This window comes from Aegilops tauschii, chromosome 6 (genome assembly GCF_002575655.3).
Source record: "Aegilops tauschii subsp. strangulata cultivar AL8/78 chromosome 6, Aet v6.0, whole genome shotgun sequence".
NCBI lineage: Eukaryota > Viridiplantae > Streptophyta > Magnoliopsida > Poales > Poaceae > Aegilops > Aegilops tauschii.
This window is the reverse complement of record NC_053040.3, coordinates 470,001,001-470,073,089: the sequence shown is the minus strand read 5'-3', so window position 1 is coordinate 470,073,089 and position 72,089 is coordinate 470,001,001. Positions and strand designations below refer to the sequence as shown.

The window sequence follows — 72,089 nt, the reverse complement described above, 5'->3', positions numbered from 1 at the left end:
TCCAGGCAAGCCTGAGTGGCTGAACCATTTAGAATGAATGTTTCTAATTCTCTTACTGTCTTGTTTGGTAAGCAAGCCCGCACGAATTCCATTGTAATTCTCCTACTGTCTTGTTAGGTAAGCAAAACATATGAATAGTTAAAATCTGATTATTACTATGAGCTACTAAAGAAATTCACGGAATATATAGCTAAATCTGAAAAACCAAATATAATCATATATATGAGAAGGTAGGTATATGTATTCTATGACCAAGAACGACCCAGAAAACTGCAAGGAGAATCTACTGAGTTTGCTACGAATGACACTCTTGCAGGGAAAACAGTAGCAACACATGTAGTACTATAAGAAATTTAGCTCTGTTAAAGGTAACTAACTACCAGAGTCAAAAAATAGTAGGATTCATAATAGAAACCTGACTTAGTAGGATTTGTAATCAAAACCTGACTTAAAGGTACTAACCACTATTGTTGTCGACAAAGGAATTGCAACTTCGGATCATAATAAATGAATTTCAACTTAAAATCATAAAAGATGAATCTCCATCAGTGCCATGTGGGATGTGGCTGCAAAGAGCATGTCAAGAACCGAGTGGAGAGAGAGAGAGAGAGAGAGAGAGAGAGCGTGAGAGAGAGAGAGCAGGAGAGATGGACCTGTAGGTCATCGGCAATTAGTACGACGACATCCTTGATGGTACCCTCTTGTACATGGTGATGGTGGTGTCTTCACCAGTTAAGATAAGCCATGACCTCGTCTGGCTCAAGTGGCGACCTGCAAGCCAAGGCGATGGAAAGAGCATCGATCAGAGAGAGAGACCAACAGCAGAAAAAAGAACAAAGAATATAGGACAATACAAATAAAAAACTTAATTTATAGTCCGAAAAATTAATCATCAAGTAAATTAACTCAATCAATTAATACTACTTTCGGGCAAAAGACCTGAGCCTTAAGCATAATATAAACACCAAACTATATGGATCACATTCAAGATTCTGGTGCACAATCAGTCATGACTTCGATGTGATTTTGACAGCATGAATCAGACCAAAATTACATTCATTTACTGGGCTAGCCACCTTTTGTGAATCTTCATAAGGAATCATGCATAAGAAGAGTAGTAGGGGAAACTTGGCAAACATCAATCTTTCCTTGCGCTATATTTTGAAGAGTTTGGTCGTCTACGCAGAACAATTAGCAGTGCAATCCTGCAACCAGCCTTCTTTTTGATATCCCATGTTGTGCATCCAGCTCCGCCTGTTGCTCAGCCTCGGCTATGCTACCATGGAAAGAGAGCACCCATGTTAGCTTCCCACGTCAGAGGATGTAAGATAAAGTTCAGGAGGCAGAACACAATTTGAAATTAGCTAGAACAAAAACTATTTATTAAAACAAGGCTCAATAAATTAGATTGCACGCAGCTTGAGGGAGACATATAAAATTACTTGCCACACACGTGTGCACACACACATACCTAAACAAACTAATAAATGACCAATGACATAACTTCTCGGAAATTCTACAAGATCATCACGATTATTTCAGTGCTCGCATGAAACTAAAGAATGTGGTGGTCAACATTTGCATCTTTCAGAACATAAAAAGGGGCTTTCGTTCGGGCCTGGCCAGCCCATTAGTCCCGGTTTTTATATGAACCGGGACCAATGGGTGCATTTGTCCCGGTTCGTGAGCCCAGGTAGCCGGTCGGGGCCTCGTGGGCTTTGGTCCCGGTTCGTATGGAACCTTTTGTCCCGGTTCTAGGCACGAACCGAGACCAATGGGCCTCGCTCCTGGCCCACAACCATTGGTCCCGGTTCCAGCCACGAACCGGGACAAATGAGTTGCCTATATATATAGTCCATCGCCGGCGAGCAGAGCACTCCACACTGCTCTGTTTTTTGCTGGCCGGCGAGGGGAGGGCATTTGGGTGTTCTAGCTCACCTCCTATGCACATGAGGTGTTCGATGAAATGTCCGAGCCACACTAGTTAATATTTCTTCTCTCGAAACTCGACCTCCGAGCCCCATTTTCCCCGAGATTTTTCTAGGTTTAGCGGTCCATCACGTCCCGTCCCCGTCTTCACCGCCCGATCGCCCGCGCCGATCTCGTCGACGGCACCACCGTGGTGAGCCTCTTATTCTTATCTTCTTTCTGAAAGAAAAAAAATTCTTACTTCAGATAGATACTTGTCTAATTTTCTTACTTTTATTATTCCTTGTTATTATATAGTGCGATGGTTCTGGTATCCGCCCCCTTCGGCCCTCGTCCTGTCTATGATTCAGATGTGGTATATATTCTCTTTTTATAACTATTTGGTTCAGTTATTGTTTATGACAATTATGCCGACCAACGTGACATAGATTTTATTTATGTAGGAGGTGGTTGAACCTGAAATTCCAACCGACCCTATTCTCGAGAGATTAAATTTAGTTGAAGAAGAAAACAATTACTTGAAGGAAAAAATTAAAAAATTGAGGAGGAGAAGATGATATTGGAGTTGCATGTTGCGGATGTCGTCGATGATCACAAGACCAAGATGGATGCAATGCGGTTGAAGATTAGAAAGATTAGAAAATATGCCATTCATACCGAGGCTTGGTATCATTATGCCGTTGGATCAATTGTTACCTTAGTTGTGATTATGATCGCATTTGTTGTTGCATTGAAAGGTTTTACATAGTTTCAATGTATGGTTTAACTAGATGTTCTGGAGAGCTATATGTTGTTCAATTTAAACTATGTATGTACTTTGGTTTTAATGTGATGATGAACTACTATTAATTTGGTCACTTATCTATCCATGATCATTTGTAGTGCTTTTCAATTTCAGGGTCTTATAGCTGAAAAAATCAGTAAATGCACGAAAAATGTCAACTGAAGTCAGAAAGGGTTGAAAATTGATGATGTGGCTTTGAATGGTGCATTTTGAACACAGAAAAACTATGGAGTTCGAATAAGTTCAAAAAAAATGTCATCCCTTTGTAACAGACGAGTTTCCGTATGAAACCCTGATACTTCGAAAGAGATTGTCCGTTTTGTACACGAAGTGCATCCAGTTTTTGCCGTAAGCCTCTCTACTTTCTTGCACATGCTATGTGGGTGAAATGATGATACGATGCCAACTTTCAACCTTTTCAGAGTTCATTTGTAGTGCTTTTCAATTTCAGGGTCTTATAGCTGAAAAAAATCAGTAAATGCACGAAAAATATCAAATGAAGTCATAAAGGGTTGAAAATTGATGATGTGGCTTTGAATGGTGCATTCTGAACACAGAAAAACTATGAAGTTCAAATAAGTTCAAAAAATGAAATCCCTTTGTAACAGACGAGTTTCCGTATGAAACCCTAATACTTTGAAAGAGATTGTCCGTTTTGTACACGAAGTGCATCCAGTTTTTGCCGTAAGCCTCTCTACTTTCTTGCACATGCTATGTGGGTGAAATGATGATATGATGCCAACTTTCAACCTTTTCAGAGTTCATTTGTAGTGCTTTTCAATTTCAGGGTCTTATAGCTGAAAATAATCAGTAAATGCACGAAAAATATCAAATGAAGTCAGAAAGGGTTGAAAATTGATGATGTGGCTTTGAATGGTGCATTTTGAACACAGAAAAACTATGGAGTTCAAATAAGTTCAAAAAAATGAAATCCCTTTGTAACAGACGAGTTTCCGTATGAAACCGTGATACTTCGAAAGAGATTGTCCGTTTTGTACACGAAGTGCATCCAGTTTTTGCCGTAAGCCTCTCTACTTTCTTACACATGCTATGTGGGTGAAATGATGATACGATGCCAACTTTCAACCTTTTCAGAGTTCATTTGTAGTGCTTTTCAATTTCAGGGTCTTATAGCTGAAAAAAATCAGTAAATGCACGAAAAATATCAAATGAAGTCAGTAAGGGTTGAAAATTGATGATGTGGCTTTGAATGGTGCATTTTGAACACAGAAAAACTATGGAGTTCAAATAAGTTCAAAAAAATGAAATCCCTTTGTAACAGACGAGTTTCCGTATGAACCCTGATACTTCGAAAGAGATTGTCTGTTTTGTACACGAAGTGCATCCAGTTTTTGCCGTAAGCCTCTCTACTTTCTTGCACATGCTATGTGGGTGAAATGATGATACGATGCCAACTTTCAATCATTTCAGAGTTCATATGTAGTGCTTTTCAATTTCAGTGTCTTATAGCTGAAAAAAATCAGTAAATGCACGAAATATATCAAATGAAGTCAGAAAGGGTTGAAAATCATAAACAACTTTTTTGTTACAAACTTTAATAACAAAAAGAATTATCATAAAATAAAATAAATAAGTAATTAGAAACAAAATAATATAAACTATAATAAAATATATAAGTAGAAACAAAATAAAATAAACTTTAATAACATAAATGAAATTTATGAAACTAAAATTATCAAAGTATTTTCTGTTCAAAACATTATAAGCAACCTTTACTAAAATTATATAAAATTCATGCAACTAAAATTATCAAAGTATTTTCTGTTCAAAATCATTAAAAGCAAATAGAATTTTCATAAAGAACTTTTTTTGTTAGAAACTTTAATAGCAAAAAGAATTATCATAAAATAAAATAAATAAGTAATTAGAAAAAAAATAAAATAAAATAAATAAGTATTTTGTTGTAAGTAGAAACAAAACAAAAAATAGCAAAAAGAAAACAAAAAAATGGGAAAAAAATAAAAAATTTGCCACCTACTGGGCCACCACGGCCTGAATACGACTAGAAACCCATCAATGGGCAAGGATTCAGGCCCACAGAGGGCCTAGTAGATCTGGCATAGCAGTGACAATTAGGCCCGTAAGCCTGCAATAGAGAGGAGCTCGAGAGGGGTGCGGCAGTGGGGCTTATAAACCACTGCGCGCCCCTCTCAACTAGCGAGGTGGGACTAAACTCCCGCCACCACGCCGTTGTGCGCGGCCTTTGGTCCTGGTTGGTGGCACCAACCGGGACTAAAGGAGGGCATTGGTACCAGTTCGTGCCACCAACCGGAACCGATTCCCCACCTTTAGTACCGGTTGGTGCCACCAACCGGGACCAAAGGCCGCCGCTTCCCGCCCATTGGTCTGCTGAAAAGAGACCTTTGGTCCCGGTTGGTGGCACCAACCGGGACTAAAGGTGGCATTAGTACCGGTTGCTGCCATGAACCGGTACCAATGTCAGGTGTATATAAGCAGGACTTGTCAAATTTTTCAGTTTCATCGACCATTTGCCCCCCGACGACGCCAAACTCATCCACGCCGCCAGGCTGCCCGTGCTCGCCGTCGCCGCCCCGCGCCCTTGCTGCCCGTGCTCGCCGACGCCGCCAGACTGCCCGTGCTCCCCGTCGCCGCCCCGCCGCCCGCTCCTCGTCGCCGCCCACTCCTCGTCACCGTCGCCCCGCGCCGTTGCCCTGCCCCGACGCGCCGCCCCGGCCCGTGTCCCTGCCCCGACGCGCCGCCCCGGCCCGCGCGCCCCTGCTCCGATGCGCCGCCCCGGCCCGAGCCCCTGCCCCGACGCCGCGCCACGCTCCCGGCCTGCCCCGACCACACGCCGCCCCCACGTTCGGTCCGGCCGCCGGCCTTCCTCTCTGTTTTTTCATATATATGATATTTGTTTTCAGATTATGTGCATATGTGTGATTATATGTATGTGTGTATATATGATTATATGTCCTGTTTTCTTTCAGATTTTTTGTTCATATATATATGATGATTTGTTTTTTTGCATTTTTATAAAAATGTATATATGTACGTATGTTCTCTGTGTATATATGTTCATATAGGCAAAAGTTAGATTTTTAGAAAAGTTTTATCTATATATATTCTCTGATTTAGTACATTTTAGGTTAGTTTCATTTTTAGAAAAGTTTTATATATTTAGGAAGAAGGAAGAAGAAGAAAAAGTTTTATATATGCAAAAGTTACATTTTTAGAAAAGTTTTATATATCTAGCTAGGAAAGGAAGAAGAAGGAAAAGAATGAGAGGAAAAAGGACAATAAGAAGAGGAAGAAAGGAGAAGAAGAGGAGAAATAAATAAGAAGAGGAAAAAAGAAGAAAAAGAAGAGGAGAAGAAGAATATTTTTTCTTCTTCTCCTCTTTTTTTTCTTCGATCTTCTCCTCTATTCCTTTCTTCTTCTCCTTTTTTTATTTCTTCTTCGTCTTCTTATTTTTTTTATCGGGTATGTCGTTGTCGATATACCCCCTCCCGATAACTTCAACATGAGGGGGGGGGTCGATATACCCCCTCCCCGATAACATTATTTACCCATGTATGTATGTCGTGTTGTCGATATAACCCCCTCCCGGATAACTTCGACATGAGGGGCGGTCGATATATATACCCCCTCTCGACCGTGATAACTTATACCACGGGAGCACCCCCCCACCCCGGCCCTCTCGCTCGACCAAAACTCTCGAGGACACCCAAACCCTAGAAAAAAATGATGTCGGTCTCCTACCCCCTCCCGCCGCGCCCCTACCCGATCGACAAACTCTCTTGAGGCCACCCAAATTTACCAAGTTAAAAGAGCGTTGTCGTCGAGGCCACCCCGAACCCCTTGAAGCGTTGTTGAGGCCACCCCAAATCCTTGAATCGTTGCCGTGTTGTAAATATTTGAATAATAATTGCCATGTTGTAAATATTTGCAGAAACTATGGATCCGCACCCCCGAGACGAAGCAAAAGAAGCGGTGTTGGGGGAGATAATCGCACACGGAAGTGATGCCGTCTTGTCGTTTCTCAACGACACATGCTCCGATGGTCTGGAAAGACAGGATGAAGAAGCAGGCTACGACGATGATCAAACAATGGAGGAGGAAAGACACCGTGATGACGGCTCCGGTGACCGAATGGAGGGGGAAGGACACCGTGATGACGGCTCCGGTGACTGAATGGAGGGGGAATGACACCGTGATGACGGCTCCGGTGACCGAACGGAGTCCGGCCAGGTATATATATTAATTAATTAAGCATGTGCTGACTATATAGCTAATTGATGCATTAATAGTTTTTGGTATGTACACATATTAACTCTCTTCTTTTTCTTCTTTTCTAGCCCTCCGGATCGAGCAACACTTCGGTAACGAGACGAGGCCCGAAGAGAAAGTTGCGCACGGATGAAAGGTACATGATCATCGAAATTGATCGCGCTGGCCAACCGATTGAACCCCTCCGGACCAAGCAAAAATTTAATGCTCAGTGCGGGGTTCTAGTTAGGGACATGATCCCGATCAGCATCGAGCAATGGTTCAAGCCTAAGGACATAGACTCTCAGGTGTCTTATGTCAGCGATAGGCACAAAGCTGATCTTTGGACCGCGCTGCAGGAAAATTTCACCTTCCCCCCAGAGGAAGATCCGGAGAATCCAGTTAAAAAGCCAATGATCAAGGCCTATGCTCTTAGGAAGATGGCTGAGCTATTCAGGAGGAAGAATGAGCTAAAATCATTGTTTGTCGACCAAGACAAGACTCCAGAATTCATCGGCCGATTTGAGAAGATCAAAGATCAGTGGCCCGCATTTGTCACCAAAAAGAAATCTGAGAGAGCAGCGAAGATGTCAGCGACAAACAAGAAGAATGCTGCAAAGAAGAAGCATCACCATCGCATGGGGTCGGGTGGCTACCTGAAAGCCCGGCCGTTGTGGGACAAGGCTGAGAATGACCTCATTGATAAAGGGATCAAACCAGAGACGCGACGCTGGCCAGACCGTTGCAGGACTTGGTTCTTCAGGGTTGGGGGAAAATTGGACCCTGTAACAGGGAAGTGCGTTTGGACCAACGAGCAGCTGAGCACACCCATCGAGAAGCTTAAGGAGTATATCGAAAAAGCGCAGCAAGGGACCTTCGTTCCGGACAGAGAGAACGACGAGCTCACAGAGGCCCTCGGGAATACTGAGCACCCCGGACGGACACGAGGCACGCCAGGCTCCCTTTCGTGGAAGGCTGGATTTCCCGACGCAGGCGGTTACAAACGCCGGGAGAGGAAGAAGAAAAAGGAGTTGACCCAACTACAGGCGCTGCACGCAAGGGTACAAGCGCTAGAGGAACGAGACACAGTTCGCAACACGCGACCTGCCAAAGCTACACCTGAAGCTACCCCACCATCTCAGCGGAGAAGCAGCGTGGCTTCCACGGAGCTGCTTCAGGAGCCTGTCTTCACGGCTCCTGCTAGCTACCCCGTAGATGCTATCACGGAGTCTCGGCATTGCCACCTTATGACGCAGCGGATGGAATTGAAAGTCAAGGCGGCTGTTGGCTCTGTTGCACCTCCTGAACCTGGCGCAACTTTTCACTGCCGGCCGATTCCAGAAGGATATGCTAGGGTGATGGTGGATGAAATCACAGAAGGATTTGAGGACCTCCAGCTTGACCACCCTATGGGTGACGGGGAGACTCGGCTGGGTTCTTGTCTGAAGACTCCATGCCTATGGCGGAAGGAGCTCATCAACCTTCCGAACTGGACGCCTCCGCCTCCTCCTCCTCCTCCGGCGAGTCAAGGCACTCCGCCTCCTCCACCGCCTCCTCCTCCGGCGAGTGATGATCAGGGCACGCAGCCTCCTTCCCCGGCACGTGGCGGCACTCCGCCTCCTCTCCGCCTGTGCCGGCGCGCCCGAGCAGCCACCAGCCTCCTCCTTCTCTGCCTCGCCCGCAAGGGCGGAAGAGACCCGCCGCCGCCCCGGCTGCTCCGGCGTGTCGTAGTCCTTCTCCTCCGCCTCGTAGGCAAGCACGAAAGAAGACAGCCGCAGCCGCTCCGTCTGCTCCGGCGTCTAGCAGTACAGCCAGGTGCGGGAGGCAATACAGATACGGTCCACCTCTCAAGCCTCTAGAGAAGTTACCGTACGAGATGACCGTGGAAGAAAACAAGAAGATCGTGCAAAAAGAAGTGAAGGACTTCTTTGAAGGGGCGAAAGTAGAGAGACATCCACCTCCGGAGGAGAAGGTAGATCCGGTGAAAGCAAAGCGCATTATCGATGCCCTGAGGAAACCACCAAAGTCTCCGCCGAAAACCAACTATGAGCGCATTACTGAAAAGGCATATCTCGAAGCGGAGCGGTCGGGAAGTACTGTTAGTGATCAAAGGTTAAAAGAACGACAAGCAGCTGGGAAAAAATTGCCCAGCTCGGCGAACAAGCGAACCAATCGTGCCCCCCGCTCAATGTGTCTAGCGACATCGTCGCTAATGCTCCGGGGATGGTGCCCGGTTATAGCAATCTTGGAGATTACCTGCCCGATGATGTACATTATGATTTCTTGGAGGTGGACGAACACAGATACGAGTATGGGAAGCCTCTCGTCAAAGATGAAAAATCTCTAACAACGATGATGCGAAGATTCCATGATTGGTACATGAAAACCTGCAGAGAGTCTAGGGGGACGAATACTTTGTATCTGAGAGTTAAAGAGGAGCACGACCTCGTTGGAATTGATCTGTTGCATGTTCCATTTGAGGAGTTCTTCCAGTTCTTCAATCAAAAGGCCCTCGATAAATTAACGGTCACTTGCTACTGTCTGTAAGTACTACTTCTGTCATTAAGTCTCTATATATAGCTCAGCTCTTTCATTGCATGTATTTATAATTATCCTCACTATATTATGCAGATTGAAGATCGTCGAGTGCAGAAAAGCAGAAATGTATGATATTGGTTCATTAACACAAATCTCATAGATGAATTTCAGGTTAAAAAGAGCGCCCAAGATGCCGAGGCCAACTTGCTCAAATCATTGCTAATAAATCAAAACAAAGATTTAATACTCTTTCCTTACAACTTCAAGTGAGTGTTACTGTCGTGTGCATATTCGGTTTCCCTTATTACTCGAGCGAGGTTATAGTAATGTAATTGATGAGTTATGCATGCGTGCGCAGCTTCCACTATATTCTCCTGGAGATTAAGCTTGAGCGGGGACTAGTAACCGTCTTAGACTCGAGACGAAAAGATCCCAGGACCTATGCGGACATGACTAAAATTCTCAACAAGTAAGTTCAATCGATCATTATCGCACCATATCGGCAACTTTTTGTTCATTTCCTGATATCTCAAGTAATAATTATTTTCTTTGTCTTGCAGGGTTTGGAAATAGTTCACCGCAGAAGCTCCGGGACTGCCGAAGGAGCTGCGATATACATACCCGAAAGTAAGTACTACTAGCTAGCTAGTTGCGCGCATCTCCCGTTGATTCTAGCTACTTTCATCAATGTCATTTATAATGCTTCATTATCAGTTTGATTGACCTCTATTTCTCGTAAAGTGCTTGTGGCAGGAACAAGGGAATGATTACTGTGGATACTACGTGTGCGAGTTCATCTATAACGCGACTTGCAAAGATAAGCGGGGCTACTCTAAAATACAATATGAAGTGTGTAAGCAATAATATTCACAATTTCATTTTATTACACCATCATTTCTGTTGAGTTTCATTCATATATATGTATTAACCCCCTTCTTCAAATTAGACGTGGCAGATGCAGAATGAACTCCTACCACAAGATCGCATGAAAGCAATTCAAGAGGAATTGGCGGGATTCTTTCTTGACCACGTCATCAATAAAGCCGGAGAATACCGTGGAAGTTGAGTTCAAATGCTAGGGGATTGTAAGAGATCTTACATATTGTATATGTATGTAGCCAGTAGCGTCGGATAGATAATACGAAAACTTGTTGTTCGACCAATCTCTCGGAGAAGGAGAGGTCGATCACTTCTCTCAGTATGCATGACGAACTTCTGTACTTAATGGTTTCCTTCATTTTCTTACTAGCTAGCGTGTCGAGGGCCTCTCTATACGTATAGTACGTAGCGCCGACCAAGCACGGAGATAAGAGAGGACACTTCTCTCTATTAATTAATTAGCTACCTAACACAATATATGAAACACCTTAATTAACCATACAAAACCCCCAAATCCACCCCCCCTTTCAGAAAAAAACAAAAACCCTAGCCCCTGAACAGCTGACGCGTGGATGCCTATTGGTCCCGGTTGGTGCCACCAACCGGGACTAAAGGGCCTCCTGCCTGGGCTCGCAGCACCGGCCACGTGGAGGCCCATCTGTCCCGGTTAGTATAAGAACCGGGACTAAAGGCCTAGGCATTATTAACGACCCTTTAGTCCCGGTTCCCCAATCGGGACAGATGGGCCTTATGAACCGGGACAAATGGCCTTTTTTCTACTAGTGCCTCTTGTACATGGTGATGGTGGTGTCTTCACCAGTTAAGGTAAGCCATGACCTCGTCTGGCTCCAGTAGCGACCTGCAAGCCAAAGCGATGGAAAGAGCATCGATCAGAGAGAGAGAGAGACCAACAGCAGAAAAAAGAACAAAGAATGTAGGACAATACAAATAAAAAACTTAATTTATAGTCTGAAAAATTAATCATCAAGTAAATTAACTCAATCAATTAATACTACTTTAGGGCAAAAGACCTGAGCCTTAAGCATAATATAAACACCAAACTATATGGATCACATTCAAGATTCTGGTGCACAATCAGTCATGACTTCGATGTGATTTTGACAACATGAATCAGACCAAAATTACATTCATTTACTGAGCTAGCCACCTTTTGTGAATCTTCATAAGGAATCATGCATAAGAAGAGTAGTAGGGGAAACTTGGCAAACATCAATCTTTCCTTGCGCTATATTTTGAAGAGTTTGGTCGTCTACGCAGAACAATTAGCAGTGCAATCCTTCAACCAACCTTCTTTTTGATATCCCATGTTGTGCATCCAGCTCCGCCTGTTGCTCAGCCTCGGCTATGCTACCATGGAAAGAGAGCACCCATGTTAGCTTCCCAAGTCAGAGGATGTAAGATAAAGTTCAGGAGGCAGAACACAATTTGAAATTAGCTAGAACAAAAACTATTTATTAAAACAAGGCTCAGTAAATTAGATTGCACGCAGCTTGAGGGAGACATAAAATTACTTTCCACACACGTGTGCACACACACATACCTAAACAAACTAATAAATGAATACCAATGACATAATTGCTCGGAAATTCTACAAGATCATCACGATTATTTCAGTGCTCGCATGAAACTAAAGAATGTGGTGGTCAACATTTGCATCTTTCAGAACATAAACGGTAAAGTATGATTGATACTTACTATTTTCATAAATCAACGTGGTGGTCAACATTTGCATCTTTCAGAACATAAACAGTCATAAGTCAACATGGTGGTCAACATTTGCATCTTTCAGAACATACACAGTCAAGTTCGATTGATACTTACTATTTTCATAAATCAACGTGGATGCTAGACCATCTAGCTCTGAAACTACCTCCTGAAAGACTCCTTCCTCATCACCACTTTGCAGGTGCCCACCCGTTCTTTGCATTACAGGCTTCATTATTAAAACTCATCCCCTCTTCCCACATATGAAGATAAATGTCCACCAATGCTAGTACAACAGAAGCCGAAGTTCAAGTAATCAGTTGCTATCAAATCAAACCTTCAATGCTGAATTAGAGTACATCTTCATAAAGCTTTCTGTAGACTCACATGTGAAAGGTAGCAAATAACTGCAATAATAGGTAGCCAACAAAACATCAAATTCCAAGCGTTTCGACTCACAGTTTCACAGACATACAATAGTCCAAAGATGCTATCTAACCATTAAGTAAGTTAAATCTAATAATTAGTCCAACTAACCGAGTCAATCCCTAGGTCTAGGAACCACAGCAACTAAAGCATAAAAACATCTGTAAAATCACCTCTTAGAAGCATCACACAGCAGATCTAGCATGGTAGACACTCATTCATGTCTCAGAAAACAAAGCAATGATCTCAGACCGGCAGAAACCTAGTCACGCATTTCATCGAGCAGGTGAGAAGCAGGGGAGCAGGCAGAACCTCACCTCACAAAGAAGGATCACGTAGACACACAAGTAGAGAGCAAACCAGACGCAGCAGCCCTGCAAACAAGAAGAAAGGAGAGGGAACAAACAAGAACATGTCAGTATAGATCAATCAATGACGGGAGTAGTGGGAATCAACCAAATAAAACAAGAACCTCACCCTAGCAAAACGCAACAGCAGAACTCCAGCTCGCCTAGATTGTGGCCAGCAGCTCCCCCACCAGAGAAAGAGAACTCGGGGAGGTCGATGCTGCACAAGGCAGAGGCGGAGCCGGCCGGAGGGAGCCGGCGACCGCGTGGGGGGGGGGGGGCGCTGCGGGCGGCCCGTGGGCGCGCAACCACTGTAGGGGCGCAGTCAGGGGCGGCGGAGCTGCCGTGGCGCAGGAGGAGGCGCCGCAGCGCGGCGCGGGCCGGACGAAGTGGAGCCGGTGCAAGTGCGCGCGCGGGGGGGGGGGGGGGCGACGAACTTGGCGCACGCGGACTCGGGCGCGTCCGCGGAGAGGTGGAGCGGGCGGGCCGCCAGTCCTCGGGGCGGAACAGAGCAAAGGGCGCATGGCCGCGCGAGGGGAAGACGGGTCGTGGATGGGTGCCCAGGCGAGCGGCGGTGGCCGGCGGCGGGGCAGGGAGGCGGGCGCGGGCTAGGGTTTGGAGGGGGAGAGAGAGGCGGGGCGTGAGGAAGAGGATAGGGAGCGGCGCGAGTGGGAGAGGAGCCAGCTAGGGTTATCTCCACGGGAGCCGCCCCTTTTATACCTCCAGTGCGTGAAATGACGAAAATGCCCCCGGCGGTGCAGGCTATTTACGCGCGGTGGCACGACCGGGGCATTACAACGGTCTCGTTTTCGATCGGACGGCGAGGATCGAACGTCGGATTGATCGGACGGCCAGTACTAGTCGACCCGGAGATCCGACGGCCATTACGCGTCAGGGAGCTTGATCTGACGGTTCAGAATCCAAACGCACCGGGAGGCTTCGTTTTGCTTCAGACTCTAACAATGGGATCCCGCTCTATCTATCATGGTATAACCCTAGACACAACTATTAAAAAAGTAACCATAGTCCTCTACTAGCATAAATATACTCTCTCTCTGTTCACAAATATAAGATGTTTTGAATATTTTAATATGGACTACATACAAACTGAAATGAGTGAACAAACACATTAAAATGAGTCTATTTACATTTGATTCAGAAAAAGTTAAAACGTCATATATTTGTGAAAGGAGGAAGTAGTTCATAGATCAGTAACTTCTCATCCAAGCAATTTGGTGTTAACACTCCCTCTTATAAGTCCATTGTTTAGTACTCCAGCTTTCAATGCGAGTTCAATTAATCATTCTCTTATATACTCCCTCCGTTCCATATTACTCGTCGCTGTACTAAATCAACGACGAGTAATATGGAACGGAGGGAGTATATTGAAAAGTACGAACTACTATAATTGATTGTTATAAAAGCAATGCAATTTCATGTTCCCGAGCGACACGAGACTAAAAAGATTCATGTGTTACACCTTGCACGGTGTTAGAGCAACTCTAGCAGACCCCGCATCCGGCCGGCCCACAAAACGTGTTTGCAGTTCGGGGAAAACCGCTTTTGCGGGCTGGCTCGGACGGCCGCAGATGCAGACCCCCTAAACGGACCCGTATAGAAGGATATTCACGGAATATACTTTTTTACGGGTCGGCTTTTGCGGGGTCTGTTCGGACACCGCCGCGTCGACCCGAAAACAGAAAACGCTCAATTCTTGCATTTGACATAAGTTCCCACAAATAAGTTCAAATTCAAACAACATAACACAGTTTTACGCGTAAATAAAAGCCAAGTTCAGTACGACAAACGCAAAAGAGGGCCTTGCAAAAGTAACGCCCATGTCCGGCATCATCTTGGTCGATCTTCACTCCGCGCCATCGAGTCCATCTTGAAGTTCATCGCCACCACCGAATCCACCTCCGGCTCTTGTCCCAACTCCCGCACCGAAATCATCAACATTGCCACCATATGGAGCAGAGAAAGCATCTCCGGAACTGTAACACGGACCGGCCGACGCGACCATTCTCCTCTTCAAGATTTCTCACCTTGCCATATCATGCCATGTTTTGGTGAGGTCGTCCATGTCATTGCGGTTCATGTTGGGGAACGTAGTAATTTCAAAAAAATTCCTACGCACACGCAAGATCATGGTGATGCATAGCAACGAGAGGGGAGAGTGTTGTCCACGTACCCTCGTAGACCGACAGCGGAAGCGTTATCACAACGCGGTTGATGTAGTCGTACGTCTTCACGATCCGACCGATCAAGTACCGAACGTACGGCACCTCCGAGTTCTACAAACGTTCAGCTCGATGACGTCCCTCGAACTCCGATCCAGCCAAGTGTTGAGGGAGAGTTTCGTCAGCACGACGGCGTGGTGACGATGATGATGTTCCACCGACGCAGGGCTTCGCCTAAGCTCCGCAACGGTATTATCGAGGTGTAATATGGTGGAGGGGGGCACCGCACACGGCTAAGAGATCTCAAGGATCAATTATTGTGTCTCTGGGGTGCCCCCCGCCCCCGTATATAAAGGAGCAAGGGGGAGGCAGCCGGCCAAGGGGAGAGGCGCGCCATAGGGGGGAGTCCTACTCCCACCGGGAGTAGGACTCCTCCTTTCCTTGTGGGAGTAGGAGAAGGGAAGGGGGAAGGAGAAAGAAGGAAGGGTGCGCCCCCCTTCCCTAGTCCAATTCGGGCCAGACCATGGGGAGGGGTGCGGCCACCTTTTGAGGCCTTTCTCTCCTTTCCCGTATGGCCCATTAAGGCCCAATACGAATTCTCGTAACTCTCCGGTACTCCGAAAAATACCCGAATCACTCGGAACCTTTCCGAAGTCCGAATATAGTCGTCCAATATATCGATTTTTACGTCTCGACCATTTCGAGACTCCTCGTCATATCCCCGATCTCATCCGGGACTCCGAACTCCTTCGGTACATCAAAACTCAATAAAACTGTCATCGTAACGTTAAGCGTGCGGACCCTACGGGTTCGAGAACTATGTAGACATGACCGAGACACGTCTCCGGTCAATAACCAATAGCGGGACCTGGATGCCCATATTGGCTCCCACATATTCTACGAAGATCTTTATCGGTCAGACCGCATAACAACATACGTTGTTCCCTTTGTCACCGGTATGTTACTTGCCCGAGATTTGATCGTCGGTATCTCGATACCTAGTTCAATCTCGTTACCGGCAAGTCTCTTTACTCGTTCCGTAACACATCATCCCGCAACTAACTCATTAGTCACAATGCTTGCAAGGCTTATAGTGATGTGCATTACCGAGTGGGCCCAGAGATACCTCTCCCACAATTGGGGTGACAAATCCTAATCTCGAAATACGCCAACCCAACAAGTACCTTTGGAGACACCTGTAGAGCACCTTTATAATCACCCATTTACGTTGTGACGTTTGGTAGCACACAAAGTGTTCCTCCGGTAAACGGGAGTTGCATAATCTCATAGTCATAGGAATATGTATAAGTCATGAAGAAAGCAATAGCAACATACTAAACAATCGAGTGCTAAGCTAACGGAATGGGTCAAGTCAATCACGTCATTCTCCTAATGAGGTGATCCCGTTAATCAAATGACAACTCATGTCTATGGCTAGGAAACATAACCATCTTTGATTAACGAGCTAGTCAAGTAGAGGCATACTAGTGACACTCTGTTTGTCTATGTATTCACACATGTATTATGTTTCCGGTTAATACAATTCTAGCATGAATAATAAACATTTATCATGATATAAGGAAATATATAATACTTTATTATTGCCTCTAGGGCATATTTCCTTCAGTTCATTGACATGATCTTGTTCTCTTCGGCGAGCAACAAGGACATGGATTTGTTTTCAGCGGCGCGTGCTCTTCTCTCCTCAATGGCAGCTTTGCGGAGCCCCTCTTCCTTGAGCAATTGCCACTTTTCTTGCTTCTCTTTTGCCTTCTTCTCGGCCAACTCTTTCTTGATCTCCAACGGCTTCAACAACATCAACTCGTTTGATTGCACCATGGCATCAATCTTCTCCCTCAAGCTCGATGCTTCTTGCTCTCTCTCTTCATATTCTCCTTAGTCTTTTTGTCACCATCGGGCTTGTTCAAATTTCTTGGGCCATCATCATCCTCATCTTCAACCATGTTTGTAAGCGAGCCTCTCTTCGGTGGGAATTCTTTGTCGATCAACTTCCACTTCTCGCACTTTTGGAGCAACTCCCAACAATGCTCTAGTTTGAAGAATTTGGCTTCCGAAGCTTTCATGTCTTTGTATCTATGTTGGGCAATCTTGTCCTACACAATGTGAACAAAGTGATGTAATCATTTCCCATGATGCAAATATGATTATGCACAACTTGAACAAAGGCAAAACAAACTCACATAGTCGGATTCCACGGTCCCACTTAGAGGTGCATTGCGTACTTGCTCCAAGCAAGCTGCCCAACGGCTGCTGATAACCCACAAGTATAGGAGATCGCAACAGTTTTCGATAAGTAAGAGTGTCGAACCCAACGAGGAGCTAAAGGTAGAACAAATATTTCCTCAAGTTCTATCGACCACCGATACAACTCTACGCACGCTTAGCGTTCGCTTTACCTAGAACAAGTATGAAACTAGAAGTACTTTGTAGGTGTTTTTGGATAGGTTTGCAAGAATATAAAGAGCACGTAAATAAAAACTAGGGGCTGTTTAGATAAAAACACAATAAAGTAAATATAGCGGGTGTGGAAAAGTGGTGGTAGGAGTTGCGAAATTGTCCCTAAGCAATTGACTACTTTACTATACCGATAGCAAGTTTTATGTGGGAGAGGCCACTGCTAGCATGTTATCCCTTACTTGGAATTCTATGCACTTATGATTGGAACTATTAGCAAGCATCCGCAACTACTAACATTCATTAAGGTAAAACCCAACCATAGCATTAAGATATATTGGTCCCCCTTCAATCCCGTATGCATCAATTTCTATGCTAGGCTGAAGCTTCTGTCACCCTTGCCCTCCAATACATAGTCCTATCAACATACAACTAACCCTATGGTGTGATCCATGCGCGCGCTCATATGATGGGCACCAAAGGACAGCAACATAACCACAAGCAAATTAAATCAATCATAGCAATTCATCAACCACCGATAGGACAACAAAAATCTACTCAGACATCATAGGATGGCAACACATCATTGGATAGTAATATGAAGCATAAAGCACCATGTTCAAGTAGAGGGTACAGCGGGTTGCGGAAGAGTGGACCGCTGTAGATAGAGGGGGGAAGGTGATGGAGATGTTGGTGAAGATGGCGGAGGTGTTGGTGTAGATCGCGGTGATGATGATGGCCCTCGGTGGCACTCCGGCGCCACCGGAAGCGAGGGGGAGAGAGCCCCCCTCCTTCTTCTTCTTCCTTGACCTTCTCCCTATATGGGAGAAGGGTTTCCCCTCTGGTCCATGGTCTCCATGGCGTGGGAGGGGCGAGAGCCCCTCCGAGATTGGATCTGTCTCTCTGTCTCTCTCTAATTCTGCGCTCCCAGATTCTGCCCTGGCACCGTTTTTTTTATATCCGGATATCCGTAACTCCGATTGGGGTGAATCTTTCACCCAGATCTTTCTCATAAAATTAGCTTTCTTGCGGCAAAAGAAGAGCGTCAACCGCCTTACGGGGTGCCCACGAGGGTCCAGGGCGCGCCTGCCCCCCTGGGGCGCACCTTCCTGCCTCGTGGCCCCCTCGGGCACCGTCTCGCGTTGATTTTACTTCCCAAAAATCATAAATACTCCAAAATAATTCTCTGTCCGTTTTTATTCTGTTTGGACTCCGTTTGATATTGGGTTTCTGCGAAACATAAACATGCAACAAACAGGAACTGGCACTGGGCACTGGATCAATATGTTAGTCCCAAAAATAGTATAAAAAGTTGCCAAAAGTATATGAAAGTTGTAGAATATTGGCATGGAACGATCAAAAATTATAGATACGACGGAGACGTATCAGCATCCCCAAGCTTAATTCCTGCTCGTCCTCGAGTAGGTAAATGATAAAAAAGATAATTTTTGATGTGGAATGCTACCTAGCATAATCTTGATCATGTATCTAATCATGGCATGAATATTAAGACACGAGTGATTCAAAGCAATAGTCTATCATTTGACATAAAAACAATAATACTTCAAGCCTACTAATAAAGCAATCATGTCTTTTCAAAATAACAAGGCCAAAGAAAGTTATCCCTACAAAATCATATAGTCTGGCTATGCTCCATCTTCACCACACAAAATATTCACATCATGCACAACCCCGATGACAAGCCAAGCAATTGTTTCATACTTTAGACGTTCTCAAACCTTTTCAACTTTCATGCAATACATGAGCGTGAGCCATGGACATAGCACTATAGGTGGAATAGAATAAAATGATGGGGGTTATGTGGAGAAGACAAAAAGGGAGAAAGTCTCACACCGACGCGGCTAATCAATGGGCTATGGAGATGCCCATCAATTGATGTCAATGCGAGGAGTAGGGATTGCCATGCAACAGATGCACTAGAGCTATAAGTGTATGAAAGCTCAAACTGAAACTAAGTGGGTGTGCATCCAACTTGCTTGCTCATGAAGACCTAGGGCATTTGAGGAAGCCCATCGTTGGAATATACAAGCCAAGTTTTATAATGAAAATTCCCACTAGTATATTGAAGTGATAAATCAAGAGACTCTCTATATGAAGAACATGGTGCTACTTTGAAGCACAAGTGTGGTAAAAGGATAGTAACATTGCCCCTTCTCTCTTTTTCTCTCATTTTTTTCTTTTTTTTCCTTTTTTTGGCCTTCTCTTTTTTTTCGTCCGGAGTCTCATCCCGACTTATGGGGGAATCATAGTCTCCATCATCCTTTCCTCACTGGGGCATGTCCTAATAATGATGATCATCACACTTTTATTTACTTACAACTCAATATTGCAACTCGATATCTAGAACAAAGATATGACTCTATATGAATGCCTCCGGCGGTGTACCAGGATGTGCAATGATCTAGCGTAGCAATGACATCAAAAAAACGGACAAGCCATGAAAACATCATGCTAGCTATCTTACGATCATGCAAAGCAATATGACAATAAATGCTCAAGTCATGTATATGATGATGATGGAAGTTGCATGGCAATATATCTCGGAATGGCTATGGAAATGCCATGATAGGTAGGTATGGTGGCTGTTTTGAGGAAGATATAATGAGGCTTATGTGTGATAGAGCGTATCGTATCATGGGGTTTGGATGCACCGGCGAAGTTTGCACCAACTCTCGAGGTGAGAAAGGGCAATGCACGGTACCGAAAAGGCTAGCGATGATGGAAGGGTGAGAGTGCGTATAATCCATGGACTCAACATTAGTCATAAAGAACTCACATACTTATTGCAAAAATCTATTAGTCATCGAAACAAAGTACTACGTGCATGCTCCTAGGGGGATATATTGGTAGGAAAAGACCATCGCTCGTCCCCGACCGCCACTCATAAGGAAGACAATCAATAAATACCTCATGCTCCAACTTCGTTACATAACGGTTCACCATACGTGCATGCTACGGGAATCACAAACCTCCACACAAGTATTTCTACAATCCACAACCACCCACTAGCATGACTCTAATATCACCATCTTTATAACGCAAAACTATTGCAAGGAATCAAACATGTCATATTCAGTGATCTACAAGTTTTATGTAAGATTTTATGACTAACCATGTGAATGACCAATTCCTGTCATCTCTCTAAATAGATATAAGTGAAGCAAGAGAGTTTAATTCTTTCTACAAAAGATATGCCCACGCTCTAACAAATATAAGTGAAGCAAAAGAGCATTCTACAAATGGCGGTTGTCTAAGTGAAGAGAAACAGGCAATCAAAACTTCAAATGATATAAGTGAAGCACATGAAGCATTCTATAAAGCCATACTCAAAAGATATAAGCGAAGTGCAAAGAGCATTCTATAAATCAACCAAGGACTATCTCATACCAGCATGGTGCATAAAAGAAAAGTGAAAACTAAAGCAAAAGACGCTCCAAGATTTGCACATATCGCATGAACGAAACGAATCCGAAAACATACCGATATTTGTTGAAGAAAGAGGGGATGCCTTCCGGAGCGTCCCCAAGCTTAGACGCTTGAGTCTCCTTGAATATTTACTTGGGGTGCCTCGGGCATCCCCAAGCTTGAGCTCTTGCCTCTCTTCCTTCTTCTCACATCGAGACCTTCTCGATCATCGAACACTTCATCTACACAAAACTTCAACAGAAAACTCGGTAAGATCCGTTAGTATAATAAAGCAAATCACTACTCTAAGTATTGTTGCAAACCAATTCATGTTTTGTTTTTGCATTTTGTCTACTGTAATATAACTTTTTCATGGCTTAATCCACTGATATAAATTGATAGTTTCATCAAAACAAGCAAACTATGCATCAAAAACAGAATCTGTCTAAAACAGAACAGTCTGTAATAATCTGAACATTAACCATACTTATGGTACTTGAAAAATCTTTCCAAAATTAGGAAAAATAAAAAAATTGTAAAGAAAGACAGTGCAAAAAGAATCAGAACCATATGACGTTCCAGTAAGAAATGAAAAATCGCGCACTACAGCCAAAGTTTCTGTCCTGCACCGCACAAACCAACAAGCATTGTAAACATCCTAAAGGCAAACCTTGGCACATTATTTTTATTTCTAAAATTTATAAAAGCACACAACAGAAATAAATGACTCTCTAAAACTTCTGGGTTGTCTCCCTGGCAGCGCTTTCTTTAAAGCCATTAAGCTAGGCATATTGTGCTCAAGTAATGGATCCACCCGGATCCCAAGGTATATAAAAGCCAATTTTAATTAACAATGATTTGTAATTTAGTAGTGAGCACAAAGCAACATATATCATGTAATGACGAAGTCTAACTCTCTTCCTATGCATCGGCATGTCATAAAAGAACAATTCATGCACACATAGTAAAGGCCAATGCATAGTATAAACAGTTTCTTGCAATTTTACCATGTTGGAAACATAGAGAGGTGGAGATATAATTCCTCTCTCATAATAATTGCAAGTAGGAGCAGCAAGCACATGCATATTATATCTATTAAAATCATCATGTGTAGTAGTAAAAGGCAACCCATCAATATAATCCTTAATAAGGGTAAACTTCTCCGATATAGTGTAGTTTGGAGAATTCAAAAAGATAATAGGACTATCATGTGTGGGTGCAATAGCAACAATTTCATGTTTAACATAAGGAACTATAGCAAGTTCATCTCCATAAGCATAATTCATATTGGCATCTTGGGCACAAGCATAGCAAGCATCATCAAAAAGGGATATTTCAAGAGAATCAACGGGATCATAACAATCATCATAGCAATCATCCTTCGGTAAGCACGAAGGGAAATTAAACAATGTATGAGTTGAAGAGTTACTCTCATTAGAAGGTGGGCACGGGTAGCTAATCCGCTCTTCCTCCTTTTGTTCTTCGCTCTCCTCATCATCTTTTTCATCCAATGAGATCACAGTTTCATCAATTTCTTCTTCCATAGACTCCTGCAAAATATTAGTCTCTTCTTGGACAGCGGAGACTTTCTCAATGTATGGTTCAACATAGGCATTAGAAGCATAATTATCATAGCAATATTTAAGTATGGAAAATTTTTCAGATTTGTAAAAGTAGCACCATACTTTTCAATCAAAGAAGCAATTTCATAAGCACCCTTAAAAGCAACAAATTCTTCAATTTGTTGAACATCATAGTAATTATAAACACACTTAGCATACGAAGATACGATTCCATTATCACTAAACCCACCTTGGTAGGGAAGGTGTTTCTTAGGGTTTTCAGAACAACAAGTAAAATCATATATATAACATAAATTCCAAGCATAGCATTGCAAACGATGAATTTGACCCAGCAAAAGTTTCCCTTTTTCAGATATGCGGTGTCGCACATAACAAGCATGCTCATCTAAAGATTTGCCCTCAACTAAGCTAGTTGGGGTTTCAGCCCGAGCACATAGGGATCGAAGATGATCCAAGTAATAAGCTTCAGGAGTACGATAGATTTTAAGTGGTTCTTCAACCATTGGTTCAGTAGGTACAACTAATTTTTTTGTTATTTTGCGTTTCCTACCCATAACTAAAGATAGAAAACAACTAAGAACAGCAAATAAAAATTACTTAGTGATAAAGCAAACAAGCACACACGAGAATATTCACCCCACGCTATTGCTCCCCAGCAACGGCGCTAGAAAAAGGTCTTGATAACCCACAAGTATAGGGGATCGCAACAGTTTTCGATAAGTAAGAGTGTCGAACCCAACGAGGAGCTAAAGGTAGAACAAATATTCCCTCAAGTTCTATCGACCACCGATACAACTCTACGCACGCTTAGCGTTCGCTTTACCTAGAACAAGTATAAAACTAGAAGTACTTTGTAGGTGTTTTTGGATAGGTTTGCAAGAATATAAAGAGCACGTAAATAAAAACTAGGGGCTGTTTAGATAAAAACACAATAAAGTAAATATAGCGAGTGTGGAAAAGTGATGGTAGGAGTTGCGAAATTGTCCCTAAGCAATTGACTACTTTACTAGACCGATAGCAAGTTTTACGTGGGAGAGGCCACTGCTAGCATGTCATCCCTTACTTGGAATTCTATGCACTTATGATTGGAACTATTAGTAAGCATCCGCAACTACTAACGTTCATTAAGGTAAAACCCAACCATAGCATTAAGATATATTGGTCCCCCTTCAATCCCGTATGCATCAATTTCTATGCTAGGCTGAAGCTTCTGTCACCCTTGCCCTCCAATACATAGTCCTATCAACATACAACTAACCCTATGGTGTGATCCACGCGCGCGCTCATATGATGAGCACCAAAGGACAGCAACATAACCACAAGCGAATTAAATCAATCATAGCAATTCATCAACCACCGATAGGACAACGAAAATCTACTCAGACATCATAGGATGGCAACACATCATTGGATAATAATATGAAGCATAAAGCACCATGTTCAAGTAGATGGTACAGCGGGTTGCGGAGAGTGGACCGCTGTAGATAGAGGGGGGAAGGTGATGGAGATGTTGGTGAAGATGGCGGAGGTGTTGGTGTAGATCGCGATGATGACGATGGCCCCCAGTGGCACTCCGGCGCCACCGGAAGCGAGGGGGAGAGAGCCCCCCTCCTTCTTCTTCTTCCTTGACCTTCTCCCTAGATGGGAGAAGGGTTTCCCCTCTGGTCCATGGTCTTCATGGCGTGGGAGGGGCGAGAGCCCCTCCGAGATTGGATCTGTCTCTCTGTCTCTCTCTGTTTCTGCGCTCCCAGATTCTGCCCTGGCACCGTTTCTTTTATATCCGGAGATCCGTAACTCCGATTGGGGTGAATCTTTCGCCCAGATCTTTCTCATAAAATTATCTTTCTTACGGCAAAAGAAGAGCGTCAACCGCCTTACGGGGTGCCCACGAGGGTTCAGGGCGCGCCTGCCCCCCGGGGCGCACCTCCCTGCCTCGTGCCCCCCTCGGGCACCGTCTCGCGTTGATTTTACTTCCCAAAAATCATAAATATTCCAAATAATTCTTCGTCCGTTTTTATTCCGTTTGGACTCCGTTTGATATTGGGTTTCTGACAAACATAAACATGCAACAAACAGGAACTGGCACTGGATCAATATGTTAGTCCCAAAAATAGTATAAAAGTTGCCAAAAGTATATGAAAGTTGTAGAATATTGGCATGGAACAATCAAAAATTATAGATACGACGGAGACGTATGAGCTGCACATAGGCTTGATATTCTCCCAACGCCCTTGAAGCGACCGAAATGTGCGTGGAGTCCTATTGGGATACTTTGCCATAATGCGGAAGTATTGATCTTTGATCCTTTGCCAATATCTCTTGGCAGTTTGAGAAGTACACGTGCATGCATTAAGAGACACCGCACTCCTTGCTTTGATCAAAGTTTGATCTTCCAAGATCGTGTAGTTCTTCGATCTTTGGCTTTTCTCAGTTTTTGTTTGCAATTTCTCATACGCTTCCGCTTCGATCTCCTCCAATTCGTCCTCACAACCATGATCATCCACGCCGCCCTCCGCTTCATTGTAGTCGAATGCGGCGAACGGGGCTTGATCAATGTCAACGGCGTTGGTGTCCAACAAGTTCACGAACTCGGCAGTTGCATTGTTCGAACCACCGCTATATTGGACGATAACAAGTCACGAGCTATCGCAAAAAATGGCGAAAACGAAAGGAAATCGCCATGACCGAAGACGCATACCTTTCGGCCATTTCGTCGAACACCTCGCTTGCGGGGGGAGCAGCACCGTTGAACGGCATCGCCGGGGCACCTCTTTCCGGGATGGAGTGAGAGGATGAAGGAGGCGGCTTGTTTGTAGCCGGAATCCTCTTCCTCTTGCCGCCCGCGGCCTTGGTGACCTTCTCCGCCGCCGGCCGAGATCGCGCAGCAGCGCTGGCGCCCGGAGCGCGAGCCTTCGCGGCGGGGGCTGCCGGATTCCCGCCCTGCACGACCACGTTGCCCTGCCGCTTGCGGGCAGGCGCGGCGCTAGCTCGGGGAACGGCGGGGCCAACATGGCCGGCGACGAGATCCGCCCGAGGGGAAGGAGCGTGCGCGACCTCGACGATGACGGGGGGCAGCAGAGAGTCGTCCATGGCAGCGAGGGACGGCCGCGGAGGATGCATCGGAGCTTGCGGTGGCGGTGCAATGGTGGCAGAGGGTGGGGGAGCGGGAAAGGCCGCGCGGAAATGTCCCTCACTCCAAATCTCGCTGCGGATAGGGGCTGAGTTCGGGTCAGCCTCCCAGCCCGTGAAACTAGAGGTTGGGGAAGAAGTTTTGCCGTGCCCCGTAAAAATATTTGCGGGCCGAGACGGGGTGCGGGGTCTGATCGGGCAGGTTTTCCCGTCCCGACCCGCACTTTGACGGTTATTTTGCGGGCTGGGGCGGGATGCGGGGTCTGCTAGAGTTGCTCTTAATCATCTCACCCAGGTGGCCACCTGTGTGTCCCCTCCTGCTCCACTCGTGCAAATCCCGATTGGTGCCGCCACATGACCAGAAGGACATCAACAACCCACGATGCGAGCACACCTTTCCCCTCATCGTCACCTGTCGCCGACCATGCTCAAACTCCGGCATCTCTCATGTGCCAACACTAGCCTTGAATGAACCCTCAGTTGCGCAACAAGGAGAAAACAACTGCGATGGAGAAGTTGAGAGAAGAATCGGAATGTAGGCAGCTGAGGAGAAGAATTCCGGGCAATGTGCGGAAATTGACTTGGAGGCCATCGCCTCCTCCGTTCAAATCCCCAAATCAAATGGCAGCACACACGCACGCATGCACACACACAGAGCTCCTCGTTGGCGCCTTATTTTTTTTTAAAAGAAAAGTATGTTTTTGGTTCCTTAAATTCTCCAAAAGTATATAGTTGGTCCCTCAAAAAAAAATTGATATACATCTCGTCTTTCAAGTCTCAAAACCGGATAAGTTTGACCCAAACCAGATTTTCAACACGTCGACTGGGTTTGACCACGTTGACCAGATTTGGCAATGAACAATAAATTAAAAAATAACAACAAAAATCTGAAATTTTGTGGCAACCAAGATACTTAGGTGCGCCAAGTGCATGCAAATTTTTTGGGGTGTTTCGACATTCGAGGAGCTCGTGGCAAAAAAAAGTCTCACAAAAAAGCCAAAAAATGTATTTTTCTTGCAAGAGCTCCTCGGATGTTATTCAAAAATTTCGGTTTTTATGAATTTGTTTGCTTTTAAAAAAAAATTACTGCTCGTTGGCCAAACCGGGTCAGCGTGCTCAAAATCTGGTTTTAAATCAAATTCATCCGTGAGATTGTAACCGGTGCAAGTACGTCTCCAGCCCTTCGCCTCGTGCGCTCGCGCCAGGGCGAACCGACGCCTCCCGCTGGCGCCGCCGTAGATCTCTTTGTCTTCCGTGGTGTCCGGCCAAGGAGACGCAGTGGATCTTGGCTCTTGCCAGCGGGAGGGATCCTACATTGTTTTTAGGTGCTTTTTTGTGTTCGTTTAGGGTTTGTATTCTGTTAAGACAAGACGGCAGCGGCTTTTTGATGTTGGAATAAGGTTCTCCCCGCCTATGCCCCGTTCTGGTGATGCGTCTAGCTTTATCAGAGGGCGTGTGGAGATTTGTCTCCGACGTATCTCGCGGGATTCGGTCGGCGTTTGTCCTCGGTGGATCCACTTGGATCCGGTCTTCGCTCGTATGTGTTCGTGTGTCTTCAGGTTAGATCTTTCCGGTCTACGCTTCTCTTCATCGGCGGCGGCTGCTGTTCTGGTGCGCTGATCATCTTGGGCCTTAGCACGACGACTTCCCGACTGTCTACTGCAACAAGGTTTGCCCGGCTCCAATGATGGAGGGGCGATGACGGCAGCGCGCCATCGGCTCGCTCTAGTGATTGTAGTCGTCGTTAGGTGGTCTACGGACCTAGATGTAATTTTTACCTCTAGTGTTCTTTGTACTGCCTTGACATTTGATGAATAGATCGGAAATTTTCTCGCAAAAAGAAAAAAATCAAATTCATCCGGTTTTGAGACTTGAAGGACCAACACAATTATTATTTTTAAGAGACCAAGTCTATATTTTTGGAAAACTTGAGGGAGCAAAAACATGCTTTTCTCTCTCTTTTTAAGGCAAACTCCTCATTGGCGCTGAGCTCCAGCCCGCGCACAGCAAATGGGCCGGGGCCCAATATCATCTCGCTCTTGATCACTCTTGACGCGCAGGAGCCAGGGGCTTGGGCGCTGCTCCGTTTCCCCGGCGATCGCCGGCGACTGTCCGCACCGATCTGCACCCGGGCAGCGCGGCGATGCTCCTGGCCCTCCGCTTCCCCGTGTGCTTCGTGTGGAAGATCGAAGGGACAGAGCGGCCGAGCGGGGCTGGTTCGGAGCTGGATTCGCGCGCTTTTCTGAACTCAGCGCCTGCATTCCCTCACCATCCACCCACGCTCGAGGAATCCTCTCCAAACAAAATGTAGCCAACGTCTGATGCTCCATGGTACTCACGTTACTCACGACGGCGGCCTGCTCAGCACAGCTGTCCGCATCTGCATCCGTGGTCGGGCGCCCTGCAGGTGTTCGTTGAATTGCCCCAGCAGGGAGACTGCGCCGTTGAAGTCGGGTCAAGAATTCAAGGTATGTTTCATCAAGACCAGAGCAGTGGTTACTATTAGGATCACTCAATACTTCTGTACCTAGTGACATCCAGTAGGTTTTACTAGCGACAAATGGTTCAGTTTCCTGAATACAAATGCAGTTCCAATCCATGCACTTCCCGTTCTGAGTTAAGTTCCTACTGAGAGATAGAAAGTGCACATAGGTTCAGGTAACATCACCTACCTTGCATATTCATTGGGTTAAGATACAGACAATCACACACACACACACTTGCCCAGTGAATCGACAAACAATGTCGGCATGCTCCAATTGGGATGCAGGTTAATCCGATTACATTGACTAGACTAGGAATCTAAAAACAGGGATAGCTAAGCTAAAACAAACTACTGACCACACTGATAATGAATCACACTGGGGGATGTCTTTGGCTGCTCTGGCGCCTGTCATGGCGATGATCAGAACATATGGACAGCTTCGTGTGGATTGCAAAGTAGCCCAGAACAGCAAGTAGTATGATCATACCGACATACACAGGCGTCTCCCGCCCCCTGCTGGAGCCGGCTGCATAGGCCACTGAGTGAACCAAATCCAGTAGGATCGTCCAGTTCAGGACCCTCAGCGACCATTTCTCCCATTCTTCTTCCTTATTGTTTGGCAGCCAGTGCGGTAGCAACATCATGATGACAACAATGGAAACCACGAAGGAAAAGGAGTTGCTGTAGAAGAAGACGAGGTACTGGGGCCTCCTGTTATCGTGCATCACCGGGTCGCCCGCCTCGTACCCATTGCCACTGCTCTGCCACGCTCCTCCCGGTGGTTCTAGGCCGACCTGGTAGGCTACACTTGCCACCAAGACGCCTAGCAGCATCAGGTACTTGCGCCTCGCGTGGTTCTTCATTTCTTCTTCATCCTCCTTCCTTTCTTCTTCTTCTTCGTGCTTCTGTTCATGGGATATGGATGGCCCAACAGCTGCTGAACTGCCATCATTGTTCTGCTCCCTTAGCAAACATACCAGCAGCAGTCCAACTACAACGAGAAGGACCACACCGACCAACACGAAGATGTAGATGGATGGATGTCTTGAGGTGTTGGGTGCTTCCAGCGGCATAGGCCCCCGGGAAAATATCAGGTGCTACGGGAGCACCTAAGTTTAGGTGCTCCAAGAGCTTCTCGGCCATTGGATCTGAAATCCAACGGTCATATACAGATGCGCTGGACCTGATTTGCAATACCAAATTTCTGGGGGTGTTCTTTGAATAAAAGCGTGAGCTCTCTCCTCGGATCTCAGATCTAACGGTTGAAAAGCTCCTGGAGCACCTGATCTTAGGTGCTCCCGTAGCACCAGATATCCTCCCATAGGCCCCCATCAAACAAAACAAGCCCACCGCCATACAAACAGATAGTGCATTGCTTCGTATAGCTGGCCTGTACAGATTGGGGTTCACCAGGAGTATGATGAGGGAGATGGACAACATGAAGCTCACCGAGTTGAAGTAGAAGAAGATCTTGTAGCGGCGTGGGAAGTTGTACAGGAGGACTGGATCGCCAGCATGGTGCCCAAGCTTGTCATCCTGGAGTAGGAAGCCACCAGGAGGGGTGAGGCCGGCTTGGTAGGTAATTGTCGCGGCCAAGATTGCGAAGAGGAGCAACCGTTTGCGCCTCTACTCCAGCAACTGATTTGCTTGGTCGTCGTCTTTTTCCTTGTAGTTCAGCGTGAAGAAGATGACATGGACAACCACATAGGCTAGGACGGCGCCTGCCAAAGCCATGTCGTTAATGGAGGTGTTCACGTCCCGGCAGCTCCCGATGGCATATGCGCCGATGAGGCCAAACAGGTCGAGTATCATGGCTGCCTCCAGCACGTGGTGCTTGACCAGAATCTCCTTCTGGACTAGGACGATGGCCGCCAAGGAGGCCACGAAGGCAACCGAGTTGCAGTAGAAGAAGGCCTTGTATCGCCTAGGATTGGTCGTGAGAAGGATGGGGTCACCGGCCATGTGTCCGTCCGTGTTGTCCAACCAAAGGCCACCCGGTGGGTCCAACCCCGCTGCGTAGGTGATGGCGGCGGCAAGAGTGGCGAGAAGTAGAACAAGAGATCGTGCCTTGTCCAGAGCCTCCTTTGTACTGCAGAGAAGAAGAAACAGACTTCAGTTCAGTTTGCAGAGAAATAGACTTCAGTTGTAATCTTAACCCCACACTGACATTACCTGACATCACCAGCCTGCTGAATTTCTTCAGTTTGGTCCGCTGGACTTCTGACGTAGATAGCGAAAGACAAGGATCTTGACGCTGGAGCGTAGATACCATAGACATAGAGTAGGATGATGTGAAGCAGGCCGAGCACGAGGCTCTCCCAGTTGCCCCATCGTTGTTCCCCTTCCCCTGTTTCTCACAGCGGCGGAAGGGAGGCGAACCAGGTTCCACCGGTTTCAGCCGACAAGCCCGCGGGTTCCTCGCTCCTCCGTTCGTCGCTGCGGCGGCGGGAGGAGGGGGGAACCCCGGTGCTTCGTGCCAGGCTTGTAGATAGGTTTAGGAGTAGTTTTCCAGGCGGCGTCGTTCTGATGGTGATGACGACGCGGCGTCGAATAAGAAGGGCCAGGGCTTTGATCCCACCTCGGCGTGGCTCTCCATGGCGCCGACGGGCCTGTGGCCGTGTCTTCTCGCCGGCTCTTCGAGGCGGTGAGACCAGTCTTCCCAAGCCAGGCCGGCGAGGCGGCGGCGGCGACCTGGCTAGGGAACTTTTGACCTCCGGCTCCATCTCCGCTGTGATGGTGCGTACTCCGGTGCTGTTGCGGGGTCGGGAGGATTGTACAGGGGTGTTGCCGGTGGTCGGCGTCGTTGGTGGCGGCGGTTGCGAGGCAGTCCAGGAGATTAGTCTTCCGGAGCAGGGCTTGTGGATGGTGGTGCGCAGATCTGGCGTTGTCCTTCGACTTCATCGACGGGAGCCGGTTGATCTGCAGTCCAGCGTGCTGCACGGGGTTTGGCCCCAGCCGATGTGCCACAGAGGCGAGATGCCTGTCGTTCGCGGCGGGTTACCTGCGAGGCTCACAAAGCAGATGATCTGCGATGGTGCGGCGTTGGGCTTGGGAAAGAAGGACTCCATCTCCGGTGTTCGTTTCGGCGACGACAGAGTTTGGCGATGGTTTGGATGATGTGTATCATTGCAAGGACGGCGCCGACTAGGCTGACCATGTAGGCGGTGGTATCGATCTCCCTGCAGCAGCCAGCGACGTATGCGACGACGAGACCGACCCAGAGCAACGACAATGCACCCGCAGAGCATGCGAGACCGAGCCGTCTTCTTCTTGCGGAGCTTGGTCCCGTCGATGATGAGCACCAAGGTGATGAGCAGGGACACCACGAACGCCGTGGTGTTGCAGAGCATGAACACTGTCAGGCGCGGGCTATGTTGGTCCTTGAGAATGGCGTCGCCTGGGCGGTGGCTGCCCCCGGTGGTGTCCCAGAAGCCATGAGGCTGAGGAGGTCTGCCACCATGACGCCCCGCAGCGGCACGACGACCCATCGGCTATCCTTCCCCTTCTTGTCGTGCCGGATGGCGAGGACGAGGATGAGGACGATGACCACGAGCGACGCGGCGAAGGCGGTGGCGTTGCAGTAGAAGAAGGCGAGGTAGCGGTGGTAGTGGGTGTAGCGGATGATGGGGTCGCCGGCAGGTTGGCCGTCGTGGGCGGCCTGCCAGATGCCTCCCGGCGGGTTGAACCCTGCGGTGTTACGTGTTAGTGATGGTCACCACCAGAGGCGGCAGCAGCAGGAGGTACTTCCGCAGGCTGTACTCCCACGGCTGCACGGGCTCGGGCTGATCCGTTAGCACTACTGGCTGCAGAGATGCTGCCTCCGGCTGGCCGGGCTGATCCATTGGCACTGCCGGCTGCAGAGACGCTGCCTCTGGCTGGCCGGGCTGATCCATCGGCACTACCGGCTGCACGGATGCTGCCTCCGGCTGGCCGGGCTGATCCACAGGCACTGCCGGCAGCAGAGGTGCTGCTTCCGGCTGGCCGGGCTGATCCATTGGCACTGGGGTCTGCACCTGCTTGGCAGGGATGCCACACTCCATTCTCCCACTCAATAGCTGACTGTTCTTAATTGTGATGCAGAACGGCGAAGCAACCATAGAGGAGACACTGTTTCGTCTTGTTTTATTATATATAAAACGACTTGACTCGGCTCGTCGTCGGCATAAAGGTGCCTAGCCACCCTAGCCTCTGCGCCCTGCGGAGCAATCCACACATGCGGACTGACGAGTGTCAGGCTCCTCGGAGAAGGGAAAGCAACCAAGTCTTCTCCTGTCAAATAAACTCGGAGTAGTAAAGCAGCTCTAGTCTAGTTTTGTAAGAGCATTCCAGCCATTAGTAGCTAAATCCCGGCCCTCAAACGATTGTGGATGTGTCTCATGAACGGTCACCCCTCATTTTTCTGTCTTCGCAGTCGTCTTCCTCATATTCGAACCATCATATCCATGCAACCCATGCCATGTAAAACATAAAACTATTTAGATCCACACACTAACAACAAACGGACATAATTTGGACATCAATCACATGGAAGTAGTCATCGGACAACCAAAAGAGCAGAGAGACGGAGAAGGCCAGAGTAAATCACTATTTCCTTGCTGCCCCCTACCACTGCGACCGCAGGTGTGGTTGTATCCCTCTGTGTAGGCATCGGCGGCCGAAGGGGCGGCGTCATCAGAGCTGGAGCCATCGGTGAGGTCCGAGTCCTCGTCGGAGGAGATGTTGCCCGGTCATCCTCCGAACCGTATGGTCCTGCGCTTTGGTCCGTCCGGCCGCCTTCTGCTAGGGATGTAAATGGGAAATACGCGGGGTCCGCAAGTTCCATTTAATTAGTTTTCGCTAGCTTCATAGTTCATTTTCCGTGAAAAAACAAAATTTTAAATTGTTAGATTATTAGTGGGTTTAAACAGGACCCAGTTGACATCCCCTCCATCGTAGATTTGTGCTCTGGTTGCTCTATGAGCTGAAGTACTTTGGCGTTTCTGTCATTCTGTGGTGGAGCCGTCGCGCGTCCATCTTCGCAGTCATGAGGGAGCGCCGAAGGATCTGGTCCTCCAGACCCACCAGTGCGCGGCCAATGCCTCCACCGTTGCCGCCCTCTCCTTCGTCTGCCGCCACTCATGGCGTGCGGCCCACGCCTCTGATTTGGGTGTCCTTGTTTGCGCCGTCGTCGACGCGGGCACAAGGACCCAACAGTGGTCGGGGAGAAAGTGGGAGGGGGGGTTGAGTTGGGTCATCTTTTTTCTGATTGGGCACTTACAGGACGGGCATTTAGGGAGGATATAGGGGGTCCGGCTGTAGATGCTCTTAGAGGAAGTTGTCTTAGAAATACTTTTGTCGTTTGGCGTCCTTGTCGTCGGTTCCCGCCAGATCTCGGTAGCTACGCCACCCACGGAATTTAAAGAGCCTAAAGGAGCGTGGGTCATATATTCTGCTGAGCGTCGTTCTTGCCAAGGTTGTATGTCTTTTTTCAACCTACTCAAGTCCAAACCGTTGGGGTCGACGGCGTGGCAGCGCCTTTGGCGCCGACGACAAGGACATGGCGGTAGGGGGGTGGCGCTCGTGGTAGTTGTTGTAATTTTAGCCCGCAAATTATTTGATCTTCTCATAAACCTGCTAGAAGAAAGGGTTAATTTTACAGGATTCCTAAAGTTATTTCGACTTTAGGGAACTGTGGGAGAGGTTTCTTTGTCCCAACTTATTGTAAATGGCGGTTATTTATCTTAGATATATGGGAGCTATTGTAGTTACTCTAATCGGTTCTAATCTAGTCTGGTTTTTTGGATGTCTATGTGCAGATTTTTATTGGACAGATGTTTTTGGGCCTGTGTTTTTACTACTGTTTTCCTGAGGGCGAGCGTATCATCAAGATTGCAGCGGTCGTCAAGTACGTCGTCAGTGTCAAATTTGTGTGCCAGGCGCAGCACTTTAAAGTTTTTACACCAAAATGCAGTATGAGCCACAAGTTTGCGTACCGTAGAGCATAGCTCGTCGCCATGCAAGCGGCAACAGGATCGAGGGAAGCAGCGGAAGGCAGGCGCTTGAGAGCTCTCTGCTCGGGCCACGTGCGCAGCGGTTGCAGGCAGCATTAAGCTGGTGGGATCTTGGAGGCAACGAGCAAGGAGGGCATGGGCAGCAGCCCTGCGGCGGTCAGTTTGAATAGTAGTTCGCCTTCTCCTCCCAGAAGGATTTTGGAGGGATCAATGCCCGACTGCAGGAGCTCGCGCGTCTGCCATGGACATGTGCAGCCGGCCGGAGTGCCATGGACGAACAAGCTAAACGACCATGGAAAATGAACTCCTCTGCCAGAACCGCACTGATGTTCTCCGTACGTGTACAGAGAACATAATTGAGCACTGTGCGCAACAGTAGTCGCAGATGAACACGAGGAAGCAAACGGAGGAGTCACCCCGCCAACTCCTTTTTACCGGAGGCGGGATGTACCGGAGCCGCATCTGCCGTTGGCGTTGTTTGCGATTCGTGTCGCTCGATAGCCCACATGTTTATATATCAGTGTATTTCATCTTTTGGGCCGCTGTATTCATCATTACGTCAAATCAATGTCAGATCGATGGGACACATGTTAGGTGAGAGAGTCTATCCTGACGTTGCATGTGGTGCCGTGGTACAAATCCTTTCCTTTTATTTTCTTTTTAGGATTTTCAATCATTTCTATCTTTTAAACCATACTGTTATTTTTGAAATATTTTATATATTTGAATTCCTGAAGCCAAGAGCTTTACTATAAGACCAAATTTGGATGCATTTCAAACATGTTTTAATTTCAACATTTCAAATGACTGAAATTGGGTTTCTGAAACAAGCGAAATATGTTTTTTGAAATAATTGAAATAAGTTTTTTTTCATTGAGTGAAATCAATTTTGAAATATGTTTTCTCAACTGAGTGAAGTATGTTTTCTCAACCGTGTGAAATTGTTTTCTTTAGATGAGTGAAATTTGTTTTCCATACACATGACACATATTTCGGTGTGAAATACGTTAAATATAGTGAAATGTGATTTCTAAAATGAGTGAAATCTAACTTTTGTAAACGGGTGTAATGAGTTTTCTGAATCTAGTGAAATGTGAAACTGACCGAAAGATTTTCTGAAACGAGTAAAATAGGTTTTTTGAAATAATTGAAATTAGTTATTTTCATTGAGTGAAATCAATTTTGAAATATGTTTTCTCAACCGTGTGAAATTATTTTCTTTAGATGAGTGAAATTTGTTTTTTATACACATGACACATATTTCGGTGTGGAATACGTTAAATATAGTGAAATGTGATTTCTAAAATGAGTGAAATGTAACTTTTGTAAACGGGTGTAATGTGTTTTCTGAATCTAGTGAAATGTGAAACTGACTGAAAGCTAGTGTAATGTGTTTTCTGAAATGAGTGAAATATGTTGTGTCAAAAAAGTGAAATAAATCGTTTTGGTGTGAAACGGCTTTTTTCAATGTTCGAAACTGGTTTTTCTACTGAGTGAAATATGTTTCTATTTTTTTCGTAAATAAGAAGTGGAATTAGTTTTTGAGACATAGTTTGTAATGAGTGAAATTAGTTTTTCAAATCGGTGCAATGTGTATTTTCAAATTTGTGAAATACTTATTTTGAAACGGCTGAAATTATATTCTTTGAAATGAGTGAAACAGTTTGGAAATATTACTTATTAAAAAATATTCAAATTAGTTTTTTTGAAATTAGTTCAAAAATTGAAATATTTTTTATGAAATACCGAAACATTCTTATGTTTTATGAAAGTTATTTGAAAGATAATTGAAATATGTAAAATAAAAAGTAGTTCAAATATATCCAAGATTGATCTTGTTTTGAAGGCCTTGTCACCAAATATTCGAATATATGAAAAGTTTCAAAAATGAACATTTGGTTCAAAACATATCAAGTATTGAAAAATATGAGGATGAAAATTAATCCATGTGAGATGTATGGGAACAGAGACTACATGCATGCGACGTTCGTCTCCACTCTAACTCTCTCTCTCTTCTGTAAAAAGGCTGAAAAGACATGCAGTGTCAGTCTTGTCAGTTGTATTCAACTAGTATAGTAGAGAGAATCAATTTATAAGTTTATACGGAGTCAACAGCACGCATCTTGAGAAAGCTGATGGATGGTGGATAGCCCACCGGTACATCCCGCCACCGGTAAATTTACTTATTCGGGAGTCACTCGTGTACATAGCAGTTCAAGACCAAACAGTAGATTATTGGGTTTCAAATGACATATCTAATGTGTAATCTCTCGACAACTTCGTTCTTCAAATACTATATGTATTTCGCTTTCCAATAGGTGCCAAACGGCTTGTAGTTCACTTATTTGGTCAACTTCGTTCGGGTTTAGAAGACCTAAATGTATTTTGAGGTTAATTTTGACCATCTATTTAACCAACAAAAAATACATTATCGAATTCATATGTCAGAACAGTTTGTTGCATGTTATTTTTCTTTCTTTAGTTTCTCTGCTTTGCTCTAGTATCCATTTTGCATTTTTGTTTATCCATAAAAGATTTTTTTAAAGAAGACCGTGAATTTTTTTAGAAAATATTTGAGCATTTAAAAAAATCTTGAACATTTTATTAATCTGTGAACTTTTAAAAAAGTCTAATTTTTATTGCATTAACACTTTTAAAAATGTTCATCTTTTATTCAAAAAGTAGATTCACCGTGTATTGAAAAAATCTTCGTCGTAGTTGGGGCAAGGGGTGTTGATATACACACAAGAATATTTTTACTAATAAAAAGTATAAAGAAGAGGGGGAAAGGCAAAAGGCAAAATGAAAAATGAAAAAACAATTCTCAGTTAAAACCGGTAAAAACCCAAAAGAACTTGAAGGAACAAAGCAAAAACACGAGAAGCTAAGTGCAAGAAAAGCCTAGCTAGATGGCAAAAGTGAGAAAGCGGAAGAAATGCCCGAATGAGGCCAGCCCATACAAATGACGCCCTGTGCGATTGCCCAAGTATATGACGCAATGAGTCATATAGAGTGAATTGCAGAAAACATCGACATTGAAGGACAGGTTTGCAGAAATCGCAAGTCTACAGTTTTGTGCAAAAAACACTAATTCCCAGGCTAATTTTTTGCAGAAACCACAAGTCGCTCGGTTCGGTCATTTTAAGTGGGATTATGACAGGTGGGACCCGCTTTTGTCGACGTGGCATAACTGTTCATCCGTCTGAGTTGTTAGACACCGTCAGACGTCGTGCGCAGGCCGGCTCGAGCCGGAACCCTCTTGACCGGTCCCTCCCTCGAATCGTTACAAGCCCACCCACCCCACCCTCATTCCCTCGCGCTCTCTGCTCCCACTCGTTCACTGTCGTCGACCCGCCCACATCTCCGACCGCCGTCGCCGCCACCGCGTCGCCATGGTGTCCTGGAGTGAGGATGACGACAACAATGAGAATTATTACCAGTACTCCACCTCAGGTTCAGACGGCGGCATCGTGAAGGTGAGTTGGTAGAGCTAGGGTTAGGGTTTGGATTTGGGGATTTTCCTGTTGAGCTTGATCTGAAGTTTCCTTCCCAAATCTCTTGCTTTCCTTTGCACGTGCAGATCCCTGCTACCACGGATGACTCCAAATTCGTCATATGCTAACACATAAACAAATTTGCCCTCAAAAGCAACAAGTCTCTCTGCTTGCTTCCCGTGTTCATGGCACAAAACAAATTCAGTGCTCGAGTGGTAGTAGGTATCCATACTGGCAGGAGGTTCCTTGCCTGTGCTGTGAAGGTATGTGTCAAATTTATGCTAATTAGCTGTTGTGGACTAATTATTTGGTCATTGTTTAGTACTGATTTTGGTAGTTAGCAGATCTGGCTGGTTAGTTAGGTTGTTTAAATATGTGATCAATGCTTACTGGCTCAGTGAGGTCATTGTTTATATGTGAGCATATGTGCATAGTATTGTGGCATGTTCATTTGTTTATGTGTTAGCATATGACAGTGTGGATAAGTGAGGTCATTTGTTTATATGTCAGCATGTGACAGTGTGGATAAGTGAGGTCATTTGTTTATATGTTATGTGCATAGGGTTGGAAGCACTCATTAAAGATTGTTATTAAGTACTGCTGGCCTAGCTGTTGTTAGTTAGTAAGAACTCATTATTTAGCTTGCCTAATTGTTGGTATTGGTTGGAGTGCCTAATTGTTATTAGTAAAGCACTCATTGTGGCATGTAGCTCATATCTTGCTGTTTAACACTGTAATTTAACAGGATGGTAAAAACTGTGGACTAGTTGAATGGATTGATCCATCTTGGCCAGCTACAATGAAGAACGCACTGTCCAAGTTGTGGGATATGTATGAACAGTCCAAAAAAATAGGACTGAGGACAATCTGATAAACTCTGTCTGCCATGGACAAGTGCAGCCGGCCGGAGTGCCATGGACGAACAAGCTAAACGAGCATGGAAAATGAACTCCTCTGCCAGAACCGCACTGATAAGCACAATAGTGGTCGCAGAGGAACACTGGGAAGCATAGCAAACGGAAGAGTAACCCGTGTACGTACGTATCAGTTCAAGACGAGTAAATAGCATAAAACTACTACTTTACAAGCTAGGGTTCCAAAAAACTATTTATTTTTAGTTTTTCTCAGATAACTATCAAATGAGCGGTCAGCTGTTTCAAAAAACCCAATTCGTCGAGTGCTTTATGCTTAATTGTGATTATGACAATTCAGACCCGCACCTAAACAAACCGTCTGTTTGACCGTTTGTTTGACTGTTAACTGACATGTGGGGCCCACATGTCAATGTATCCCCTTCCTCATCTCTTTCTTCTCTCCCTCTCCTCCTCCGATCTCTCTCACTCGAGCACGGAGCCACCCACTCCGGCGATGCGTCCACTCCGGCGATGCGACGAGCAGGGCAGCACGGAAGCTGTGGTCGGAGGCGAAGACGCGCGCGGTGGCACGCTGCAGTAGGAGGTGGGCATGCACTGGAGCTGCTCGATCTGAAGCACGGGCGCCATGGCGGCCGCTGCTATGTGCTGCTCCGTGCCAACGCCCTTGCTGCTGCTTCCATCTACCTTCTGCTGCTCCTTGCGGCTAGCTTCTGCTGCTCCTTACCACCGTCGCTGCCGCCGTTGCTGCTACTTGCCACCGCCGCAGCTTCCTGCTACCCCTTGCCGACGTCGCTGCTACTTGATGTCAGTTGCCGCCGCCGCTATTACATGTTGTCGTGTGCCTCCTCTCCTCCTCTTCTACTCTCATCTTCTCCGAGACTTCCTCGAGGATGACGGACGGGAGCTCCGCGGCGGGGGCATGGCTGCTGGCCGGCGAGCTCTCGATCTGAAGCACAGCCGCGGGAGGACCTGATTGCTTTTTTCAAATTTGTTCAGGGCCCGATTGCTTTCTAAAATTTTTGCAGGGACCCGATTGCTTTTTGTAAAAAATATATGAGGGAGAGACATTGACATGCGGGTCCCATATGTCAGTTAATAGTCAAACAAACGGTCAAACAGACGGTTTGTTTAGGTGCGGGCCCGAACTGTCATAATCACGATTAATCATAAAGCACTCAACAATTTGGGTTTTTTAAAACAGCGGACCAACCATTTGGTAGTTATCCGAGAAAAATTAAAAACCAGTAGTTTTTTGAAATCCTGGCCTGTAAAGTAGTAGTTTTTTGCTATATACTCGTTCAAGACCAAACAGTAGATTATTGGGTTTTAAACCACATATCTGATGTCTAATCTCTCGACCGCTTCCAATAGGTGCTAAATGCGCTTGTAGTTCGCTTATTTGGTCAGGTTGAGTTTGTTGCATGTTTTTTCTCCTTCTTTGGTTTCTCTGGTTTGCTCTGGTATTCATTTTCTTCATTTGTCCATAAAAGGAAGATTAAAAAAACAAGTGGACATTTAAAAATACTTGAACATTTTTTTATGTGTGAACATTTAAAAAAATGCTTGAACATTTTCTAAATTGCATAAGCACTTTTAGAAATGTTCATCTTTTATCTTAAGAAAGACTCACCATGTATTAGAAAAATATTCATCCTAGTTGGGGGAAAATGTTGACATACACACAAGAAATGTATTACTAATATAGTAAAAGGGATAAAGGCCAAAAGGAAATCACAAAAGAAGATGAAAAAAGGCAAAAAGGAAATGACAAAAGTAGACGGGAAAAAGGCAAAATGAGAGAGAGCGCGGTGAGGCACAATCGTGGAGGAGCGGTGGGTGTAGAATTGAAAGGGATGGGTTGTAGGGGATGTGGGATGTGGAGAGGACGGAGGCGCGTCCATTGCGTTGCAACTGGCGGCAGGATCGAGGGGAGCCACAGAAGCTAGGCACTCAAGAGCTAGGACGACACACGCAAGTGTCACAATATTAGAAGTACTCAATGGCGGAGCCAGAAAAATCGGACAAGGGGGGCCGAGTATTGTTAAAGCTTGTTGGGGCGGGCCAATCCATCAAAAAACACCATTTTAGCAGGAAAAAATCACTGTTACTATTCATATTAGGCCTAAATCTGTGATGTTAGGGGGCCAGGGCCCTGGCTGGCACCCCTGTCCTCTGTCTCAAAATAAGCATCGCTGATTTAGTATAATTTTGTACTAACTCATTGATGTTTATTTTAAGAGAGAGGGAGTAGCATGAAAAGGAGGGCATTGGCAGCAGCCAGCAGCCCTGCCTGCGCAATCAGTGTGATCATTTTGAACAGAAGTTCGCCTGTGCCTTCCAGAAGGTTTCTTAAAGACGCCGGAGGCAGTAAAAGCGGTTTGTTGTTGGGTTTAGCCGACCGCAGGAGCTCCCGAAGACGAGCAAACGCAGCGGCAGACATGGACAGGTGACGCCATCACTAGCTAAACGAGAATGTAAAATGAACTCCTCGACCAGAGACGCACTGATCCTCTCCGGAGGGGCACAGGTCTTAGCAGTGGTCATAGAGAAACATGGGGAGGCGAACGGAGGAGTCACCCACGGGCACAGGTCCTACCGTCCTAGAGATATTTTTCGTACCACTCCACTTGAATCTCATAATTTTCACCTTCCACTGGGTGTTAGCACTGTCTTTTTTTAATGTCCTTCAGTCATATTTGGAATAAGCACATTGTTTTCCTCTGTTGCAAAGTCATCGGCTGGTTTGGCCCAAACTAGGCACTTGTGGTAGCCGGAGAGCAACCACGTAGCTAGAGAGAGAGAGAGCGAGAATGAAGGAAATGATAGTTTGTGAGGGATTGGATGTTGAAGTTCAGAGCATACACAACTCCTACAGTTTCATCATAGCTTATGTTGCTTGGCTAATCTTTTTTTTAAAACAATGAGCCACCTCGTCAATTTTCATTAGATAAACGGCCACATAAGTTTGTTACAAACTGAGCTTCAAAAAAATGCAAAAGAAAACAAGCTACCACACACAAAAGCAGCAGCCAAATCTGTTCAGCAAGTCTAAACAGGCCACTAACAACATAACCATACCAACAGGAATAAACCACAAAGAGTCCACATATGTACGTTATGATCAAGGCCTAATATAATGACAGACACACTCCAGCTCATCCAACGCCATTACATCACCAGCCTCCTGCTTGAAGGGCTCCAGCCATGACTTCGAGCATAAGTGTCTCTCAAATTCCACAACCAGTACCCGTAAGTGACCAAATTGTAGAGCGAACTGAGCCTGGCTTAGATGGTTATTTTCCTTGTGGCGGAATCAGCCCATCAGGGTTCAAATCCTAAACTTGGCATTGGCGCTTGCATTTTACTGGATTGATTTCAGGTTTTCCGGCGATGTTCGCTCAATGGGAGGGGACGTTCCTGTTGACTACGAGGCGTCTGTGGTGATTTCGTCAATCTCAAGATATTATGCCGGCTCAGTCTCTCATAGTTGTTCATAGGGGTAGAGTGAGTGTATGTGAGCATCTTTGATTATACCGTATTTTTTTTACCAAATTGTAGATTGAGACTAAATGACACGTCTCATATCTAATTTCTCCACTACTCCATTCATTAAATACATAATATCCCCTTTTCTATAATTATTGAACTCGTGCTTCCAGTTTACTTATTTGATCTATTTTGTTCGGGTTTACAAGATCTAAACATATTTAAGGTTAACTTTAACCATAACTTTAAACAAAAAATATTAGTTGTATATCACGAAAAGTATAGTATCAAAAATCATATGTTAGAGAAGTTTCTAGTGATTTCGAATAAGAACTACTAATCCTTAACTTTTCAAGGAGTCCTTCATCAGTGGTTGTGAATTTCAATCCTTTCGATCCGTAGGAGCACGTCAGAAAGGTTGAGAAACAGAACCATCTTATTTGATTTGTTCCCAATAGCCATAAGATGATCATCTTAGGGTGATCCTTTTGTGAATTCTTAGGCTTAACACATAACTTACATATTAGCATCAACCTAAAGGCATAATAAATTCTAAAATGCCAAGAAAGTAATAAGTTCATTCCACGTTCATGTTTGGCTCTGCTTGACATCATTTAATACTCTTGAGATGATCACATTCACAACCATGCTATCAATTTCGCTAAATACATTACTTCCCCCCTTCTACTTAAAACGGCCCAACTCAAAAATCTCCTTAACCAAGGTATTTAGTAAGTGGTCGAACGAATTTCCTAGTTTGCACAACTATCCAAATTAAATTGATGCATTAACCGAAGCGCATGCATGCATGACCATAAATGAGTAGGAACATTGCATGCATTGCTGAGTTTCTTTTTCAAATCCTTCCATGTGGAGATTTAATGTGCCTTGAAATCTAAACAAACGATGAACATAGGCCTTTTAAACCGGAAACATGAATAAAAAAATAGGCCCTTCAACTGAAAAGGAGGGAGTATATCTAGAATTTTTGTTAATATGCATTATATTTTGTGTGCGTTAATCAATGTAGAGTTTGTTATTATCTTCCTTTAATAAAAAGTGTTCACCACTTTTCTGAAGAGAGGCGACCACGAAGGCGACGGGGAGGGCTTGAAGGTCTTGGGGGGCTATTGTGGTTGGAGAAGGAGATGTGGGCTCGAGTGGAGGACTTTGTCAGGCGGTGCTTGGCGTCGGCGTTGGTAAAGCCGGCGGCGGACGGACGAATCCGGCACCGTGTGCTTCTACACCAGTCGGCCTGGCTAGGCCACTGGAGAAGACGTCGTCAACGCATGGCCTTGGACGGCGGTGAGTTTGATCCCAGATCTAGACATGGTTGTAGGGGTGTGCAAAATATGGGTCTTTCGAGACCCGGTCGATTTAGATTTCCAGTGGATCTGTCTAGATTCGGCTAGCTGTCATGGTCTTCAGAGTTTCTACATTGCCCTTCACGATGTTCTTTTCTTCGGGGCAACGATTTGCTTTGCAGATAGCAACCACCGACGTCTCCTGGTCTGGACCGACAACTTCTTGGCTGCTACTTCTATAGACTTTTGGGTTTCAAAGTTTGCTCCGTCAAGGTGGAGGCCCAGAGTCGGCATCGAGCTATGTTTACGGCGCGCCGCCGGTAAATGCAGGAGTAAGAAGATTTCGGTACCCAAAGCTTTGAGTGCAATTTTATTTTTTTCTGTACGTGTGCGTTTGTAAGTTCCTGTGAAGCTTAGAGTCTGTTCGGAAATGGTCTGGCTCCTTCGAATCCTTGACTCCGGCTCCTGCTCCCGAAACGCTGCTCCTCGTAAAAAATAGCGTTGGAAAAAAAACTGTTCGACAGACATCTCCGCTCCTTGATTCACTTGTGGCGGGTGGAGGAAACAGAAATGAGCGAGTCGTGTGGCCACTCTGAACCGTGTTCCACTTGACGGTGGCAGATCCTTTGTAAATTTTATCAACCCCATGATATCAAAGATCTGAGATCTGAGAATTAGCCGCTCCACAAAACTGCACCGCAGCCGGCTTCACTCCGCGTTTTCAGCTCCGTGGAGCTCGAGCGTTCGGCGCGGCTCCACCAACTCCGGGAGTGGAGTTGAGGAGCAGAGAGAAACCGAACACACCTTTAGTATAAGGATTAGGCCTTTTCGAAAAGAAAAAAAAGGTTTGTGCTCCATTGGAGATTAAAGTGATAAATGAACTACCCGCCCAGGTTGCCGGCTTCCACGGTTTTTTTTTTTAATGTCACTGTCCACTCAAGGCAGGGCCGCGCGCGAGCCGGAGCCAGGACCCAAGGCGCCGCTCCTTCTCTCCAGGAATCGCCGGCGACGGCCGGCCCCGACCTGCACCTGGCCAGCGCAGCACAGGCACAGCGGCTGGCCTTCCACTTTCCGGTGTCCCTCGGCGGAAGATCGCAAGGAGCCACTTAGCGCGGCTGGTTCGGCTAAACCAGCTAGATCGCGCAGCACCTGTATTCGCGCCTCGAGCAGCTGCTTCCGATCGAGGCGACCCACGCTCGAGAATCCTCTCCAATTATAATGCCGCCACCCTCTGATCCTAGCGTACGCATCTACTCCTATCTACTATCGGCGGCACGCACGACGGCTGCTTAGCTCTGTTGCCTTCATCTGCATTCGGGGATCACGCGTCCTGCAGGTGTTCGGTGAATTGCCCCACTGGGAAGATTGCGCCGCTGGCGTCCGCTGGCAGGGCTCCGGCTTCAGGGTATGTTCCCTCTCGGTCAGTGATTATCATTTTTTAGGATTGGACACTACTTCAGGCTGTACCTAATGACATAGTATGTTTCAGTAGTACAAATGCTTCAGTTTCCTAAATGTGCACTTCTCATTCAAGTTCTTATGAGATAAGATAGGATCAGGAAGCATCACCGGATCTTCCAAAAAAATAAAAAGCATCACCTACCTTGCATCATCAGTTGATTAAGATACACGCACCTGCCTAGTGAGTGGACAAACAATGTAGGCATGTTCCAACTGGGAAGCAGGTTTATCCAACTACATCAACTAGACTAGGAATCTAGAAACGGGGACAGCTAGCTAGAGCATACCACTGAGCGCACCAATAGCGAATCACACTCGACGATTTTCTTGGCTGCCCTCAAGCCTCTCACGGCGAAGACGATGGCGATGGCAGCGATCAGACCATATTGACAGCGTCATATGGATTGCAAAGTAGCCCAGAACGGCAAGTATGAGCGTGCCGACATACACAGACGTCTTCCACCCCCTGCTGGAGCCGGCTGCATATGCCACTAGGAGAGTGACCAAATCCAGCAGGATCGTCCAGTTCATCACCCTCAACGACCATTTCTCCCATTCTTCTTTCTTCTCGTTTGGCAGCCAGTGCGGCAGTAACATCATGATGACAACAATGGAAGCCACGAAGGAAAAGGAGTTGCTGTAGAAGAAGACGAGGTACCGAGGCCTCCTGATATCATGCATCACCGGATCGCCCGCCTCATATCCATTGCCACTGCTCTGCCATGCTCCGCCGGGCGGTTCCAGGCCGGCCTGGTAGGCAACGCTTGCCACCAAGATTCCTAGCAGCATCAGGTACTTGCGCCTCGCGTGCTTCTTCCTTTCTTCCTCCTTGTTTCTTTCTTCTTCTTCCTCCTCCTGTTCATGGGATATGGATGGCGCGGCAACTGCTGAATTGTCACTATTGTTTTGCTCCCTCAGCGCAAATACTAGCAGCAGTCCAGCTGCAACGAAGAGGACCGCACCGACCAACACAAAGATGTAGATGGATGTCTTGAGGTGTTGGGTGCTTCCAGCGGCGTAGGCCACCATCAAACAAAACAAGCCCACCGCCGTACAAACAGATAGCGCATTGCTTCGTATGGCTGGCCTGTATAGATTGGGGTTCACCAGGAGGAGGATGAGGGAGATGGAAAGCATGAAGCTCACCGAGTTGCAGTAGAAGAATGCCTTGTAGCGACGTGGGAAGTTGTACAAGAGGACCGGGTCGCCAGCCTGGTGCCCGAGCTTGTCATCCTGGAGCAGGAAGCCACCAGGAGGGGTGAGGCCGGCTTGGTAGGTAATGGTCGCAGCCAAGATCGCGAAGAGGAGCAGCCGTTTGCGCCTCTTCTCCAGCAACTGATTTGCCTGGTCGCCATGGTGTTTGTCCTCGTGGTCCAGCGTGAAGAAGATAACATGGATCACCACATAGACCAGGACGAGGCCTGCCAAAGCCATGACGTAAATGGAGTTGTTCGCGTCCCGGCAGCTCCCCGCGGCATATGCACCGATGAGGCCAAACAGGTCGAGTATCATGGCTGCCTCCAGCACGTGGTGCTTGACCAGAATTTCCATCTGGACTAGGACAATGGCCACCAAGGAGGCCACAAAGGCAACCGAGTTGCAGTAGAAGAAGGCCTTGTATCGGCTAGCATTGGTTGTGAGAAGGATGGGGTCACCGGCCATGTTCCCCTCGGTGTTGTCCTGCCAAAGCCCTCCCGGTGGCTTCAACCCCGCTGTGTAGGTGATGGCGGCGGCAAGAGTGGCAAGCAGTAGAACAAGAGAGCGAGCCTTGTCCAGAACCTCCTTGCCACTGCACTGTATTGTACTGCAGAGAAGAAGAAACATAGTTCAGTTCAGTTTGCAGAGAATGGAAGAAACAGTTTTGCTACGAACATAGGAAACACAGTTCAGTTTGCAGACAGGAAAGGAAGAAGAGGATAATACGTATGTGCTCCTTACCTGACATTATCATCAGTCTGCTGAATTTCTTCAGTCTGTTGCGTTGAAGTGTAGATACCATAGAGTAGGATGATGTGTGCTATTGCCAGAACGGCGCCGACCAAGCTGGCCACGTAGGCGGTGGTATCGATCTCCCTGCAGCTGCCGGCGATGTATGCGCCGACGAGGCCGACCAGGGCGACCACAATGCACCCACAGAGCATGCGGGACCGAGTCGTCTTCTTCTTGCGGAGCTTCTTGCCGTCGATGATGAGCAGCATGGTAATCAGCAGGGATGCCACGAACGCCGTGGTGTTGCAGAGCAAGAACACCGTCAGGCGTGGGCTGTGCTGGTCCTTGAGGATGGCGTCGCCTGGGTGGTGGCTGCCCCCGGTGCTGTCCCAGAAGCCGCCCGGCGTGCTCAGCCCGGCGACGTACGTGATGCTCACCGCGAATGTAGCCAGAAGCATCAGGACCTTGCGGAGCCGTTCTTCGGCTTTCAGCTTCTTCAGGGCCTTGCGGTCGCGGAACCGTTCGTCGACAGTGGCCGGGTCAGAGCCGAGGATGGGGGCCGGAATCGTGTCAGTGCTAGAGTCAGGATTGGGAGCAGGCATGATGTCGTCGGAGCCGGTGTTGTCGTTGGAGACGGGCATCCCGCCATCCCAGCTGGCGACAGGGCCGGGACTCGTGCCGGAGTCAGGATTGGGAATGGGAGTCGTGGCACCGGAGTCGGAGCCCATGTTGACGGGCATCCCGTCTACGGAGCTGGCGACGAGGGCAGGAATCATGCCGGCACTAGAATCGGAGTTCTTGTCCCAGCAGTCCATCAACTTGAGAACGAGGATGTAGAGGAAGACGATGGCCACAAGTACCGCGAAGTAGAAGATTGAAATCTTGTCGCGGCAGGTACCGGCGCCGTACGCGCCCATGAGGCTGAGCAGGTCCAGCACCATGACTAGCCGGAGGGGCACGACAACCCATTGGCTGTCCTTCCCCTTCTTGTCGTGCCGGATGGCGAGGATGAGGATGAGGACGATGACCACGAGCGACGCTGCGAAGGCGGCGGCGTTGCAGTAGAGGAAGGCGAGGTAGCGGTGGTAGTGGGTGTAGCGGATGATGGGGTCGCCGGCAGGTTGGCCATCGTGGGCGGCCTGCCAGACACCTCCGGGCGGGTTGAACCCCTCGGTGTAAGTGACGGTCACCACCAGGGTGGCCAGCAGCAGGAGGTACTTCCGCAGGCTGTACTCCCATGGCTGCACGGGCGGCTTTGCCGACTGCACCTGCGCCATTGCCGGGTGCAGAGATGCTGCCTCTGGCTGGCCGGGCTGATCCATTGGCACTGCCGGGAGTGCCGGCTGCAGCTCCACAGCACACTCCATTCTCTCACTCAACAGCTGCTGTGGTTCCGTTAGTTATTGTGATGCAGAATGACGAAGGGAGCTATGGTTACGTCGTGATTATAAAAGGACCTGACTTGCGCGTCGTCGGGGCGAAGCTGCTTAGCCTCTTCGCCCTGCATATTTATCCCCGCATGGATGTCTTTGTGTAGATTTTCGTTGGGCAGATGTTTTTCGACCTGGTCATGATTCTCTTTAATTTTACTAATACAGCTTTCCTAGGTGTCAGCAATTTTTTGGGGGGCACTTGCATATTTGCTAGAGATTTTCTTGTTACTTGGATCTCATAGTTTCCACCGTCCAGTGGGTGTAGCACTGTTTTCTTTTAATATCCTTAAAGCTGGATTTCAAATAATAACACTTTCTCCGTCTTGTGCAAGTCATTGGTAAGACACTTCCTTTTTTTTAAAGAACACAAACTGCTTTATTGAGATAAAAAAAAAAAGCATACAGCTATAGTTGTACATAACGGACTTGCAAGAGAGAAAAATAATACTGTAACTCCTAACGACATTTTCTCCGTCTTGTGCAAGTCATTGAGTAAGACAGTGACTTGCTCGACTCACCTGGTTTGAACCAACTATGAAGTTGTGTGGCAGCAGGCGAGCAACTTCATAGATAGAGAGAGGGAGTATATAAGAATGGAGGGAATGATATTTTCGGAGGGATTGGATGTAAAGAGTTTAGATCCTAGAAGTCCCACCATTTCATTACAACTTGTGTTGTTATTCCTTGGCTAGTATGATGAAGGATGATAGGAAGATCTTCGTTACTAAGATCAATCGTTCTCAGAATAAAGTTAGTCAATAATAATCTCTCTTCCACATTAATCGAAAAAGAAGTCTCACTTCCACAATCAGTACCCGTTCGAGACCAAACGGCATAGAAATACGACACATCCGATGTCCAATCTCTCGACAACTCCATTTTTAAATTCAGTTCACTTTTTTATAGGTGCCAAACGATGCTTGTAGTTCCCTTATTTGGTCTATTTTGTTCAGGTTTATAAGACCTACATGTATTTTAAGATTAATTTTGACAATCTATTTAAGCAAAAAAAATGTTGATTATATATCACAAAAAAGTATATTATCAAGTTTGTATTTGAGAGAAGTTTTTTACATGATTTCCTTTTCTTTTCTTTAGTTTCTCCATTTCGCTCTGGAATTTTTGTTTTTCCAGAAAAAATGAGTTTTTAAATATGGACTCTTGTTACTATTGTTACTTATTACTTGTTACGAATTATCGTGTTACACTCTTGTTACTATTGTTACTTGTTACGAATTACCTTGCAAGATAATTCGTAAAATGCCTTTTCTCTCTTACGTGTTACGAATTTCATATTATGATGCAATTCTAATTTTTTTCTCTCTTAAAATGCAAGATACACCAACAGAGAGGGATTATCGGCAATTTGAATTCGGGCCTTGAAAAGCTACCGCAGAGATACCAATTCTCCCGGGCTCAAAATGACGTGAAAATTTACGACCATTTATTTTGGAATATATGAAAAATACTAAAAATAAAAAGTATCAGAGAAAGAGCCTCGGGTGCGCCCACAAGCCCTGGGGCATGTGGCCACCCCCGAGGTCGTGCCACCCAGATTTGTGGGGCCCACATAGACCCACTGCAGATCTTCCCTTATATGAAGCCTTTTGCCCTAGAAAAAAAGAGAAGACTTTCGGGACCAGCCACTGTCGTCTCAAGGCAGAACTAGGGTAGGAACACTTTTGCTCTTCGGCAGATTCTGCTGAGGAAACCTCCCTCTGAGAAGGGGAAATCGAAGCCATCGTCATCACCAATGCTCCTTTCATCGTGGGAGACCTCATCTTCATTAACATCTTCACCAGCACCATCTCATCTATAAATCCTAGTCCATCCCTTGTATTCAATCTTTGTATCAAACCTCGGATTGGTACCTCGGGTTGCTAGTAGTGTTAATTACATCTTGTAGTTGATGCTAGTTGATTTACTTGGTGAAAGATCCATGTGTTTAGATTGTTAAACTCATATTTATACCCGCTGAACATGTTCAATGTCATGAGTTGTGAGTGGTTCTATTTTGTTCTTGAGGACATGAGAGAAGTCTTATTATAAGTAATCATGTGAAGTTGATCACCGTACAATGTTTTGGTATTATTATGTTGTGTTGCTCTTCCTCTAGTGATGTTGTGTGAACGTCGACTACATGTTACTTTGCCATCTTTGGGCCTAGGGAAAGACATCGTGAAATTAGTTTTGTAGATGATGGGTTGCGGGAGTGACTGAAATCTAAACCCCAGTTTATGAATTGTTCTATGAGGGGCTGCTTTGGATCCATACGTTTAAGGTTAGATTTATCTTAATTACTTTTTTTGTATTTGCGGATGCTTGCATGGAGGGTATAATCATAAGTAGGTGTTTGTTCATGTAAAAAAAGTACCTTAGCTCCGGTCCACACACATAACACTTATTAAAACAATGAATGCTACATTGATGAATCACGATGAAAGTAACTCGACAATATTCTCTTGTGTCCTCAAGAGCGTTTTAATCACTATTAGAATATCACTGGCTTGTCCTTAGCACAATTAAGGATTGATCCACTTGTTGCACCTTGCTACTTTTGTTACTTGCTACCAATTATCTTGTTATCAAACTATCTATCAAAACTTTCTTACAGTACTTGTAAAGAATACCTTGCTAAAAACCGATTATCAATTCCTTCTGCTTCTCATTGGGTTCGACTCTCTTAGTTATCGAAAGGACTACAATTGATTCCAAATACTTATGGAACATCATTACTCTTGGAGCTTGGGCTCCTAGACGGTTAGAGGATCCTCCGAAAGCTTCCTTGCTTATGGTGTGCTCTGGAGACATACGTAAAGGTGTGGTGGTCGCCTTCAACATCACCCCTGAGTGATTCGAGGCTCGTCCATTGGGGGCGACTCGAGGAGAATATGGTGAGTCTTCTATGACATTCGAGAAGCTTTGGCTCCGGCACCGCTCCAACGGAGATTATCTCTTCCCGAAGAAAGATTGAACTTCAGAATAAAATTTGTGTCATCGTTTCACTTCTGGTTAATCCTTCCACGCACCTTACTTTACTTTGTATGCTTTGTTGGCTTGCTATCTAGATTGTTGCCTAGCACACCTTGCTTTAAGTTCGCTGGCCATATAGGTTGTGTTCACCTGGTTGCATTTCTAGTGAATCCTATTATTCGGTTAACCCTAAAATTGGCAACTAAGCTTAAAATTTGTAGTCTCCTATTCACCCTCCCCCTCTAGTTGAGCGTATTGATCCTTTCAACATGCCACAAACCACAAAACCATACCAGCAGGAATAAACATGAAAACTCCACATGTATCTAAAACATTTTGTTACATGGTTGATCAAGGCCTAATATAATGATGAGACTCTCCAGCTCAGCTAACACCACCACATCTCCAGCCTACTGCTTCAAGGGTTCCAGCCATGATTTCGAGCATAAGTGTCTCTCAAATTCCACAGCTAGTACATGTTAGTGACCAAACTGTGGATTCTGACTAAATGAAACATCTCATATCTAATTTCTACATTACTTCATTTTTCAAATACATACCCCTTTCCCAATAGTTATCAAACTCATACTTCCAGTTCACTTATTTGATCTACTATGTTTGGGTTTATAAGATCTAAATGTATTTTAAGGTTAACTTTGATCATGAATTTAACACAACAAATATTAGTTATATATCACAGAAATTATAATATCAAAATCATATTTTAGAGGGTGGCGGATGGCTTGAGGTCCGGTAATTCTTGGATAAAGTACACTGTGCATTGGCAGCCTCCCTCCTCTAAGTATATTAAGATCAATGTTGATGCTAATTTTGTGGAGAGCATTAGCACAGCTAGCATGGGGGTTGTGGCTAGAAATCATCTTGGTGTAGTGATTGTATCATCGTGTGACTTTATTGGGTTTTGTACCTCTGCCGATGAAGTGGAGCTTCGACACGCTAATGTGGTGGCGTATGAGATAGGTTTAGTTTTGATAATAGGTTAAATGATGAGATTTATAATAGTGTTGCGCCCTGCGTGGCTAATGCTGCAACGAATGATTGTAAGAATTTGTTAATTAGTTATATGGGAAGGGGTTTTAAAAATCATATTTGAGAGAAATTTCTAGTGGTATAAGCATTGTTGAGGAAATCATTAACTGGTAGCTGCTCGATTGGCTAGCGAGTAGGGGATTAATAGGTTAATCGGCAAGTTAATCTATTACTCAGATGATTGATTAGTTTACCGGTTACTCGGTGACCCTATGAGTAGGGATTAATCGACAAGTTAACTGGTTAATCGGACGAACTTTTGAATAGAGGTATAAGATGTTATAGCTTTTTCTGAATTGGATGTATATAGACACATTTTAGTGTGTGTTCACACGATGTAGTCTATAGGTATGTGAAGGAAATATGCCCTACAGGCAATAATAATGTTATTATTTATTTCCTCATATCATGATAAATATTTATTATTCATGCTAGAATTGTATTAACCGGAAACATAATACATGTGTGAATACATAGACAAACATAGTGTCACTAGTATGCCTCTACTTGACTATCTCGTTAATCAAAGATGGTTGAGTTTCCTAGCCATGGACATGAGTTGTCATTTGATTAACGGGATCACATCATTAGGAGAATCATGTGATTGACTTGACCCATTCCGTTAGCTTAACACTTGATCATTTAGTTTACTGCTATTGCTTTCTCCCTGACTTATACATGTTCCTGTGACTATGAGATTATGCAACTCCCGAATACCGGAAGAACACTTTGTGTGCTACCAAACGTCACAACGTAACTGGGTGATTATAAAGGTGCTCTACAGGTGTCTCCGATGGTGTTTGTTGAGTTGGCATAGATCGAGATTAGGATTTGTCACTCCGATTGTCGGAGAGGTATCTCTGGGCCCTCTCGGTAATGCACATCACAATAAGCCTTGCAAGCAATGTAACTAATGAGTTAGTTGCGGGATGATGCATTACGGAACGAGTAAAGAGACTTGCCGGTAACGAGATTGAGCTAGGTATTAAGATACCGACGATCGAATCTCGGGCAAGTAACATACCGATGACAAAGGGAACAACGTATGTTGTTATGCGGTTTGACCCGATACAGATCTTCGTACAATATGTAGGAACCAATATGAGCACCCAGGTTCCGCTATTGGTTATTGACCGGAGACATGTCTCGGTCATGTCTACATAGTTCTCGAACCCGTAGGGTCCGCACGCTTAAAGTTCTATGACGATCGGTATTATGAGTTTTTGTGTTTTGATGTACCGAAGGTAGTTCGGAGTCCCGGATATGATCACGGACATGACGAGGAGGCTCGAAATGGTTGAGACGTAAAGATCGACATATTGGACGACTATGTTCGGACACCGGAAGTGTTTCGGGAGGTTTCGGACATATACCGGAGTACCGGAACCCCCCGGGGAGTATAATGGCCTATTGGGCCTTGGTGGAGAATAGGAGGGGCGGCCAGGGCAGGCCGCGCGCCCCCTCCCCCTCTAGTCCGAATTGGACAAGGAGGGGGGCGCCCCCCTTTCCTTCCCCTCTCTCTCCTCCTTCCCCCTTCTCCAACTCCTACTAGGAAAGGAGGAGTCCTACTCCCGGTGGGAGTAGGACTACCCCCTTGGCGCGCCCTCCTCCTGGCCAGCCGCCTCCCCCCTAGCTCCTTTATATACGGGGGCACGGGGGCACCCCAAGACACAACAATTGATCATTGATCTCTTAGCCGTGTGCGGTGCCCCCCTCCACCATAATCCACCTCGGTCATATCGTAGCGGTGCTTAGGCGAAGCCCTGCGTCGGTAGCATCATCATCACCGTCACCACGCCGTCGTGCTGACGAATCTCTTCCCGGAAGCTCTACTGGCTCGTGAGTTCGCGGGACGTCACCGAGCTGAACGTGTGCTGAATGCGGAGGTGCCGTACGTTCAGTGCTGAGGATCGGTCGATCGTGAAGACGTACGTGTTGGGGAACGTAGTAATTTCAAAAAAATTCCTACGCACACACAGGATCATGATGATGCATAGCAACGAGAGGGGAGAGTGTGTCCACGTACCCTCGTAGACCGAAAGCGGAAGCGTTAGCACAACGCGGTTGATGTAGTCGTACGTCTTCACGATCCGACCGATCCGAGTACCAAACGTACAGCACCTCCGACTTCAGCACACGTTCAGCTCGATGACGTCCCTCGAACTCTGATCCAGCCGAGCTTTGAGGGAGAGTTCCATCAGCACGATGGCGTGGTGACGGTGATGATGATGCTACCGACGCAGGGCTTCGCCTAAGCACCGCTACGATATGATCGAGGTGGAATATGGTGGAGGGGGGCACCGCACACGGCTAAGAGATCAAGAGATCAATTGTTGTGTCTATGGGGTGCCCCCCTCCGTATATAAAGGGGAGTAGGAGGAGAGGGCCGGCCAAGGGGAGGAGGCGCGCCCAAGGGGGGCAATCCTACTCCAAGTAGGATTCCCCCCTCTTTCCTAGTCCAAGTAGGAGAGGGGAAGGAAGGGGAGGGGAAGAAGAAGGAAAGGGGGCCGGCCCCCTAGTCCAATTCGGTTTGGGCTAGGGGGGCCGCGCGCCCCTAGCTGGCCGCCTCTCCTCTTCCACTACTTGGGCCCATGAGGCCCAATAACCCCCCGGGAGGTTCCGGTAACCTCCAGGTTTCTCCGGTATTTATCCGATAACCCCCGGAACTCATCCAGTGTCCGAATATAACATTCCAATATATCAATTTTAGCGTCTCGACCATTTTGAGACTCCTCGTCATGTCTGTGATCACATCCGGGACTCCGAACTACCTTCGGTACATCAAAACACAAAACTCATAATACCGACCGTCATCTAACTTTAACCGTGCGGACCCTACGGGTTCGAGAACTATGTAGACATGACCGAGACACATCTCCGGTCAATAACCAATAGCGGAACCTGGATGCTCATATTGGATCCTACATATTCTACGAAGATCTTTATCGGTCAAACCGCATAACAACATACGTTGTTCCCTTTGTCATCGGTATGTTACTTGCCCGAGATTCGATCGTCGGTATCTCAATACCTAGTTCAATCTCGTTACCGGCAAGTCTCTTTACTCGTTACGTAATACATCATCTTGCAACTAACTCATTAGTCACAATGCTTGCAAGGCTTATAGTGATGTGCATTACCGAGTGGGCCCAGAGATACCTCTCCGACAATTCGGAGTGACAAATCCTAATCTTGAAATACGCCAACCCAACAAGTACCTTTGGAGACACCTGTAGAGCACCTTTATAATCACCCAGTTACGTTGTGACGTTTGGTAGCACACAAAGTGTTCCTCCGATAAACGGGAGTTGCATAATCTCATAGTCATAGAAACATGTATAAGTCATGAAGAAAGCAATAGCAACATACTAAACGATCAAGTGCTAAGCTAACGGAATGGGTCAAGTCAATCACATTATTCTCCTAATAATGTGATCCCGTTAATCAAATGATAACTCATGTCCATGGCTTGGAAACTTAACCATCTTCGATTAACGAGCTAGTCAAGTAGAGGCATACTAGTGACACTATGTTTGTCTATATATTCACACATGTATTATGTTTTCGGTTAATACAATTCTAGCATGAATAATAAACATTCATCATGATATGAGGAAATAAATAATAACTTTATTATTGCCTCTAGGGCATATTTCCTTCAGTCTCCCACTTGCACTAGAGTCAATAATCTAGATTACACAGTTATGATCCTAACACCCATGGAGTTTTGGTGCTGATCATGTTTTGCTCGTGGAAGAGGCTTAGTCAACGGGTCTGCAACATTCAGATCTGTATGTATCTTGCAAATCTCTATGTCTCCCACCTGGACTTGGTCCTGGATGGAATTGAAGCGTCTCTTGATGTGCTTGGTCCTCTTGTGAAATATGGATTCCTTTGCCAAGGCAATTGCACCAGTATCGTCACAAAAGATTTTCATTGGACGATGCACTAGGTATGACACCTAGATCGGATATGAACTCCTTCATCCAGACTCCTTCATTTGTTGCTTCCGAAGCAGCTATGTACTCCGCTTCACACGTAGATCCCGCCACGACGCTTTGTTTAGAACTGCACCAACTGACAGCTCCACCGTTCAATATAAACACGTATCCGGTTTGCGATTTAGAATTGTCCGGACCAGTGTCAAAGCTTGCATCGACGTAACCATTTACGACGAGCTCTTTGTCACCTCCATAAACATGAAACATATCCTTAGTCCTCCTTAGGTACTTCAGGATGTTCTTGATCGCTGTCCAGTGATCCACTCCTGGATTACTTTGGTACCTCCCTGCTAAACTAATAGCAAGGCGCACATCAGGTTTGGTACACAGCATTGCATACATGATAGAGCCTATGGCTGAAGCATAGGGAACACTTTTCATTTTCTCTCTATCTTCTGCAGTGGTCGGGCATTGAGTCTGACTCAACTTCACACCTTGTAACACAGGCAAGAACCCTTTCTTTGATTGATCCATTTGAACCTTTTCAAAACTTTGTCAAGGTATGTGCTTTGTGAAAGTCCAATTAAGCGTCTTGATCTATCTCTATAGATCTTGATGCCCAATATGTAAGCAGCTTCACCGAGGTCTTTCATTGAAAAACTCTTATTCAAGTATCCTTTTATGCTATCCAGAAATTCTATATCATTTCCAATCAACAATATGTCATCCACATATAATATTAGAAATGCTACAGAGCTCCCACTCACTTTCTTGTAAATACAGGCTTCTCCAAAAGTCTGTATAAAACCATATGCTTTGATCACACTATCAAAACGTTTATTCCAACTCCGAGAGGCTTGCACCAGTCCATAAATGGACCGCTAGAGCTTGCACACTTTGTTAGCTCCCTTCGGATCGACAAAACCTTCTGGTTGCTGCTACCTCTTGAGCACTACGTTGGTTTTCCCTTGAAGAGGAAAGGGTGATGCAGCAAAGTAGCGTAAGTATTTCCCTCAGTTTTTGAGAACCAAGGTATCAATCCAGTAGGAGGCTACGTGCGAGTCCCTCGCACCTACACAAACAAATAAATCCTCGCAACCAACGTGATAAGGGGTTGTCAATCCCTACACGGTCACTTACGAGAGTGAGATCTGATAGATATGATAGGATAATATTTTTGGTATTTTTATGATAAAGATGCAAAGTAAAATAAAAGCAACGGAAATAACTAAGTGTTGGAAGATTAATATGATGGAAAATAGACCCGGGGGCCATAGGTATCACTAGTGGCTTCTCTCAGGAGCATAAGTATTTTACGGTGGGTGAACAAATTACTGTTGAGCAATTGACAGAATTGAGCATAGTTATGAGAATATCTAGGTATGATCATGTATATAGGCATCACGTCCGAGACAAGTAAACCGACTCCTGCCTGCATCTACTACTATTACTCCACACATCGACCGCTATCCAGCATGCATCTAGAGTATTAAGTTCATAAGAACAGAGTAACGCTTTAAGCAAGATGACATGTTGTAGAGGGATAAATTCATGCAATATGATAAAAAATCCATCTTGTTATCCTCGATGGCAACAATACAATACGTGCCTTGCTGCCCCTACTGTCACTGGGAAAGGACACCGCAAGATTGAACCCAAAGCTAAGCACTTCTCCCATTGCAAGAAAGATCAATCTAGATCGGATATGAACTCCTTCATCCAGACTCCTTCATTTGCTGCTTCCGAAGCAGCTATGCACTCCGCTTCACACGTAGATCCCGCCATGACGCTTTGTTTAGAACTACACCAACTGACAGCTCCACCGTTCAATGTAAACACGTATCCGGTTTGCGATTTACAATCGTACAGATCAGTGTCAAAGCTTGCATTGACGTAACCATTTACGACCAGCTCTTTGTCACCTCCATAAACGAGAAACATATCCTTAGTCCTTTTCAGGTATTTCAGGATGTTCTTGACCGCTGTCCAGTGATCCACTCCTGGATTACTTTGGTACCTCCCTGTTAGGCTAATAGCAAGACACACATCAGGTCTGGTACACAACATTACATACATGATAGAGCCTATGGCTGAAGCATAGGGAACATCTTTCATTTTCTCTCTATCTTCTGCAGTGGTCGGGCATTGAGTCTGACTCAACTTCACACCTTGTAACACAGGCAAGAACCCTTTCTTTGCTTGATCCATTTTGAACTTCTTCAAAACTTTGTCAAGGTATGTGCTTTGTGAAAGTCCTATCAAGCGTCTTGATCTATCTCTATAGATCTTGATGCCTAATATGTAAGCAGCTTCACCGAGGTCTTTCATTGAAAAACTTTTATTCAAGTATCCTTTTATGCTATCCAAAAATTCTATATCATTTCCAATCAGTAATATGTCATCCACATATAATATCAGAAATGCTACAGAGCTCCCACTCACTTTCTTGTAAATACAAGCTTCTCCAAAAGTCTGTATAAAACCATATGCTTTGATCACACTATCAAAACGTTTATTCCAACTCCGAGAGGCTTGCACCAGTCCATAAATGGATCGCTGGAGCTTGCACACTTTGTTAGCTCCCTTTGGATCGACAAAGCCTTCTGGTTGCATCATATACAACTCTTCTTCCAGAAATCCATTCAGGAATGCAGTTTTGACATCCATTTGCCAAATTTCATAATCATAAAATGCAGCAATTGCTAACATGATTCGGACAGACTTAAGCATCGCTACGGGTGAGAAAGCCTCATCGTAGTCAATCCCTTGAACTTGTCGAAAACCTTTTGCAACAAGTCAAGCTTTATAGACTGTAACATTACCGTCAGCGTCAGTCTTCTTCTTGAAGATCCATTTATTCTCAATGGCTTGCCGATCATCGGGCAAGTCAACCAAAGTCCACACTTTGTTCTCATACATGGATCCCATCTCAGATTTCATGGCCTCAAGCTATTTTGCGGAACCTGGGCTCACCATCACTTCTTCATAGTTCGTAGGTTCACCTTGGTCAAGTAACATGACCTCCAGAATAAGATTACCGTACCACTCTGGTGCGGATCTTATTCTGGTTGACCTACGAGGTTCAGTAGTAACTTGATCTGGAGTTTCATGATCGATATCATTAGCTTCCTCACTAATTGGTGTAGGTGTCACAGGAACCGGTTTCTGTGTGATGAACTACTTTCCAATAAGGGAGCAGGTACAGTTACCTCATCAAGTTCTACTTTCCTCCCACTCACTTCTTTCGAGAGAAACTCCTTCTATAGAAAGGATCCATTCTTGGCAACGAATGTCTTGCCTTCGGATCTGTGATAGAAGGTGTACCCAACAGTTTCCTTTGGGTATCCTATGAAGACACATTTCTACGATTTGGGTTCGAGCTTATCAGGTTGAAGCTTTTTCACATAAGCATCGCAGCCCCAAACTTTAAGAAATGACAACTTTGGTTTCTTGCCAAACCACAGTTCATAAGGCGTCGTCTCAACGGATTTTGATGGTGCCCTATTTAACGTGAATGCAGCCGTCTCTAAAGCATAACCCCAAAACGATAGCGGTAAATCAGTAAGAGACATCATAGATCGCACCATATCTAGTAAAGTACGATTACGACGTTCGGACACACCATTACGCTGTGGTGTTCCGGGTGGCGTGAGTTGTGAAACTATTCCGCATTGTTTCAAATGTAGACCAAACTCGTAACTCAAATATTCTCCTCCACAATCAGATCGTAGAAACTTTATTTTCTTGTAACGATGATTTTCCACTTCACTCTGAAATTCTTTGAACTTTTCAAATGTTTCAGACTTATGTTTCATTAAGTAGATATACCCATATCTGCTCAAATCATCTGTGAAGGTGAGAAAATAATGATACCCACCGCGAGCCTCAACATTCATTGGACCACATACATCAGTATGTATGATCTCCAACAAATCAGTTGCTCGCTCCATAGTTCCGGAGAACGGCGTTTTAGTCATCTTGCCCATGAGGCATGGTTCGCAAGTAACAAGTGATTCATAATCAAGTGATTCCAAAAGTCCATCAGTATGGAGTTTCTTCATGCGCTTTACACCAATATGACCCAAACGGCAGTGCCACAAATAAGTTGCACTATCATTATCAACTCTGCATCTTTTGGCTTCAACATTATAAATATGTGTATCACTACTTTCGAGATTCAACAAAAATAGACCACTCTTCAAGGGTGCATGACCATAAAAGATATTACTCATATAAATAGAACAACCATTATTCTCAGATTTAAATGAATAACCGTCTCGCATCAAACAAGATCCAGATATAATGTTCATGCTTAACGCTGGCACCAAATAACAATTATTTAGGTCTAAAACTAATCCCTAAGGTAGATGTAGATGTAGCGTGCCGACGGCGATCACATCGACTTTGGAACCATTTCCCACGCGCATCGTCACCTCGTCCTTAGCCAGTCTTCGCTTAATCCGTAGTCCCTGTTTCGAGTTGCAAATATTAGCAACAGAACCAGTATCAAATACCCAGGTGCTACTGCGAGCTCTAGTAAGGTACACATCAATAACATGTATATCACATATACCTTTGTTCACCTTGCCATCCTTCTTATCCTCCAAATACTTGGGGCAGTTCCGCTTCTAGTGTCCAGTCTACTTGCAGTAGAAGCACTCAGTCTCAGGCTTAGGTCCAGACTTGGGTTTCTTCTCTTGAGCAGCAACTTGTTTGCTATTCTTCTTGAAGTTCCCCTTCTTCTTCCCTTTGACTTTTTTCTTGAAACTGGTGGTCTTGTTGACCATCAACAGTTGATGCTCCTTTTTGATTTCTACCTCTGCAGCCTTTAGCATTGCGAAGAGCTCGGGAATTGTCGTATCCATCCCTTGCATATTATAGTTCATCACGAAGCTCTTGTAGCTTGGTGGCAGTGATTGAAGAATTCTGTCAATGACACTATCATCCGGAAGATTAACTCCCAGTTGAATCAAGTGATTGTTATACCCAGACATTTTGAGTATATGTTCACTGACAGAACTATTCTCCTCCATCTTACAGCTGTAGAACTTATTGGAGACTTCATATCTCTCAATCCGGGCATTTGCTTGAAATATTAACTTCAACTCCTGGAACATCTCATATGCTCCATGACGTTCAAAACTTCGTTGAAGTCCCGGTTCTAAGCCGTAAAGCATGGCACACTGAACTATTGAGTAGTCATCAGCTTTGCTCTGCCAGACGTTCTTAACGTCGTCAGTTGCATCTGCAGCAGGCCTGGCACCCAGCGGTGCTTCCAGGAAGTAATTCTTCTGTGCAGCAATGAGGATAATCCTCAAGTTACGGACCCAGTCCATGTAATTGCTACCATCATCTTTCAACTTTGCTTTCTCAGGAACGCATTAAAATTCAACGGAACAACAGCACGGGCCATCTATCTACAATCAACATAGACAAGCAAAATACTATCAGGTACTAAGTTTATGATAAATTTAAGTTCAATTAATCATATTACTTAAGAACTCCGACTTAGATAGACATCCCTCTAATCATCTAAGTGATCACGTGATCCAAGTCAACTAAACCATAACCGATCATCACGTGAAATGGAGTAGTTTTCAATGGTGAACATCACTATGTTGATCATATCTACAATATGATTCACGCTCGACCTTTCGGTCTCAGTGTTCTGAGGCCATATCTGGATATGCTAGGCTCGTCAAGTTTAACCCGAGTATTCTGCGTGTGCAAAAACTGGCTTGCACCCGTTGTAGATGAACGTAGAGCTTATCACACCCGATCATCACGTGGTGTCTCGGCATGACGAACTTCGGGTCGGTGCATACTCAGGGAGAACACTTTTATCTTGAAATTTAGTGAGAGATCATCTTATAATGCTACCGTCAATCAAAGAAAAATAAGATGCATAAAGGATAAACATCACATGCAATCAATATAAGTGATATGATATGGCCATCATCATCTTGTGCTTGTGATCTCCATCTCTGAAGCACCGTCATGATCACCATCATCACCGGCGTGACACCTTGATCTCCATCGTAGCATCGTTGTCGTCTCGCCAACTATTGCTTCTACGACTATCGCTACCGCATAGTGATAAAGTAAAGCAATTACAGGGCGATTGCATTGCATACAATAAAGCGACAACCATATGGCTCCTGCCAGTTGCCGATAACTTGGTTATAAAACATGATCATCTCATACAATAAAATATAGCATCATGCCTTGACCATATCACATCACAACATGCCCGGCAAAAATAAGTTAGACGTCGTCTACTTTGTTGTTGCAAGTTTTACGTGGCCGCTACGGGCTGAGCAAGAACCGTTCCTACCTACGCATCAAAACCACAACGATAGTTCGTCAAGTTAGTGATGTTTCAACCTTCTCAAGGACCGGGCGTAGCCACACTCGGTTCAACTAAAGTTGGAGAAACTGACACCTGCCAGCCACCTGTGTGCAAAGTACGTCGGTAGAACCAGTCTCGCGTAAGCGTACGCGTAATGTCGGTCCGGGCCGCTTCATCCAACAATACCGCCAATCCAAAGTATGACATGCTGGTAAGCAGTATGACTTGTATCGCCCACAACTCACTTGTGTTCTACTCGTGCATAAACATCTACGCATAAAACTAGGCTCGGATACCACTGTTGGGGAACGTAGTAATTTCAAAAAAATTCCTACGCACACACAGGATCATGGTGATGCATAGCAACGAGAGGGGAGAGTGTGTCCACGTACCCTCGTAGACCAAAAGCGGAAGCGTTAGCACAACGCGGTTGATGTAGTCGTACGTCTTCACGATCCGACCGATCCGAGTACCGAACGTACGGCACCTCCGAGTTCAGCACACGTTCAGCTCGATGACGTCCCTCGAACTCCGATCCAGCCGAGCTTTGAGGGAGAGTTCCGTCAGCACGACGGCGTGGTGACAGTGATGATGATGCTACCGACGCAGGGCTTCGCCTAAGCACCGCTACGATATGATCAAGGTGGAATATGGTGGAGGGGGGCACCGCACACGGCTAAGAGATCAAGAGATCAATTGTTGTGTCTATGGGGTGCCCCCCTCCTCCGTATATAAAGGGGGGAGGAGGAGAGGGCCGGCCAAGGGGAGGAGGCGTGCCCAAGCGGGGCAATCCTACTCCAAGTAGGATTCCCCCGTCTTTCCTAGTCCAAGTAGGAGAGGGGAAGGAAGAGGAGGAGAAGAAGAAGGAAAGGGCGGGGGGCCGACCCCCTAGTCCAATTCGGTTTGGGCTAGGGGGGCCTCCTGCCCCTAGCTAGCCACCTCTCCTCTTCCACCACTTGGGCCCATGAGGCCCAATAACCCCCCGGGAGGTTCCGGTAACCTCCCGGTTTCTCCGGCATTTATCCGATAACCCCCAGAACTCATCCGGTGTCCGAATATAACAGTCCAATATATCAATCTTAACGTCTCGACCATTTCGAGACTCCTCGTCATGTGCGTGATCACATCCGGGACTCCAAACTACCTTCGGTACATCAAAACAGAAAACTCATAATACCGATCGTCATCTAACTTTAAGCGTGCGGACCCTACGGGTTCGAGAACTATGTAGACATGACCGAGACACGTCTCCGGTTAATAACCAATAGCGGAACCTGGATGCTCATATTGGCTCCTACATATTCTACGAAGATCTTTATCGGTCAAACCGCATAACAACATACGTTGTTCCCTTTGTCAACGGTATGTTACTTGCCCGAGATTCGATCGTCGGTATCTCAATACCTAGTTCAATCTCGTTACCGGCAAGTCTCTTTACTCATTCCGTAATACATCATCTTGCAACTAACTCATTAGTCACAATGCTTGCAAGGCTTATAGTGATGTGCATTACCGAGTGGGCCAGAGATACCTCTCCGACAATTCGGAGTGACAAATCCTAATCTCGAAATACGCCAACCCAACAAGTACCTTCGGAGACACCTGTAGAGCACCTTTATAATCACCCAGTTACGTTATGACATTTGGTAGCACACAAAGTGTTCCTCCGGTAAACGGGAGTTGCATAATCTCATAGTCATAGGAACATGTATAAGTCATGAAGAAAGCAATAGCAACATACTAAACGATCAAGTGCTAAGCTAACGGAATGGGTCAAGTCAATCACATTATTCTCCTAATAATGTGATCCCGTTAATCAAATGACAACTCATGTCCATGGCTAGGAAACTTAACCATCTTCGATTAACGAGCTAGTCAAGTAGAGGCATACTAGTGACACTATGTTTGTCTATATATTCACACATGTATTATGTTTCTGGTTAATACAATTCTAGCATGAATAATAAACATTTATCATGATATGAGGAAATAAATAATAACTTTATTATTGCCTCTAGGGCCTATTTCCTTCAGTACGACTACATCAACCGCGTTGTTATAACGCTTCCTCTTACGGTTTACGAGGGTACGTAGACAACACTCTCCCCTCTTGTTGCTATGCATCACCATGATCTTGCGTGTGCGTAGGAAATTTTTTGAAATTACTATTTTCCCCAACAGTGGCATCCGAGCCAGGTTTATGCGTAGATGTTATATGCACAAGTAGAACACAAGTGAGTTGTGGGCGATACAAGTCATACTGCTTACCAGCATGTCATACTTTGGTTCGGCGGTATTGTTGGATGAAGCGGCCCGGACCGACATTACGCGTACGCTTACGCAAGACTAGTTCTACCGACGTGCTTTGCACACAGGTGGCTGGCGGGTGTCAGTTTCTCCAACTTTAGTTGAACCGAGTGTGGCTACGCCCGGTCCTTGTGAAGGTTAAAACAGCACTAACTTGACGAAATATCGTTGTGGTTTTGATGCGTAGGTAAGAATGGTTCTTGCTTAGCCCGTAGCAGCCACGTAAAACTCGCAACAACAAAGTAGAGGACGTCTAACTTGTTTTTGCATGGCATGTTGTGATGTGATATGGTCAAGGCATGATGCTATATTTATTGTATGAGATGATCATATTTTGTAACGGAGTTATCGGCAACCGGCAGTTGCCATATGGTTGTCGCTTTATTGTATGCAATGCAATTGTCTTGTAATTGCTTTACTTTATCACTAAGCGGTAGTGATAGTCATAGAAGCAATAGTTGGCGAGACGACAACGATACTACGATGGAGATCAAGGTGTCGCACCGGTGACGATGGTGATCATGACTGTGCTTTGGAGATGGAGATCAAAGGAACAAGATGATGATGGCCATATCATATCACTTATATTGATTGCATGTGATGTTTATCCTTTATGCATCTTATTCTGCTTTGTTTGACGGTAGCATTATAAGATGATCTCTCACCAAATTTCAAGGTAAAAGTGTTCTCCCTGAGTATGCACCGTTGCCAAAGTTCGTCATGCCGAGACACCACGTGATGATCGGGTGTGATAAGCTCAATGTTCATCTACAATGGGTGTAAGACAGTTTGGCACACGCAGAATACTCGGGTTAAACTTGACGAGCCTAGCATATGCAGATATGGCCTCGGAACACTGAGACCGAAAGGTCGAGCGTGAATCATATAGTAGATATGATCAACATAGTGATGTTCACCATTGAAAACTACTCCATCTCACGTGATGATCGGTTATGGTTTAGTTGATATGGATCACGTGATCACTTAGATGATTAGAGGGATGTCTATCTAAGTGGGAGTTCTTAAGTAATATGATTAATTGAACTTAAATTTATCATGAACTTAGTACCTGAGAGTATTTTGCTTGTCTATGTTGTTGTAGATAGATGGCCCGTGCTGTTGTTCCGTTGAATTTTAATGCATTCCTTGGGAAAGAAAAGTTGAAAGATGATGGTAGCAATTACATGGACAGGGTCCGTAACTTGAGGATTATCCTCATTGCTGCACAGAAGAATTACGTCCTGGAAGCACCGCTTGGTGCCAGGCCTGCTGCAGATGGAACTGACGATGTTAAGAACGTCTGGCAGAGCAAAGCTGATGACTACTCGATAGTTCAGTGTGCCATGCTTTACGGCTTAGAACCGGGACTTCAACGACGTTTTGAACGTCATGGAGCATATGAGATGTTCCAGGAGTTGAAGTTAATATTTCAAGAAAATGCCCGGATTGAGAGATATGAAGTCTCCAATAAATTCTACAGCTGCAAGATGGAGGAGAATAGTTCTGTCAGTGAACATATACTCAAAATGTCTGGGTATAACAATCACTTGATTCAACTGGGAGTTAATCTTCCGGATGATAGTGTCATTGACAGAATTCTTCAATCACTGCCACCAAGCTACAAGAGCTTCGTGATGAACTATAATATCCAAGGGATGGATAAGACAATTCCTGAGCTCTTCACAATGCTAAAGGCTGCGGAGGTAGAAATCACAAAGGAGCATCAAGTGTTGATGGTCAACAAGACCACCAGTTTCAAGAAAAAGGGTAAAGGGAAGAAGAAGGGGAACTTCAGGAAGAACGGCAAACAAGTTGCTGCTCAAGAGAAGAAACCTAAGTCTAGACCTAAGTCTGAGACTGAGTGCTTCTACTGCAAACAGACTGGTCACTGGAAGCGGAACTGCCCCAAGTATTTGGCGGATAAGAAGGATGGCAAGGTGAACAAAGGTATATGTGATATACATGTTATTGATGTGTACCTTACTAGAGCTCGCAGTAGCACCTGGGTATTTGATACTGGTTCTGTTGCTAATATTTGCAACTAGAAACAGGGACTACGAATTAAGCGAAGACTGGTTAAGGACGAGGTGACGATGCGCGTGGGAAATGGTTCCAAAGTCAATGTGATCGCCGTCGGCACGCTACGTCTACATCTACCTTCGGGATTAGTTTTAGACCTGAATAATTGTTATTTGGTGCCAGCGTTAAGCATGAACATTATATCTGGATCTTGTTTGATGCGAGACGGTTATTCATTTAAATCTGAGAATAATGGTTGTTCTATTTATATGAGTAATATCTTTTATGGTCATGCACCCTTGAAGAGTGGTCTATTTTTGTTGAATCTCGATAGTAGTGATACACATATTCATAATGTTGAAGCCAAAAGATGCAGAGTTGATAATGATAATGCAACTTATTTGTGGCACTGCCGTTTGGGTCATATTGGTGTAAAGCGCATGAAGAAACTCCATACAGATGGACTTCTAGAATCACTTGATTATGAATCACTTGGTACTTGCGAACCATGCCTCATTGGCAAGATGGCTAAAACGCCGTTCTCTGGAACAATGGAGCGAGCAACAGATTTATTGGAAATCATACATACTGATGTATGTGGTCCGATGAATATTGAGGCTCACGGAGGGTATCGTTATTTTCTCACCTTCACATACGATTTGAGCAGATATGGGTATATCTACTTAATGAAACATAAGTCTGAAACATTTGAAAAGTTCAAAGAATTTCAGAGTGAAGTGGAAAATCATCGTAACAAGAAAATAAAGTTTCTACGATCTGATCGTGGAGGAGAATATTTGAGTTACGAGTTTGGTCTACATTTGAAACAATGCGGAATAGTTTCGCAACTCATGCCACCCGGAACACCACAGCGTAATGGTGTGTCCGAACGTCGTAATCATACTTTACTAGATATGGTGCGATCTATGATGTCTCTTACTGATTTACCGCTATCATTTTGAGGTTATGCTTTAGAGACGGCTGCATTCACATTAAATAGGGCACCATCGAAATCCGTTGAGACGACGCCTTATGAACTGTGGTTTGGCAAGAAACCAAAGTTGTCATTTCTTAAAGTTTGGGGGGAAATAGAACTTGATGAGGTAACTGTACTTACTCCCTTATTGGAAAGTAGTTCATCACAGAAACCGGTTCCTGTGACACCTACACCAATTAGTGAGGAAGCTAATGATGTTGATCATGAAACTTCAGATCAAGTTACTACCGAACCTCGTAGGTCAACCAGAGTAAGATCCGCACCAGAGTGGTACGGTAATCCTATTCTGGAGGTCATGTTACTTGACCAAGGCGAACCTACAAACTATGAAGAAGCGATGGTGAGCCCAGATTCCGCAAAATGGCTTGAGGCCATGAAACCTGAGATGGGATCCATGTATGAGAACAAAGTGTGGACTTTGGTTGACTTGCCCGATGATCGGCAAGCCATTGAGAATAAATGGATCTTCAAGAAGAAGACTGACGCTGACGGTAATGTTACTGTCTACAAAGCTCGACTTGTTGCAAAAGGTTTTCGACAAGTTCAAGGGATTGACTACGATGAGACTTTCTCACCCGTAGCAATACTTAAGCCTGTCCGAATCATGTTAGCAATTGCTGCATTTTATGATTATGAAATTTGGCAAATGGATGTCAAAACTGCATTCCTGAATGGATTTCTGGAAGAAGAGTTGTATATGATGCAACTGATATGTCTCCAACGTATCTATAATTTTTGATTGCTCCATGCTATATTATCTTCTGTTTTGGACATTATTGGGCTTTATTATCCACTTTTATATTATTTTTGGGACTAACCTATTAACCGGAGGCCCAACCCAGAATTGTTGTTTTTTGCCTATTTCAGAGTTTTGCAGAAAAAGAATATCAAACGGAGTCCAAACGGAATGAAACCTTCGGGAACGTGATTTTCGGAACGAACATGATCCAGAGGACTTGGACCCTACGTCAAGAAAGCTACCAGGAAGCCACGAGGTAGGGGACGCGCCTACCCCCCTGGGCGCGCCCTCCACCCTCGTGGGCCCCACGTTGCTCCACCGACGTACTCCTTTCTCCTATATATACCTACGTACCCCCAAAGGTCAGATACGGAGCCAAAAACCTAATTCCACCGCCGCAACCTTCTGTACCCACGAGATCCCATCTTGGGGCCTGTTCCGGAGCTCCGCCGGAGGGGGCATCCATCACGGAGGGCTTCTACATCAACACCATAGCCTCTCCGATGAAGTGTGAGTAGTTTACCTCAGACCTTCGGGTCCATAGTTATTAGCTAGATGGCTTCCTCTCTCTTTTTGGATCTCAATACAATGTTCTCCCCCTCTCTTGTGGAGATCTATTCGATGTAATCTTCTTTTGCGGTGTGTTTGTTGAGACCGATGAATTGTGGGTTTATGATCAAGTTTATCTATGAACAATATTTGAATCTTCTGAATTCTTTTATGTATGATTGGTTATCTTTGCAAGTCTCTTTGAATTATCAGTTTGGTTTGGCCTACTAGATTGATCTTTCTTGCAATGGGAGAAGTGCTTAGCTTTGGGTTCAATCTTGCGGTGTCCTTTCCCAGTGACAGTAGGGGTAGCAAGGCACGTATTGTATTGTTCCCATCGAGGATAACAAGATGGGGTTTTTATCATATTGCATGAATTTATCCCTGTACATCATGTCATCTTGCTTAAAGCGTTACTCTGTTCTTATGAACTTAATACTCTAGATGCATGCTGGATAGCGGTCGATGTGTGGAGTAATAGTAGTAGATGCAGGCAGGAGTCGGTCTACTTGTCTCGGACGTGATGCCTATATACATGACCATACCTAGATATTCTCATAACTATGCTCAATTCTGTCAATTGCTCAACGTAATTTGTTCACCCACCATAAAATACTTATGCTCTTGAGAGAAGCCACTAGTGAAACCTATGGCCCCCGGGTCTATTTTCCATCATATTAATATTCCAACACTTAGTTATTTCCGTTGCTTTTATTTTACTTTGCATCTTTATCATAAAAATACCAAAAATATTATCCTATCATATCTATGAGATCTCACTCTTGTAAGTGTTCGTGTAGGGATTGATAACCCCTTATCGCGTTGGTTGCGAGGATTTATTTGTTTGTGTAGGTGCGAGGGACTCGTGCGTAGCCTCCTACTGGATTGATACCTTGGTTCTCAAAAACTGAGGGAAATACTTATGCTACTTTGCTGCATCACCCTTTCCTCTTCAAGGGAAAACCAACGCAGTGCTCAAGAGGTAGCAAGAAGGATTTCTGGCGCCGTTGCCGGGGAGGTCTACGCAAAAGTCAACATACCAAGTACCCATCACAAACCCTTATCTCCCGCATTACATTATTTGCCATTTGCCTCTCGTTTTCCTCTCCCCCACTTCACCCTTGCCATTTTATTCGTCCTCTCTTTTTCGTTTGCCTCTTTTCCATTAGCTTGTCGTTATGGCTAGTCCTTTATCTTCTCCATTGTCTCCCGAAAATGAAATTCTCACTTTTAAACAAAGGGAGGGAGAAAATCTAAAAGACGCTTGGTATAGAATGCAATGCTCAAAATAGATCTACCAGGAAGCAATCTACTTCCGTTCTTCTCCGCAATTTTTATGTAGGCGCTAATCCTTGGTACAGATATATCCTTGATACCATTACCGGAGGGAAGTTCTTGGGTAGCCATACTTTTGATTCTTATAATGCTATGATAGATTTGTTTGGCTCACCACCTCTTTTGGTTAATGGAACTATGTTAACTTTGGAGCATGTAATGCAAAGACTTGAAATTATTGAAAATAAAGTTGCTACCGTAGAGTTAATTGAAAATTTGGATAAAAAGATCCACAACCAAATTACCCAATATGGATCTAAAGTAGGAGTCACTTTGAAAAATATTAAGGAGAAGGAACCCATAGTTAATGAAAGAATAAATCAAGATTCCACTAGAATCGATAAACTTGAGGGTATGATTACCAACTTGGGAACCGCTTTTTCTTCCGTAAAGAATACTCCAAGTCCTCCAACTAAAATTGCCAAGCTTATGTATGTTCCTAAAAATAAGGGTGAATCCTCTAGTAAGGAAACTGCGGATCTCAAATCTATAAGTATTCATCCCAATCTTTTTGCTATCATTAAGGAACCAATTGTTACTAATGAATTTTTCGATCTTGTGCCTCAAAGTTTGATAATTAATAAAAATAAAGAATCTTTTAAGGATGATAGATGCCTCATTGAAGAATTGCCTATCAAAGATGGCAATACCTAGATCTATCCTTGTTTTTATGCCTAGCTAGGGGCGTTAAACGATAGCGCTTGTTGGGAGGCAACCCAATTTTATTTTTAGTTTTTTGCTTTTTGCTTCTGTTTAGGAATAAAAATTTGTTCTAGCCTCTGGTTAGATGTGTTTTTATGTTTTAATTAGTGTTTGTGCCAAGTTAAACCTATAGGATCTTCTTGGATGATAGTTATTTGATCTTGCAGAAAATTCCAGAAACTTTCTGTTCACGAAAATAATTGTTAAAAATCACCAGAACGTGATAAAATATTGATTCCAATTGCTTCTGATAGATAAACAAATTTCCTAGGTCGTCCTATTTTTGCTGATTTTTTGGAGTTCCAGAAGTTTGCGTTAGTTACAGATTACTACAGACTGTTCTGTTTTTGACAGATTCTGTTTTTCGTGTGTTGTTTGCTTATTTTGATGAATCTATGGCTAGTAAAAGAGTTTATAAACCATAGATAAGTTGGAATACAGTAGGTTTAACACCAATATAAATAAAGAATGAGTTCATTACAGTACCTTGAAGTCGTCTTTTGTTTTCTTTCGCTAACGGAGCTCACGAGATTTTCTGTTAAGTTTTGTGTTGTGAAGTTTTCAAGTTTTGGGTGAAAGATTTGATGGATTATGGAACAAGGAGTGGCAAGAGCCTAAGCTTGGGGATGCCCATGGCACCCCCAAGATAATCTAAGGACACGAAAAAGCCAAAGCTTGGGGATGCCCCGGAAGGCATCCCCTCTTTCGTCTACTTCCATCGGTAACTTTACTTGGAGCTATATTTTTATTCACCACATGATATGTGTTTTGCTTGGAGCGTCTTGTATGATTTGAGTCTTTGCTTTTTAGTTTACCACAATCATCCTTGCTGTACACACCTTTTGAGAGAGACACACATGATTCTGAAATTATTAGAATACTCTATGTGCTTCACTTATATCTTTTGAGTTATATAGTTTTTGCTCTAGTACTTCACTTATATCTTTTAGAGCACGGTGGTGGATTTGTTTTATAGAAACTATTGATCTCTCATGCTTCACTTAGATTATTTTGAGAGTCTTAAATAGCATGGTAATTTGCTTAAATAATCCTAATATGCTA

General features: G+C 45.1%; 1 protein-coding gene and 1 pseudogene across 1 annotated transcript; both read right to left on the bottom strand.

Annotated features, from left to right (window-relative positions):
• Positions 1–27,631: 27,631 nt before the first annotated feature.
• Positions 27,632–32,134, bottom strand: LOC109764779 (uncharacterized; annotated as a pseudogene).
• A 12,507-nt stretch (positions 32,135–44,641) lies between these two features.
• On the bottom strand, positions 44,642–47,970 carry LOC109764778 (uncharacterized). Its single transcript, XM_020323559.2, has 2 exons — positions 46,643–47,970; positions 44,642–46,508 (listed from the first exon to the last, which is right to left on the bottom strand). The coding sequence occupies exons 1-2, from the start codon at positions 47,953–47,955 to the stop codon at positions 45,014–45,016; spliced, it is 2,808 nt and encodes a 935-aa protein (XP_020179148.2). The 5' UTR covers positions 47,956–47,970; the 3' UTR covers positions 44,642–45,013.
• Between the last annotated feature and the right edge of the window lie 24,119 nt (positions 47,971–72,089).

Excerpts from the sequence above, each read along its gene's own strand:
- LOC109764778 (XM_020323559.2), bottom strand. The coding sequence starts at position 47,955 with ATGGATCAGCCCGGCCAGCCAGAGGCAGCATCTCTGCACCCGGCAATG. Across the intron at positions 46,509-46,642 it reads CAGACTGATGATAATGTCAG|TACAATACAGTGCAGTGGCA; the intron begins GTAAGGAGCACA and ends TCTTCTCTGCAG.